Source organism: Python bivittatus, unplaced genomic scaffold, assembly GCF_059951505.1.
Source record: "Python bivittatus isolate LINGU-HERP-01145 unplaced genomic scaffold, Pbiv_v1 ctg000780_np1212, whole genome shotgun sequence".
Classification (NCBI taxonomy): Eukaryota; Metazoa; Chordata; class Lepidosauria; order Squamata; family Pythonidae; genus Python; species Python bivittatus.
The window spans coordinates 4,473,226-4,545,314 of NW_028277108.1; the positions used below are offsets into that span (position 1 = coordinate 4,473,226).

At 38.2% G+C, this 72,089-nt stretch overlaps 2 protein-coding genes and 1 pseudogene across 2 annotated transcripts; all 3 read right to left on the minus strand.

Moving 5' to 3' along the window:
• Positions 1 to 12,236: 12,236 nt before the first annotated feature.
• Positions 12,237 to 32,134, minus strand: LOC103056992 (lysosomal acid lipase/cholesteryl ester hydrolase-like). Its single transcript, XM_025174634.1, has 9 exons — positions 32,033 to 32,134; positions 30,655 to 30,772; positions 29,768 to 29,966; positions 26,586 to 26,695; positions 23,196 to 23,332; positions 21,304 to 21,450; positions 17,856 to 17,927; positions 16,415 to 16,480; positions 12,237 to 12,473 (listed from the first exon to the last, which is right to left on the minus strand). The coding sequence occupies exons 1-9, from the start codon at positions 32,132 to 32,134 to the stop codon at positions 12,237 to 12,239; spliced, it is 1,188 nt and encodes a 395-aa protein (XP_025030402.1).
• Positions 32,135 to 40,133: 7,999 nt separating this feature from the next.
• Positions 40,134 to 58,375, minus strand: LOC103056515 (putative lysosomal acid lipase/cholesteryl ester hydrolase). The gene is made up of 9 exons (XM_025174632.2): positions 58,274 to 58,375; positions 57,225 to 57,342; positions 54,857 to 55,055; positions 53,273 to 53,382; positions 50,180 to 50,316; positions 48,495 to 48,641; positions 45,457 to 45,528; positions 44,701 to 44,766; positions 40,134 to 40,446 (listed from the first exon to the last, which is right to left on the minus strand). Exons 1-9 carry the CDS (start codon positions 58,373 to 58,375, stop codon positions 40,213 to 40,215), a joined length of 1,185 nt encoding a protein of 394 aa, XP_025030400.1. The 3' UTR covers positions 40,134 to 40,212.
• A 9,495-nt stretch (positions 58,376 to 67,870) lies between these two features.
• LOC103056757 (lipase member M-like) overlaps positions 67,871 to 72,089 on the minus strand; it is an 11,381-nt pseudogene continuing 7,162 nt past the window's right edge.

Consider the following 72,089-nt stretch of genomic DNA (forward strand, 5'->3'; position numbering starts at 1 on the left):
GATGAAATGGATTATCTGGACCCCTTCCAGTTGGGTTTCAGGCCAAGATATGGGACAGAAATATCATTGATTGTGCTTTTATATGATCTCTGGTGGGAGCAGGATGTGAGTAGTACATCCATCCTGGCTCTTCTTGACCTCTTGGTGGCTTTTGATACCATTGACCATGATATCATTTTGTGTCAGCTGTGGGAGTTGGGGGTGGGGGGCACAGTTTTGTGCTGGTTCACCTCCTTCCTCCAAGGCCAGTCCCAATTGGTGTTGATATGGAGTGAGAGTTCCAGCCTGCAGCTCCTGCTTTGTGGGGTACTGCAGGGCTTGGTGCTCTTTCCACTCCTTTTTAACATCTATGTGAAGCTGCTGGGTGAGATTATCAGTCACCACGGGATGAGGTATCATCAGTATGTGGATGATAATTATACATCTCTGTCCCATGTGAATTAAGTGACGCTGTGGATGTTCTTCCGTGGTGCCTGGAGGCTGTGGGGGTCTGGATGGGGAACTGAACCCTGGTAAGACAGAGTGGCTGTGGGTTTGGGGCTCTTCCATATCTGGGGTTTTACCATCTTTGGTCCTGGATGGGGTTGCACTGCCCCGGGTGGTCCTGGTGCATAATCTGGGGGTCCTTCTGGAGTCATGACTCCTGCTCACGGAGCAGATGGCAGTCGGGGCTAGGAGGGCCTTTGCTCAACTCCATGTTGTCTGCCAATTGTGCCCTTTCCTGGATCGGGGAGTCCTTCTCTCGGTCACTCATGTCCTGGTCATCTCCCATATGGACTATTGCAATGCACTGTACATGGGGCTACCCTTGAAAAGTATCCAGAAGCTGCAGCTGGTGCGGAATGCAGTGGTGTGGGCAGTTATGGATGCCTCTAGGGCTGCGCATGTAACCCCTCTGCTGCGTGAGCTGCATTGGGTGCCGGTTTGCTTCTGGGTCCAATTCAAGGTGTTTGTTTTGACCTTTAAAACCATTCATGGCATGGGCCCAGGTTACCTGAGGAATTGTCTTGTCCTGGTTACACTGGCCCGTCCCACCCAGTCTGGCAGGAAGGGCATGTTACGGACTCTGTCGGGCAAAGAATTTCAACTGGTAGGGTTTAGGAGGAGAGCTTTTTCTGCCATCATCAATGCCCTGTGGAACATCTTGCCCCCTGAAATGAGATTAACCTCTGTTCTTCTGGCCTTCCAGAAGAGTGTTAAGACCTGGTTCTGCAAACTAGCTTAGGGATCCAATAGGGGGTCGCAGCACTGGGCGTGGTTGGTGGCTTGAGGACGCTTTCTCTGTCTTTTAACTTTGTATATTTTTGTAAGAGTTTTATCGTTTTTTTATCGTTTTTTATTTGTGAGCTGCCTAGAGTCATTTATACAGTGAAATGGCCAGCATATAAATTTGATTACTAAAATAAATAAATAAATAAAAACTGCAATTGAGGTATTGTTCATACCCCAAAAGTTGATGAATATGACATGTTCTTTTTCTGACACAAAATTAACAATAATTACTTATACTGTCCAACTGGGTATATTTACAGTTGTGTACACCACATTTAAAATTACTTTATGGATCTGAATTCAGAGTAAATAATAAAATACTATATTTTTCCATCTATAAGATGCCCCCATGTATAAGATAACCCCCACTTTTCCAACCCAAAATTAAGAAATCAATATTTTAAAGATAAAGTAGAACACATTTTTATTTAGTAATTAGGTAACATTCACATGATACACTCAGTGAGAGGAGGTCCAAACTGTCTCTCTGCAGCTCTATTTCCATGCTCTTTTGCATAACTGATTACATTCAATCATGAGTGAAACTGCCGATAGCTTGTCTCTGCAAACAGACTTCCTCCAATTGGTTTGTTCAGGATCGGCTGACATCAGTTACATAAGGCTTATGATTAGAGGAAGTCTGTTTGCAAAGACAAAGTATGGGCAGTTTTGCAACTGCGGGGTTCTCTCCTCGGCTTACTTCCTTGCATAAGACGCCCTTCAATTTTTAGTGTAACGATTTTAGAAAAAAGTATCGTCTTATAGACGGAAAAATACAGTAGTATGTGTGATGGAACTTTAATGAAATAATAAAGTTGCAAACTCTTTTTCGCCTCCCCTTTGCTGCTTCCCCACTCACATTTGTAAGTAAAAAAGGAAGAGATAGGACCAGCCTCAAGCTGCTGCATAATCCCTCACCAACCCAAGAACAATAATTTTCTGCTGTCAGCCTTTCATCCTAAAACAATAGGAAAGCCCTCACCTGCCAATCTAAAGTTCAGTCTCCTTGAAAGTAGGTAAATTTGTTATACTGCCTGTAAAATTAGGCAGATTTTGATTATCCACTGATGAACCCACTACCAATTGTAATATTTTATCTTGTTTTGTTTTTACTTTATTTTTATTTTTAATGCGTTTTTGTTTGCAATTCTGGTCAGTGAGCATAATAAAAATATTCATTCATTAAAGTTCATCTAAGGGGCAGCCTTAATGAGGAAGCTTTGTTAACAAGGTGAGAAACTGTGGACAAGCACGCTCGCACCTGGTTATCTCAACATTCCATACTCAGTAATGGAATCCTCTGTATGGCTTTTGTTTTACTATAGAAAAATTCTTTTTCCATTGTCTGAAACACATTCCACTTCCCCAAACTTTGTTAACAAATCAGATCCCTCAGATTTCCCACCTCTCAATGCTGAAGTTTACAGATGAAACTCAAAAAATTAGAATATCGTGCAAATGTTCATTTATGTCAGTAAGGCAACTCAAAAGGTGAAACCAATATATGAGATAGACGCATTACATGCAAAGCGAGATATGTCAAGCCTTACTTTGGTATAATTGTGATGATTATGGCGTACAGCTTATGAAAACCCCAAATTCACAATCCCAGAAAATTAGAATATTACATGACATCAATAACACAAGGATTGGAAATAGAACAATATCAGACCTCTGCAAAGTATAAGCATACATATGTACTCAATACTTGGTTTGGGCCCCTTTTGCAGCAGTGACTGCCGCAGTGCGGCATAGCATGGATGCTATCAGCCTGTGGCACTGCTGAGGTGTTATGGAAGACCAGGATGCTTCAATAGCGGCCTTCAGCTCCGCTGCATTGTTCGGTCTCATGTCCCTCATCTTTCTCTTGACAATGCCCCATAGATTCTCTATGGGGTTCAGGTCAGGCGAGTTTGCTGGCCAATCAAGCACAGTAATCCCATGGTCACTGAACCACGTTTTGGTACTTTTGGCAGTGTGGGCAGGTGCCAAGTCCTGCTGGAAAATGAAGTCAGCATCCCAATAAAGCTCGTCTGCGGAAGGAAGCATGAAGTGCTCCAAAATCTCCTGGTAGACGGCTGTGTTGACCCTGGACTTAATGAAGCACAGTGGACCAACACCAGCAGATGACATGGCTCCCCAAATCAACACAGACTGTGGAAACTTCACACTGGACTTCAAGCATCGTGCATTGTGTGCCTCTCCATTCTTCCTCCAGACTCTGGGTCCTTGGTTCCCAAATGAGATGCAGAAGTTGCTCTCATCAGAAAAGAGGACTTTGGCCCACTGGGCAACAGACCAGTTCTTTTTTTCTGTAGCCCAGGTAAGACGCTTCTGACGTTGTTTGTTGTTCAGGAGCGGCTTGACAAGAGGAATACGACATTTGAAGCCCGTGTCCAGGATCCGTCTGTGTGTGGTGGCTCTTGATGCACTAACTCCAGCCTCAGTCCACTCCTTGTGAAAGTTCCCAACACTTTTGAATGGCCTTTTCCTGACAATCCTCTCCAGGCTGCGGTCATCCCTGCTGCTTGTGCACCTTTTTCTTCCACACTTTTCCCTTCCACATAACCTTCTATTGATGTGCTTTGCTACAGCACTTTGGGAATATCCAGCTTCTTTTGCAATTACCTTTTGGGGCTTTCCCTCCTTATGGAGGGTGTCAATGATGGTTTTCTGTACAACTGTCAGGTCAGCAGTCTTTCCCATGCTTGTGATTCCTACTGAACCAGCCTGAGAGACCATTTAAAGCAGGGGTCGGGAACCTTTTTGTCTGAGAGAAAGGTTGAACGCCACATATTTTAAAATGTAATTCCATGAGAGCCATACAATATGTTTAAAACTAAATACAAGTAAATGTGTGCATTTTATGTAAGACCAACACTTTTAAAGGAGGTTAGGCCCAAGCCAGGGGCTCGATTTTCGGCCACTGGTGGAAAGTGGCGCCGTGCCTGAAATATGTCTCGTACCTCGTTGGGGCACAAACAGGGGGCCAGCCCAAGATGAGGACTCACCCAACAGAGCAGGGGCAGTGGAAGCAGGATGCAAAGCGGTGCACCCGGATCGCATTTGTGTGGGCCACCGACGGGAGCTAGGCCAAAGCTGGGGCCTCGATTTGTGGCTGCCTGTGGAGGACGATGCGGCTCCAGGCCCGTTTGGCCGCAGATGCTGCGGGGCAAGGTAGGGTGAGTCCCAAGGATGCCGGATGCGGATGCGATGCGGAGGAGGGCGTGACCTGCGCTCGGTGGATAGAAGGCGTGTTCTAAGCCTTACCCCGTTATTTTTTTTATTAAAGATTTGGCAGCAAGCCAGATGCACCCATCAAAAGAGCCACATCTGGCTCACGAGCCATAGGTTCCCAACCCCTGATTTAAAGGCTCAGGAACCCTTTGCAGGTGTTATGGATTCATTAGCTGATTAGAGTGGGACACTTTGAGCCTAGAATATTGAACCTTTTCACACTATTCTAATTTTCTGAGATTGTGAATTTGGGGTTTTCATAAGCTGTACGCCATAATCATCACAATTATACCAAAGTAAGGCTTGACATATCTCGCTTTGCATGTAATGCGTCTATCTCATATATTGGTTTCACCTTTCGAGTTGCATTACTGACATAAATGAACATTTGCATGATATTCTAATTTTTCGAGTTTCACCTGTATATGAATCTCTGCCTTTCTATGGTTCAGGGTCCCTTTCCTTGTAAAGCAGGCACTCAATGATCTGGCAATTTCTCCTTGGTGTTGTGCTTCTTACTACACAACAATTTCCACGACATATGTAAGTGATATTAAAGCCTTAGCACTATATGTTGAGTATATTAAAAACAAACAAACAACATTAACTGATGACAATTTAACCTGCCATATCTTAATTTTGAAACCTGCCTGGAGGGCTTAGAAAATTGTTGTTAAGATAATTAAAAGGTTATGAGATAGTCACTCTAAATGGACTCTATGTCTCTTTGTCTATATTTAGATAATGTGTTAAAGATAAAGAATTTCAAACATGAGTTAGAAAATGTTCAGATAGCAGCAACCAAGCTGTGGAAGCTGTTACAGCTAGGGACGTTGTAAACATTTCATTAATGGTATATGCAACATTTGTAAGAAGAGATGGGAAGACACAGATGGGCTTTTCAGGTGGTTGGATATAAATTGTTTTACTTTAAAAATCCAAACAATATTTGTACCTATCACTTTTTCCCAAGTATTGGATCATACTTTTCATTTTTCATAGCTAATTGTACCAGTTTCAATAGGCTTTAAATACTTGTGGCATTATTTGTGTAATGTGATTAAACATACCTTCATCCTAAAGGATTATACTTCAGGAAATGAATTGTAAGATTAATTCTTTTTTTAAAAAAACTAATAAACTTCTAAGATGGCATTGCAAGATAAAAATATTTTCCATACAAAGGAAGGAGAAAAACCAAAGAGTATTTTTAACTTACCTAGCTGTGTTGTCTAGCAGAACATGGATACTGAATGGATACTCCACAAAGCTTGCAATAGAATAGAATTTGAATATATATGTAAGAAATATATAGATCATAATCACAAGGTATATGAACCAAAAGTTTCTTACACGCCCATTCGTGTTACTGTTTATCACTTGAACATCTGTATTACAGCTTAATTAATTCACCCATTAATGTTTATCGGCACTGATTTCTTGGCTGCTGTTTCACTTTGGTCTTTGTCAACAAAGGTGTATGTATTCCACCAGACAATTGTGAACAGCAGGATCAAGAAGCAGAACTGAAATGTGGGACTGATGGAAGGAAACATGGTCAGGGACTACTTTGGAATGAGTTTGAATCTCTAGGTCAGATAAATTGTATCTTGGTGTACTGATGGTCTGACCAAACCTTTATGTATTTATGGAATATATTTTAAAAATTGGAAGGAAAGAGAAGACAACAATCAACAGCAAGGTGGACGGACTCAGTTACAGTGCGATGAATGTACCATTGGAAGACTTGAAGGACAGATTTTCATGGAGAAAATCTATTTGCATGGTCACTGAGAGTCCACACTGACTTGATGGCACATAATCAATCAGTCAATCAATCAATCAATCAATCAATTTAAAAAATCCTAGAGAATGGGTAAAGTGCCAGGTAACAGAAGCAAAGCATATATGGTCTCTGTCTTCAAAAAGAAGGAACTGGAGAAATCCAGATGAGTCACTCTGACACTAACAGCTAAGAAAATAGCTCAGGAGGATATTCTGAAATCACCAATAATGTGGCAGTTATCAAAGCTGCAGTTATAGATACCAGTAATAGTACATTATTAATATTGGTATTGATATTGGTAATGGTATGGGTCAAAAAGATCTTGGAATAGTAATTGATTGCAAGTGAGATATAAGTAGCAGTATGGTGTAGCTTTTAAAAGCCAAAATATTTTTTAGGCTGTATTAACGTAAGTATAGGTTCCAAATGACACAGGCTAATTGTTCCACTTTATTCCACATTGGTGGTAATGTGTCCAGTTTGGGGACCATATTATAAGCAGGGTTTTTAGAAAACTAGAACATTTCGGTAGTAAGCAGGGGGTTGAACTCAGTGGCCTAAATAACCCTTTCCACATCTATGACACTGTGATACTTTTCCTCCACATTTTCCCCATGAGGTTGAAGGCTGAGAGATATATGTCCAATGAACTTCCATTAGCTAAGGGCGGCCTTGAACACCCTGAGAACCACACTAGCTCTCAGTGTGATTTTTGAGTCATATGCCAGGGTCATGTGGCACTGTGGGCTTTTAGGTGTTTTCAGTTTTAAATATTAATTAGAATTAAAAGTTCACAGTTCTTTTTCAAGTAAGGAATACAAACTAGTTTTTTGAGGAGTTGGCCTTTGGGAGATATGGAGCAGAAGTATAAAAAGCAACTTTTAGTATAAGCTGTAATCAGGTATAAAATGATGCCATTCTTATGCATCTTTCCACTTTTCTTCTTATGCTGCATTTCAATAACACTTCACACTGAGGACAATTATAAGCCTATGGTGCCAATGACTGCTTTGTCATAGGCAGTTTTCCACATGCCATTCTAAAGCCACACTGGTCATTGTGTGACCAATTAAAATGTGGGACTAAGAGTGGGGATTTGAGAATTAAATCCACCCTTAAACATGGAAACTCACTGGGTGGTTTTGGGCCAGCCGCTATCTATCAGACCCATCTTCTTCATAGGGATGTTGTTATGGGGGAAATTTGAAGGGAGTACTATAGAATCAGATTTTGAAGAGGTCATTTAGGACACCAAGCCCAACCTCCCTGCTCAGCTGTAGATTCCAAATGAAAGCATCCCAAACAGGTGACAGACATTTGAATGGTTCCATGGTCAAACTGCAATTATGGAATGAAGATGGAGATGGAGAGCCTGCTCCTTCAAGATTTCTGAACTGACTTCCTGTAACTTGATTCTATTATTCTGTTGTCAATAGAGAGCAAGGTCCTGTTGGCTGCTCCTAAGTAGCTCCAACCAAGGTTTGGCTTAATTAGGGGTGTTCTTCCTTCCTAAATATCCAAGCAGGTGTTTGCTTTGTTCTCCAAAATTGCTGACCTATATTGAGACTAGGCATCGTGCCAAGATCTGCCTCTCATCATCTGAATCTGCTTGGTCTTCTTGACCTGACAACTCATTGGCTCAGGCCCTTCAGCCTCTGATTCAGAGGAATCAGAGGAGACCGTAACAATTTCTTTAAGCTATCAATATTTTGAATTTTATTTGCCTTCTATGATGTTAGCAATCTCAGTCAGTGCTACATGATCTACAAATGTGATAAACATTCCTTCTGTCTCTTCATTTATGTTATTAACAAACCAATACTTTAATGGCCAAGTATAAAACATACACAAGGAATTTATCTTCGGTGATAACAGCAAAATCAACGGTGCCTTTGGATAAGAGCAAAAAAAAGATCACATGGTATTCAGCAAAGCAATGGCACGAGGGAAAAAACTATTCTGATGTCTGGATGTTTTAACATAAGGAGCTCTATGGCGCCGTCCTGAAGGAAGAAGTTGGAACAGATTGTACCCAGGATGAGAAGAGTCTGCAGATATCCTCTCTGCCCTCCTTTTGACCCTCACAGTATATAGTTCTTCTACAGAAGGCAGATGGATTGCAATGATCCTTTCTGCAGACTTAACTATTCGTTGGAGTCTGAGTCTGTCCTGTTTGGTTGCAGAACCAAACCAGACAGTTAGAGGAGCAGATAACAGACTCAATGATTCCCCTATAAAACTGCACCAAGAACTCATATTCAAGAGTTAAGGTTAGGGTTAGAGTTAGCACCATCCAATGCTTCAGTTCCTGAGGAGCCACTGGTGACCACCTCTGAGTATAATTTTCAAGCCAGCTATGTGCTACCATTATCATGCAATCCAGCCCATACTTTATTAGTTTGCTAATCAAAGCGTCATGGTGTGTTTTCCCACGATTTGTTTAAATTTAATATTAGTCTGATAAGCTTTGTTATGGAAGGATCCTGTAGTTACCACATAGTTTTTACATTATCAATATCTTTATGATCCATACTCCCAGGTACTAATGTCAAACTGATATGATCTGCTCTAGAATTTTCCCAGTTATTGATATCAGAGTGACTGGAGTGTTTTTGAGCACACCTATGTTTTCTAAAGCTGTTCTGGTTTCAGGATATAAATTGTAAATGTAAATACTAGTATATTCATTTTGTTGGCTTGTTCAGCTTTGGAATATATATTCAAGGATCAGTACAACATGCTAATGTCTCCTGTTGATGTTGAGTTTAGGATGCATATAGAAATGCAAATATTACTATTGGGTTTGGTGGTTTGTTGAGCTTTGGTATATGTACGCAATCACTTCATGCATTCTATTGTATCTTGTTGATGTTCAGCTTTTAGTGTGCATTTACCGTATTTTTCCAACTATAAGACGCCCCCATGTACAAGACGCCCCCCATTTTTCCAACCCAAAATTAAGAAATCAATATTTTAAAGATAAAGCAGATCACATTTTTATTTAGTAATTAGGTAACATTTACCTGATACACTCAGTGGGAGGAGGTCCAAACTGTCTCTCTGCAGCTCTGTTTCCATGCTGTTTTGCAAAACTGATTACATTCAGTTTAAATTTTGCACAGTAAGACATTCTCTTATTTATATTTTTATTTTCTAACATCTTTATGGGCTCTCCACCTCCAATGGGATGCGTTCCAACTGGTTTGTTCAGCATCAGCTGACATCAGTTACATAAAGCTCGTGATTGGAGGAAGCCCATTCGCAGAGACAAAGTATGGGCAGTTTCACTCGTGGTTGGAGGCTTGTGATTGGAGGAAGCCCGTTCGCAGAGACAAGGTATGGACAGTTTTGCCACCGCGCGGTTCTCTTTTCGGCTGACTTCCTTGAATAAGACGCCCTTCAATTTTGAGCATAAGGATTTTAGAAAAAAGTATCGTCTTATAGTTGGAAAAATACGGTAATACAAACTTCATTGGTAGTTTGAGCTCTGTAATGTTTCCATGGGCATTGTAGTGGTTCTTGTTTTAAAATTAAAATTATTTTCAGGCAAATATTAAGCAACATTTTTTTTAGTAGCCATCCCCAAATCAAACAGGCACAAAAGTTCAGCAACAAATTGTTATGCATACCAATTAAGAAGAAAAAAAGGATAAGGAAAAGCAGTATGGTAAAAATGTTGCTAGCTTCCATTGTTTGCCATGAATATTTTTTAAATGTCATTTTATTCCTTTGGGGAATGTTTCCTTAGGTTGTATGGTAGCTAGCTATCAGCGTGGACTATCACCTTATCTACTTTTATGGTCTTGGGGTGAAAACAAGGAAATGAAACTCTTGTTCCTAAATTCCTATCTTGTTCTAAACAGTATTCTAAAATACTATCCAATTCTGCAGGATAGTAATGATAGGAACTCTTGAAACAATGCATCCAGAACAGTTTGTTTGGAAAGTTCCAGTGATATGGTCTGAGCTCTTTTGTCCCAAGCTCAAAGCAAAAGATATTTTCTGTTATAAATGAATCCTTATTGGTCATCTGTGCCAAAAGTCAGAAAGGCTGGTCATTTATCTTTCTTATCCCATCTATTCAGAAAGCTGTATTCACAAACATCAACACAGGTCCCCTCCTGCTTTCTCTGGGCCTTTCCAGGAATGAACTCTCTACATGAAAAGTGGGGAGAACACATGAGAATTCCAGGTCTACACAGTTCTATCCTCATTAGTGTCCCTCTACTCTTCAGGGCAGAAGATAACTATATATGGTGGAGATTCTTCATTATATATAAAGTCTCCCCATTATCAAAACTAAAAGAGTAAAAAGGTACTACAAAGACACTATCCATCCTCAATGCTCTCAACTAAAGGAAAGAAAAATGTTCCTTATCAAGCCGTCTTGATGCACTGATTTGCTTCTGAGTAGCGATGCATAGGGCTAGATGTAGCAGTGATAGTGTTACTCCAGTAAAACTCATTAATCTGGAAGCTGGGGATGATAGCGATATTACATATTAGTAAAAGTTCCAGTTTTGTGACAGAAAGGTGTTGATGGTCTGTATAATTCTAGCAGTCAAATGGGTACATCTGGGCTGAATTTGTATCCAGTGAATAAAATCTATTCAATGACAAGGACCAGAAGACTCAAGACAGAACCTGAAAACTTATCAAGCATTTCATAATGAACAAAGCTCAATCCAGAAACAATACTCCTGAAAACAGTAAAACATCATCCCATACAATATAACATAAGAAGGGGCAGAATATAGTCATGGTGATACATAAGCCATAAGAAGGGCGTTTAAAAAAGAATGAATGAAGATTATTTGAATAAAATTTTTTAAAACATGCTTTTTTGTCATGCTCTATTTTGTTTTTTCTTTAATAACATTTCTTTTAGTTCATATAGTTAAAGCATCCTAAACCATCTTAGATTTTTACTCACCCTAGCATAACCAGCATAAAGAGGAAAAAAAGCAAAACATGTCAACACTGGAAAGATTGAGATAAAAGAGATAGTTAAGTGGAGAAATGTTACCTTTATAGTAGATGTACACCATAAAATTGGCTTCCCAAACAAATCAATCAGAAAAAGGGACATACATTCATGCGTTAGTTCAACAAAGATGTCAACTTCATATAATAATAGCATCTGATCAAAACACATAAAGCTTCAAGCTGCTCACTGATCTGTCCACAGAATAAAAATGAGGACAAGGAGACACTTACTTTGAAGAATGTTCATAATCAGGATTGCCCAATATTGGGAACAGATGGCCTTAGGAGCTGATGGGGAGGCAGGAAATGTCTTTTGGTTTCTAAGAGCTTTCCAGGGATCATTGGAGTGATCTCATCATCAATCAATGGAAGAATGTTTAATTTAATAGCAAAAATAACATGAACAATAATACAAACTTTGGTTACAAGTAACAAAGTAGCCTGGGATGAACTAACAATATTTATGGAAGATTATTGTTCTTTAAAACCTTTGCATAAGAATGGAAAACTAAAAGATAAATCCATGTTTAAAAACTGGAATTAACTCTGAACAATCAAAATTTGAAAATGAATAAATACAAGTTTCTCACAAGATACAACAGGAACAAGGACCTAAAATCACAAATACAGATAAAATACATTCTCATAGAATGTTAATAAATACCAGCTAATTGCTCAACAGAAACTTCTGTTTTCATATAGTTTAAGATATTTTTTCCAAATTAACCTCTGTGGCCAATCTAAGGTGTTCTGGAGCTTCATGTTATTTACACAAGGGAGTGTGCATGTTTGAATGCATGCATCTTTGAGTACACCTCTAACATACTTTGCTTTAAAAAGTTAATTTCTAACATATTTATTTTCCAATACAATTAAAATGTTAGATTTGAAGAGTTGGTAAAAGCAAATGAACACTTTTAAGATCTTGCTTCTTCCATAGGTTCCAGCTCTAAAATTAAACCTTGTACTTCTGCATTAGCTTAAATATATCATTATATAGCTGTTGTGGAATATCTAGGCCCAAGATAGGATCCATATGTTGCCATTCAGGAATATTCTTATAGAAAACCAAATGAGTGATTCGAGAAATCAGTAATTCAACATCTTTTTTGGTTGCAACAATGTCCATTCCTCCACTCCACACAGCTACTGGTATTGTAACGTCTTCAATTTTATAAAACGGAGGTGTTGTCTGTTGATGAAAAGAGGACAAAAAAGAGCAATGGGTTTCATGGATCAATTGCATTTTCAGGTATTCCCTGCTTCAGAAATAGCAGGCCCTAGGAACAAATAGTTTCACCCTATCCTCAGCACCAAAAGACAGTAGGCAAAACTGCCTTCTAAGCAAGAACCCTGTATTACGAAAGGCAGCCTGATGCAGTGCAAGTTCTGTGGGGACTTTACACTATACAGTAGACTATTAAACATGCTTATGTGTTCCAGCATTCCAAAAACAATAAAACTATAATTAATATTATTATGGGATTTGGATAATGACTCCAGAGATGTGCCACCTTTCACTCTGAACAGGGTACACTCCCTCAGAGAGAACCGGCTCACAATTTGGAGGCTCCCAGACTTGCAGCTCCTGCCAAGATCAGGAGATCTTTGCACAATTATATCTTGTGTGTCACTTGCAACCTGTTCTGGACCAGGAGGCATTACATGCTATCACTCATGCCCTTGCCACCTCACAGTTTGACTATTGCAACCTGCTCTATGTGGAGCTACCCTTGTAAACTATCAGGACATTTCATCATGCAGCAGCCCAAGTAGAGTTGGCCTCTTGAGATTTGCCCATGTTACATGTCAACTGTAGGAAGTACACCGACTGCCAGTCAGCTTCTGGGTGCGATTCAAGGTACTGGTCATCACCTTTAAAGTCCTAGGGCCCGGCTGTCTCCAATATTGCCTGCTTTGAAGTGAAACTGCTGGTCCTGTAAGATCTGTGAAAGAGGTCCTCTTGAGGGCCCCATTTCCAAGGAATTTCATCTATGGGCCTCCAGAGCAGGGCCACCTCAGTGACGGTGCCTCTTCTTGCCTTCACATATAAGAATCACCACCTCCCTACTGTGTTTCCAAAAGCAGATGAAAACATGTCTCTGGGAGGTAGCATTTGGTGGTGGTTTTTTTTAATGATCTCCCTCTGCTGTTAGTGCTACTGTACTGTAATATACAGGGTGTACCAAAAGTCAGGCCACATTCCCAGAATAAGGCCCCATGCACAATTCATTATATAAATTACATTAAATGTTTGAATTAAGATTTTCTTCAAAACTTTTCCTTACTCGTTTGATGCATGACCTTTGAACATTCCTAAGTACAGTAACATTTTCTCTGACAAAAATAATAATAAAACATATTGTGATTGGTACACCCTGTATGTTAACTGTCACTGTTCTGATGTTTTTAGCTTTTATTTCTGTTGGATCCTGCTCAGAGCTATTTGAGTGGCACAGAAATATCAATAACAAATGGATAAATAAATAATAACATTTAATTTTTTGAAAACTATCCAGTCAAACTATTTAACTAATATTTGAGACTAATGGTCTTAAGGTCAATCAAATAATAAGCAGTTGATAATTTATGGAAGATGTAGCACCAAGAATATTTAAAGGTAATGTGCAAAATAATCCAGTTGGAAGTTGTAGCAAGCTGAGCATTTAGCGTCCAGTTCAGTGAGAGAAAGGCAAGGAGTTCAGAAAACAGCAAAGCTGTTTCAGGGCAAGAAAAGCAGGAGATTTTAAAAGTAGCACGTTCAGTTCGATGGGAGGTTAAACGGGCCGGAGTCCAAAATGCACAGGTGGGTTGCAATTAGTACGAGTTCAAATAGTGCGATATTCTATTTGGTGCGATTTATAAATTGATACCAGGTCATGTTTAATGCGAGCCAAAATTCAGTTAGTGCGAGGCTAGTGTGCACATAGTTGAGGCTAGTGCATGCACACTTGTGGTTTTAGACACTAACTGCCGTGTGTGCAAAATAGAGAAAAGGAAGGTGCTGTTTGAGGAAAGCTCAAAAAAAGAAGAGGCTCATTTTGAAGAACTACAGCAGAATACAGGAGATAACAGATACTCTTTGGGTATGGGTTTATTCTCTTTTACTGTTATACAGTATTTCATTAATAAATATATAAAAACTATGCTTAAAAATGTTAATTTCCTATTTCCACCGAGCTGGAACCAAATACCCCATTTTCCATAGAAATATCACTTTGAATAGTGCAAATTCAAATAATGCGACCATTTTGTGGGATTCATTAACTGCACTAATTGAGAATTCCGTGTACCTGTAATACACGGAATTCAAAGGAAGTTTGCGGCTTGGGGTTCAGGGAGCAGCAGGGAAAATGGGGAAGTGGTTTCCTGTCATAGCAAAGAGAGGGATTTATACCACCTACCCACACCACACAAAGGGGTGCCACCTTTTCGAGAGCTACCACTTTACTTGATAATCAAGAAAGAAAGACAATGTTTCCAGCACTTGGAAGGGAAGGAAGTTCCTGTCAACAACGGCTTTGCCAGTGCTCTTAGGCTGAGTTTGTTTAGTGTGCTTCTTGGCTTCCTGAAACCATTGTTCTCCTGGAGCTGGGGACTCAGATCAGGTCAAAGGGTGGATGTTGGCATACTTCTCCTTTGTCTCATCCTGGATCCAGCTGATCAGATGAAACCAGCTTCCTTTTCCAAGTTGTGAAATGCAACTCAGCAGAGCTGCTTTAGGTTATTTATTTATTTATTTATTTATTTATTTATTTATTTATTGTTAAACTTGTATGCCGCCCATCTCCCCCACGGGTGACTCTGGGCGGCTCACAATAACAAAAAAGGAAAAAACGCCAATCCCTCCAACAATGGCTAAAATCCATAAATAATTAAAAATAGAAACATACATTAAAAATCCTAAAAAACCTCTGTAATTTTTAGCCTTAAAACCTTCAATATGCTGGGGAGGGAACCAAACCCATCACCCCACCAGCCATCTCCACAGATGCGAGCCCCCATCCGGCCCCCAGGCCTTCTGGCAGAGCCAGGATTTAACCCCTTTTCTGAAGGCCATGAGGGAGGGGGGCACACCGGACCTCGGGAGGCAAGATGTTCCATAGGGCGGGAGCCACAGCAGAAAAGGCCCTCTGTCTAGACCCCACCAACTGAAATTCCTTGACCGGTGGGATCTGCAAACGGCCCCTTCTGCTGGACCGAGTGGGGTGGGCTGAAATAACCGGGGCGAGGCGGCTCCTCAGATAACCTGGTCCTGTGCCATAAAGGGCTTTAAAGGTGATGACCAACACCTTGAATTGGACCCGGAAACAAACTGGCAACCAATGCAGCTCACGTAACAGCAGTGTTATATGTGCCTCCTAGGGGCATTGAGAACTGTCCGCGCCGCCACATTCTGCACCAGGTGTAGCTTCCAGATACTCTTCAAGGGTAGCCCCAGGTAGAGCGCGTTACAGTAGTCCAACCCGGAGGTGACCAGGGTATGAGTGACCGTGCGGAGGGCCTCCTGATCCAGGAAGGGTATCCTTCTAGAGTCTAAGAAGGCAATATGCTGGGGCCAGTTGGTCCAAGTTCAGTAAGGCCCAGCAACTTCCTTGAAGCTATACTGGGTTTATGTCTAGGCTGGGAGACAAGTTTCTCTCTGGGATAATCAAAAGAGGTGGCAAGGGAGGAAGAAAGCTCCAGGCTGGCTGTCCTTTCTGCATTTCTTCTGAAGGACTTCAGCTATGGGTGGAGATAGAGAAAGCAGTGCATATACAAGCGAAGCAAGAGCCTACTTAAGTTAGAGAGGTGGGCTTTTCCTCCTCATTATTTAAGAGATTTCTGCTCCAAAGCAAAAGTATTATCAATCTGGGTAATTCTCTTTTAGAAAACAAACAACATGCAATCAAGACTCTATCATTAATACTGATAATCACAGAAATTATATGTATGACTGGTGTAGATGAGATAGTGGGGGGAAAAAGCAATATTAAGTAGATATTATGTTTATTTTGAGAAAGACAGGCAAAATCCAGGAAAAAAGATTCAGGACATATTTAAAATATCCTAATTTCAATAATTTCTGTATTTTTCTTTTGGGACTATCTATAGCATTCAGAACAAACCTCTATGTCTACTGCATATTCTTACCCTGTTATATATGTCTTTGTTCTTATTCCCATGATCAAAATATTTAAATTCCTTGGAATAAATAATCTAAAAGAAATGAAATAATTACCCAGTTTGAAAGCTGGTTTAGGTTGTTTTTTTTTTTTAATGAATGGTTCATTTCTATTATATATGTGTCAAACCCAACTTTATTTTGGACTTAGACCAGAATAGCCAAAACACCAATTGTAATATATATATATATATATATATATATATATATATATATATATATACATACACACACATGTATACATACATACATATATACATATATACATATACAGTATACATACATACATACCCACATACATAGATACATACAAGCAGTAGAAGTAATATGATATTGTGAGGACAATGTGTTTTTAGGTGAGGAAAATAAGTTTTCAGAGTCTTCAGATGAATGGGAGCACCTAAACAAAATTGATACATAAAGGTATGTGTAGCAGCCTTGGAGCTGATGTGAACTAGTCTGGTTGTAAAAACCTTATCAGAATATTCCCATAGCAAACTATCTGTCTTGAAGGATGATGTGTTCTTCTTGGCATTTGGCACCCTGAATTGTCCCTTCCTTTTGATTTGTTTCTTCTTCTCAGTAAGACTATTGTTTTCTTTGTAGATAGTAGATAGCAGAGGGGCAGGAAGAAACTCAAGACCTATGACTTATTTATGTATGCCTGCATCATCATATGAATAGGTATGTATGCATCACTTTTCCCTCTGATCTATTGACTGATGGGAATCAGGGAAACTTGGTATTGCATGTGAATTTTATTTCTGTTTATATATATATTTGTTCTCTCTGCCCTTTCTCTTTCTAAGCTCAGGATCAATTTCTTTGCAGGAAAATATCAAGGGAATGAATGAAGTCAATTACACCCAGCTGAAGATCTAGATGTACTAGAACATCATTGACTTCTAATAACTTGTTTCTTCCACTTGTTCAAAACCCATAGATACTTGGCTATGATCTTGTGCCTGATCAGGATTCTTGATTGTGCAAAGCGTTAGATTAGCAGATATACTCATTCAATTAGAAGAGATAAGAAAGGGTTGATATACTCAGTACCACCCCACTTATGCAAATTCCTGAATATGGGTTAAGTCAGGAATAAGAATGTACTCATTTAAAATTTCTGACACTTCCTGTTCAGATACTAATGCAATTCAGCATTTTAGAAGCATTTGCAGAATCGTCCTGCATATTCTATGTGAGTAGTAGGTGCTCGTTCATTTAATGGAGCCCACTCATATGTAAATGAATAAAGAATTGGAACCCAGTGATTAGTTCTTAAAAATTCAGGAGGGAGGGAAAATATTTTTAAAAGCAGATAGAAAAATACTGTCTTGTGTACTGAACAAAGCATTTAGCCAAATACAATATTGATTCTGTCTTGCAGTGAAAACATAAATTACACTCTACCTGTCCCCAGTGAGATAATGTTTTAACAGAGGTAAAATCTGGAAAAATTCCAACATAAACATCTGCTCGACTCTGGAAAACAAGAGTTTAATATCTATCAGTACATTGTACATACCTCCTTGTTCGGCAACAGTAGCATCTAGTGGGCAACAGTAGTGTCTAGTAATCTTAGCGTATTTAGAGTAAAACTAGGCTTCAGTTGCCCTAATGACATACTGGCCAAAATGTGCCCAAACTGACTGTTATCTTATTATTACATTTAGGAAGGTATGTGACATGGGTATGAATAAAGCTGTAAGTAAGGATTCTCACACTAATAATGAAGGCACTATTATATAAGCACAACCCAAGGACATATTGGTCCACCTTCACAAAAGAGACTGGTGCCGGACTTCCAAGGAAGATGGATGAATGAAGACAGCTCTGTGAAAAAAGCTTTTTTAAGGAGCCACTTAGCAGATTGGTTTCTTTGATCCCCTCTAGACAAAAGAGAGAGACACAAGATTGCCCAAGCTGTTTCTTCTTATGGTTGTTCCTTTTCCTCACAAAAAGACCACAAGACAGTGATCTCGGGGGCTGGGGGGAGAGGAACCTGGGGATGGGGGAATTTGCCATATTTGCTCTAGCCGCAAACAAAGCCTTTCAAAGGACACTAAATTCATGCACTTCCCTTGCCAACTTCCTTCGGAAATTGCTTACTAACAGCTTTAATGAAGTTAAACGCCCCTTGTTCAAAGGGAAAAGGCTGAAAACACCTGATGAGTGAGTACCTTCAAACCTTAATACAAGAAAATGAAGATTTATTTTTTATAATTTTTAAGAGTTTAAAATAAACAGCAAAAAGCAAGACAAGGTTTTGGCTACAGAAAGTTTTAAAAAGATTAAGGGCTGAGAAAATATTGGTTGAACTTTGAATATTAAGACTTTGAAATTATTTTTAAAGAATAAATGCATGATTGTGGAAATAAATTATAGAGACATTTTCGAGGAACTCCACCGAGGACTGCATTGAGACTTGAATCAATTATGGCAGCTATGTTGTGTTTTTTTGGGGAACACAAATACATATATATACAACAAATTCCATTTGAGAATAGCATGAATGTAATCTTGGATAAGAACCTACCACCAGATGCGAAGAGAAAACTGAATGAGGTTTTAAAAATTAAGAAGGAAATAAAAAAGACAATCCCAGAGAGTAATGGGAATAATTCTTTTTCATTGGATTTACAAGAGACTGCTTAAAGAATGGAAGAAATTCATAATAAGGATCACAGAAAAAGATTGTTCTGCATAAAAAAAGGAATATAAATAAATAAATAAATAAATAAATAAATAAATAGCTTAAAATTGGATATGTTGTTACTCTGAGTGATTCTTTTTAGATTTACTGATATTTTGACTGGAAAAATGTGGTATACTGGATTTGCTTATTTGGTGTTTAAATTTTTTACTTTATAGCTATTTTCTGTAACCTAATTGTTTAGCATCTAAATAATTAGTATCTAATTGTGTGAATTTTTTAAGGAGAAATTAGCTCTTTTTGTTAGGTTAAATCTTAGTCTTTTTTGTATTAGGATACTGGGGTTACTTTATATTTGTGAATAGTTTAGAACTGAGATATGGAAATGTTTATTTGAGTGGGATAGGTTATTTGGGGTGGTTATCTTTGAAATGGTGTAATTTTTTTTCTTATTTCTTTTACTTTGTATTATCTTTTATTGTTCTTTTAAAAATCTTAATAAAATTATTGTAAGGGAGAGAGAAAGAGAGAGAGAATGGTGCCCTCCCTGTTACTGAAACTACAAGAGGAGGGAAGCCACAATCTAACAGTTTTGAATTGTCTATAAATAGATCCCACATGTGAAAGCAGAGTTACTTGCTGCAATTTTGGTATTCTCACTTCAACCTTTTCCCTAATCATCCTATTAATCTGAGCTCAGAGATCATTGTTCCTTTACAGTTCTTCTGCTAAGGAGTTCAGATGCCTACCCTACTCTTTGTCTTATTAAAAAGCTTCATGTGAAAGCTCAATTGATCAATGCCATGACAGGCAAAAGAGGTCAATACTGGCTCATCTGGTGACAACCATCACAGGTAAAAGATTAAGACTTGCAGTGTAAGAGGAGTATGTGATAAAGAACATGAGATAACAAATGAAAGAAAAATAGATATGTAGGTTTGCAAAACTAGGAAAAAGAGGTGGTTTGTATGTAATATATTTGAATGAAGGTGGTCTGAATTTCTACTGTAGAGCTGATGAATACATGCAGGGTTTATGGAAGGGTTATTTTAGGCATTTAGGCACAGAAAAAAGTGAAAAAATGAACCACCCAAGTGATTTGTGACAGAATTTTGGTAGCACATTCCTGCAAGATTTAGGTGATGCCAAAAAAAAGGGGGGGGATTATAAGCCTTACAAACAGGGACATCCACAGGGGGTGGGAGGTTGAAAAAGTCAAGATAGTGGCTCCCGGTGTGCGATGAAAGCTCTGTTTCTTGTTTATGTGCCTTGCATGTGGTATAGAGTTGGAGCTTTGATCACCTGACTTTTTTTATACAACACCCCCCCCAGAGATGCTGTTGCTCATGATATAATGGAAGCATTTACACAGAAGAAACGCCAGTGTGGCTGGATGCTAGCCTGGGTCTGAGGGAACTCCAGATCAAGTTCACCTGCAGCCATGGTAGCTCATGGTTTAGTTCAGTCACTTTCTTACCCAGGCTATTACACAGGGATTATTTTTGTGGGAAAACTGGAGGAAGTAGTGTTATACGCCTACTTTAAAGTCCTGGAGAAAAGACAAGAAGTAAATCTAAATAACCACAATGACACAACAACAATACAACTTTCCAGATACTAGATTCAACCTGCTCAGATTTGGCCAGCCTATTACTACATTTAATTTTTCTGTACCTATTCTTAATTTACTTTTTCTCTAGACAATATTCAGTGAAAACTCTTGGTAAAGAAAGTGGGAATTTCAAACACTGAATCTAAAGCAATATCTACTGTTATTGTTGGAGCAGACCTTCCTGTCCTATCAGAATCCTCTTGATTTTTTCATCCCCAAATATGAATCAACAATATCATTTCATATTGAGTTGTTGACATAAGCACTCTATTTATACAGTTCTGGTGCTACAGACACAAATTCAGAACAGGTTTCTAAGAGTCAGATTTCACTCAATGTTTGTTCAGTTAACATTCTGAGAAAACAACTATTTCAGGATTGATTGATTGATTAATTAGTAATTAAAGGAGGGAGGCTGTTCAAAATGTATTATACACATATAGGGAAAAATGTGTCCTATAGCAACAACAACAACAAAAACAGATGTGAGATATATATTGTTGTTGTTTGGATGGGTTAATCTGTTTTTTTTCTTCCCTCTTCCTCTCCCACCTCCTCTATAAAAAGTATAAATAAAAATACAGCTTACTTACTACATTTAGGTTTTTTTTATTATGTCCTCCCATAAAGAAAATACCTTGAAGGCAAAGCTTATCGAAGATGGCATGGCTGCAGGCATAGGCCATGAAGGCTTTTAATTTGTTACCTAAAAGACAATATTCCTTCTTACCCCATAAAAGCTGTAAAATAAACATACACAAATATTAAGTTTTCCTCCTTTGTCAATATGTGTCTGCCCTGTTGCACATGGTGCATTTGCTGAGTCCAAGTTCCTTCATGGTTTATAAATCCATGCACATTCACATGTATACATTTAACACAAGCGTTAAGTCTCTTCAGTCACCAACCCCCTCAGGTGGTCCAGAAGGATACCACAGTTGATGGTATTGAGAGATCTAAAAGGATCAGAATGGACACACTTCCCAGATCCAGATCCCAACAAAGGTTATCTGTGCCAACTCCAACCCATATCCAGCCCTGAACCCTGACTGAAGGGGGTCCAGATAATCCACTTCCTCTAGGGTGCTCTGTACTGTACTGTACTGTACTGTACTGTACTGGATCATAACCTCAGCATTTACAGGAGTATATATCTACAAAAATCCACATTTTTCAGAAATGTATAATATAGTTACTATTTAATAAATATAGAGTTAAATGGGTATATTAAAGAAAGGGACGTGCAAGACTTTCCAGATACAAAACATTCCATGCATAGAGTAGTTGGTTTAGGGTCAAAATGGGGCTGTCATGTTCTGGATAGAGGTAGTGAGGAAAAAGGAGATCAGCAGCAGAGGAGAGGCAAGGAAGGAAAGCTGGAAAGAAGGGGGCAGATAAACTCACGGGATTTGCCTCACTGGAATACTGTTAGTGGCTGAGGACAAGGAAGGGAGGTGCTAAGAAAACCAGGCGGCAGACAAACCAGTGGGATATGTCATGTTAGGACATTGTCAGCAATGGCAGCTAGGGAGGGCGGTGTGCTGGGAATATTGGGTGGTGGTAGATAGGCTAGTGGGGTATGATGCATTGGGCTATTAGCATGGAGGCAGTAGCAGCAGCAGAAAGGGAAGGCATGAAGAAGACTGAGGTAGGATGGGCCTGTGGAATATGCTAAGGGGAAAGAGTGGATGACACACATAGATTTTACCCTACTTGGCCCATCTGGATTTTGTTTTGTCTGAAACTCTGACCAACCAAATCATTTGGGGTTCTACTGAATCATGGTTGACCCCCACCAGTTCAGAACTGACTCAAAACCCTTGGAACACAACGGGTTGTTGCAGGTTTGAAACAAAATATTTTCCCCATTTCATGCACACTTCCAAAAGGGCTTTACAAAATGTTTTCTGTTAAGGGGGAATTGCAAGCAAAGGGTGTGCTGCTCAAAATGAGTCCAAAGTGTTTATATGAGGGAAAAGATGTAGCAATATCCATGTGAATTTTCAAGCCAACTTTTTTCTGCAAAAGTCTTAACTGAGATACATGCAACTCTGCTGCTTCTGAAAAAAAAAATATTCTTGTTCTAAAGCTGTTTAAGATATGTGGACTTCAACGTTCAGAATTGCCCAGACAAGTTGAAGCCCACACACCTTAAAGTTGCCAGGGTTGAGAAACACTGTGTTCTAAAGTATCCAGGCTGTATCAGCCCAAACAAGAGTCTAACACATTTAACCCCTTTAGTAATACTTGGGTGGTAAGAGACCCTTTATAGATAATTTAAAAATTAGTTAAAATTAATCAGTTTTTCTATTAAAAAAAAAAAACACAGCCTAAGCTAAAATTACTGATAAATAAATCTCACTGAATGCACAAAGCGTCCTCACATTTTTTCCCCAAAACCTGAGCAAAAGAGGGCTGGCTGTTTCTAAACTTCTGTATGAAAAAATGAGTTTAATACACTAATAAAAACATGAGATATACTCACTTTTCTGAGTCCATTGGGAACTTTCCCCAGTACTCTGGGAAGCCCTCTAATACCCATCAATGTGTAAGTGGGAGTAAAACACAGAAAAAGCTTCACTTTTTGAGCAAGCTGGGGCAGGAGCGAAAAGGCAATAAATCCTGCAAAAAGAGAGGAAGAATTCAGCTTTAAAACTGCACAATGACCAATGCCTGCACTGCTGTCTGGACCACTACAACTTTTATTTCTCTTTAGTTTTAGTGCTGGGCTGAATCCTGCACTGTATTTTCAAGATACTCTTTGCTTCCTGTGAAGAAGGAAAGTTCTTTAAAATTCACTTAAAAATTCACAGGCTAAGGGCAGAATTTGTGTGACCCTTATAAAATGCATGACTGGCTGGGGGATCTGTTTCTTTCAAAACAAGAGCGTGTGTTAAGGGTTGATACTCATAGAGAGCCTTCTTTTCCTCTAAAACTACTTGGAATGAGTATGTGACCATGTAACACTACATGACCACTTGACCCTTCCAATACTGTTGACTGTAGGAATAGAACCTTTTGCTATTACAAATACACATGGGGCATTTTATTTCAAAAGCAAAAGACACCCACGCACCCCCAGTTATGTTCACATAATACAGCAATTGTAGCTCTGTTACCCTTCCAGCTTCTACCCAGAGCAAACCACCAAATCTATCATCGATTGCCAGGTTCTAACCCTCCTGACAGAGATGCTCAACTGGTGGAATTAAACCAGGCATTCAGGAGATTGAACTACCTATCCAACAAGATCAATAGATAAGTCAATAGAAACAGATCAATTCCCAGGGAGGGCAGATTAAAAGACAGAGCACAGAAACAGAATGACAGAACACCACTGGTTGTTCCCTAAAGCGTACAGCTCAAACCACTCAAACACATTATTAATAAGCTACAACCCTTACTGCACAATGAAACTAAATTGAACTTTCTCAGGCACTGGGTGGCTGGACCATACTTACATACAGACAGTCATCTAACCAGAAGCAGATTCTCACAAGCAACAAGAAACAACCAGGCAATGATGCTAATGTGGAAACTAGATCCTGTGACAAACCAAGAAGTCTACTTTGCCCCCATATCTATGTCAACCGCAGCATCAAGTAAATATACAAGATTAGAGGCACCTCCACATGCTGTTCCTCTAATGTGATACATGCCTTCATCTGCCAGTAATGCCCCTCTGGATTCTATGTAGGACAAACAAGCCAAACTTTTCAGAAAAAAATTAAGGATACAAATTTGACATCAGGACTCAAAACAAAATAATATCAGAGCATTTTAATCTGCCAGGACACTCTACTGAAGATCTCAGAATGACCATTTTGGAAAAATAAGACTTTAACAGCACTAGTGAGCAAGAGATTACTGAATTTCCATATTGTACATCAAAGGGTTTAGGCGATCTCAGAACATCTCAACAAACAAAATGGGTTTTTAACACATTACAAAAGTTAATGAATAAGGTGCCTGTAATCTGTTTCATATCTGTATAACCAACCTGCCTTCCTTTCCTTTCCCACCCAACTGCACCCCAACTTAAATTCTATATCAGTCTAGCCACTCTTATGCATCTAATGAAGTGAGCTTCAGCTCACAAACTCATGCCTTTTAATCAAAGTTGTTATCTGGAAAAGGTGATACCAAACTCCTTTTGAATACCTAAAGAAATTCTTTCTTCTTTCCATCTCAATGTTGTTATTCCTCCCTCCCTACATGTAAAGGCAAGGACAGGGTGAGTGAATAGTTAGAACAGCATTTGTTTTCAAACAACTGAAACAAATAAAGGTTGGATTTGTCCTTCCCTATGGTAAGTCCCAGTTGTTTCTACCCATCCAATCTGGTCCAGCAGAATGGGCATGCTCTGGGTCCCATCAGCCAAAGAATGTCGGCTGGCAGGGACCAGGAGATGTGCCTTTCCCGCTGTGGCGCCTGCCCTCTGGAACATCCTCCCTCCTGAGATTAGGATAGTCCTGACCCTTTTGGCTTTTTGGAAGGCCTTGAAGACCTGGCTTTATGCCCGGGCCTCAGGCCCCGAGCATGTGAAGGCCCCTGTTTTCATGGTTGTGCTGATACCAACGTTTTGTTAAGATCTCTTGGCTGTATTTATATTTATATTTTTGTACTGTTTTAAGTGTTGACTGTTTTTATTATTGTTAGCCGCCCAGAGTCACTGGTCTGAGATGGCCGGTATATAAATGGATTAAATAAATAAATAAGTCAGGTATCACCAGTGAGTTTCTGACAGTTTTCAATCCAGTTAAAAACAGACTGCATAATCTGAGCTTTTGTAAGAGAAGAATGTGACTCTTCTGCCAATACATTTAAAAAATAAAATCTTTTATTTTCATACTGTTAGTCAAACAAGACCAGATCATGTTGCTCAGAGAAATGCTAACATTCCTTTTGGTGGGTTAGCTGTGACAATGAGGTATTTTCTTCCCTTAGCACGAATTATGAAGCATAGAAATCAGCTGAATTTGAGAGTCAGTGTAATATAGTGATGTAGTGGTTAAGGTGCTGGACTAGGAGTAGGGAGACCTAGTCTTCCCTTAGGCACAGATGTCAGCTCGTGACCCTCTCAACCTTCATCATGTCAGGTTCTACAACAAGCTAGCCAAAAATTAAAAACCCCATGTTACATCATGTACTGATAGCTTCACTGTACTGTAAGATCTAAGCAAGCATAATGAAAAACAAGTAGACAAATGCAGGGTTTAGAAGAAACTTCAACTGAATTAATAGAGACACAATTCTTTAATTTGCTAAAGACTAGCTAATGAAGAAAGGGCCTTAGAGAAAAACTGGTGGTAGGGTGGAGTGAGATGTGACATTCACTGACAGAACTCCACATTATGGCTCTGAGGTCTTCAAAGGAACATCTTTGAAGTCCCTCTGGGAAGGGCTGCAGTGCCCTACTTCCAACTGATTAGGCTGCAAGGTTTCCCTTCACTCATCAGAAGTGGCTTCTGCACATGAACAGTACATGCCCAAAAGGCATTTCTGTCAAACAAAAGCAACTAATCCAAGTAGCTTGGCTGTAGTTTTGCAGAAGTAGAATAATTCACTTGAGCTGAACTGAGACAAACATAGATTACCTAACTGGGGCAGACTGCTTGCAATCTACACCTCTCTGTAGTGTTAAATAAATAACCTAACAGTAAGCTCTTAACAACCTAGCTTCTGAATCCCCCACAGCAAGATCAATAGAAGTCTGGGCATAGGATGATAGGGCCAAAAACAAAAACAACACAAACAAAACAGGATTGTCTTCCTGTCTAATCTGCAAGATTGCTTGAAAGGAGAAAATGCTATACAGTATTTTTATTTTCTCATCACATTGTGGCAAGAATACATATGTCCATTCTTAACTTACCTATTGTTCCGCCCTGGGCATGGCCAAAGTAATATAATCTGTTTTGCTTTGTTTTCTGCAGAATGAAGGCTATAGTTGCTGGGAGATCGTATATGGCCATTTCATGAAAACTGTTAACGAACACACACATGCACACAAACAACAGTTAGTTGTGATTCTGCTTAGCTACCCTATTTTCTCTGGATATCAGGACAGAATTGCAACTTCTCCCTAAAGCCAGAGAGAGACAAAGGGCTTGGAAATTGGCAGATGTCAGCAGAAGTCAGGCACCTGGTCAATCCTACACCCCAGGCAGAAGGGCCATGAAGCATGGAGCCCAGCAACTAGAATGGAGAGGTCTTCCTTGCAGCAGCCTAAAGTGGTCTGTTGGAGCCTAGAAGATCAACCACCTCACTGATGTGGTGTGAAGCATGTTAGACTGTGTCCACTGCAAAAGACGGTGGCAGGAGAAGGAAGCCAATGCATTAAAACTGGAAAAGCTAAAAACAAATTTTAGCTGACTCATGCATGGGCTGGGGATGAGACAAAGGCAGTGTCATGGTGACACATCATATAAAAAGTGCTTACAGGGACATGGTTGTGCCTCATTTGGGGGACATAGGGATAAGTACTTGCAGTTTGATGAGGATTTGACACACACATCTGACCCTTACAAGAACTGCCTTTTAAACGTTACTGTATCTCCATTCTTTTCCTTCTTTTGTGTCCTCTTTTATAAATTCAGAGGGCCAAGAGGCTCATTAACACCTCACTTGCCCTAAATTCAACTTTGTTTTCTTACAGTATATTTTTAGAGTAACTTATTATTGCAAAGAAGTATCTTAGAATACTTTACTGCTCCTTTTATTTGGGGATACCCATTAAAACTTTTTTAAATGGTCATGGACAAGTAATATACTTATTTACAAAATGTCTCCTTGTTCCTCTTTTTTATTGACTTTGGAATGGTCTTATCTTAATTCTAACTCATGGAAAAAGAGGGAAGCAAATGAGTGGGAGGAAACGTCTAAAGCTGTAGTTCATCAACCCTCTAGCCAAGTTCTTAGTGGTATTTATTTATTAAATTTGTGTGCCACCCATCTCCCTCAGCGGATGACTCTGGGTGGCTCACAGTCAGAGTAAAACCCAAAAACAATTAAAAAAATAAATACCCACATTAATTAGTTAAAAAATCAGATTGTACAAAAAAGATTTTTCATAAACGTTCTTAGTGGTATGATCTCTGATCCATTCTTTCTGCTGAACTGATTGCTATATCAGTAACTCTCATTACTATCTCATTGACAACTTGATTGTGAAAGAAGTTGCCCTAAAGGGTATTACAGAAACCTGGATGGAGGATGAGAGAGTTTGATTTTGATCTAGTTCTGCTATGTGGTTTCTTAGTGCAGCATCAGGCCAGCCAATGGGATCCAGGGGGAAGATAGAGTTTCTCTGACCCTTAATGCCATCCCAACATAACCCCAACATTCAGAACTACATTAGCCTTGAGGGCTTTAACTTGGCATATTGTTGCTGAACTAGGGCCAGCCTGGGATTTCATGGCTATCATGTCCCTGTTCCAAACTGTGTAAGTAGAGCAAATGTTCTATTTAGTTTTTATTTCAGATGGGGGAGGAAGGTGGCCTGCCTGGTGATGGAGCCATCCACACACCATCCCAATCATGGCAAAACCACCAACTGCTGAAATTGGGTCTTAGGGGTTCATTTTCTCTTGCTGGAGTGGAGGAGAAAATGTGGCAAACAGTGGGAGGCCTGGCAGTATCATGATACATCTTTGTTGAAGCATTTCAACGGCTGCCAATTAACTATTAAGCCACATTACAATTATGACACAATAGGCCATAAACATAATATCTGGATATTGCCTTCACCTGCTTGATTGTCAAAATGGGTAGGTGTAATCTTGCTGGGTGCGCCCAGAACTGCAGAATGCCATCTCGTACCTAGTTGCAGGCAAACTTTCTCTGTGATAACACCTATGCTTTGGGATGGTCCCTCCTCTGAAGTTCATGAGGTTCTTTTAGGCACCTGCTGAAGACTTCACTTCTCCAACCAGGGTTTATGAATGTTGGATGAGTGCTTTTGAATTTCTGTTCTTCTTTTATTTTCCTTTCCCCTCTCCTTTTTTAAATGTCTATGTTTCTATATTATTTTTAACTTACTGTATTTATTATGCATTGCACATTTTCTAAATTGCTTTGAGAAGCTTTCCTACAGGAAGTGCTATAAAATGATGATGTTGATGATGATGATATAATATACCCTCTTGAACATATGATTTGCACACATCCTTTAACTCTTGACAAGTTGCACTTAAAATCTACATTTTATGCTAAGAAAATCCAGTACTGTATGGAATTTATATATTTTTAAAAACAAAATTACCGTATTTTTCCATGTATAAGATGATACTTTTTTCTAAAATCGTTACACTAAAAATTGAAGGGTGTCTTATGCAAGGAAGTAAGCCGAGGAGAGAACCACGCGGTTGCGAAACTGCCCATACTTTGTCTCTGCAAACAGGCTTCCTCCTATCACTAGCTTCCAATCATGAGTGAAATAGCTTGTCTCTGCAAACAGGCTTCCTCCAATCACGAGTCTTATGTAACTGACATCAGCTAATGCTGAACCAACCAATTGGAACACATCCCGTTGGAGGTGGAGAGCGCGTAGGCAGCGCGCAGATGCGACAGAGACCGGTAATGTCAGAGCATTCTGAGCCCATAAAGATGTTGGAAAATAAAATAAATAAATAAGCGAATGTCTTACTCTGCAAAATTCAAACTGAATGTAATCAGTTATGCAAAAGAGCATGGAAATAGAACTGCAGAGAGACAGTTTGGACCTCCTCCCACTGAGTGTATCATGTAAACGTTACCTAATTACTAAATAAAAATGTGTTCTGCTTTATCTTTAAAATATTGATTTCTTAATTTTGGGTTGGAAAAGTGGGGGTCTTATACATGGGGGCGTCTTATTCATGGAAAAATACGGTAAGTTCTAATACTAAAAACTTTGGTATTAGGAATGCCACAAAACCTCTCATTCAGACCATGCTTTCAGTATATACAGTATTGTTCATAATTCCATAATTCAGTCAAATTTGTCACACAGGTGTGTAGGCATGTATCTTCTTAACTTTTACTATCCATCGTCCCTATATTCTCTCTTGAATTTACCTGAATTCCCAGAATTCTTGCTGGTCAATTGAAAACTTCTGGTGTCTTCTAGACCAAGAGGTCCCTCTGATATTTATTATCCAGACATCATAGCCAGCATCTGCTAGAAAAAATCCCAGGCTATTGCTGGGAAGATTTGCAATCCAACATCTCCCTTCAAATAGCAAACCATGTACCAATAATACAGCTGGCTTAGGCCCTGTAAAAGAGTGTATTGTTCATTGCATATTAGCTATGTTGGATATATCTTCCCTGTCCATCAAATTGTTTCTTTAATGTTGAGAATAGAGGAGAAGTAGAAATAGAGGAGTAGGACCTAATGTCCTATTTTCCATCTCAACTCTGCTGCCACTATGTACATAAAAGGGTTGGTTTGAATAACCAAAGACCACTCTGTTTGGGACTAGCTATGCTAATTACTCAGAGTATTGTTTTCCGTGGCTTTAGAAAGTTTGGTGTCTTTCAATGTAAAGATATGTAGATAATGTTCGTTCTTGCCACTGTTCATTCTTTCTCTATGTTTTTGCTGGGATTTTATCTTGTCCTTTCCAGTTAACTGTTTCAATGTTTGCTGATGTTTAATAAATAAACACCAGGATCTATATATTTTTTGCTAGCAGTACTGAGTAGCCTGTATGCTGACTCGGATCCAGATATAAGGATTAATGGGAGTGTGCTAGATGCAAATTAAAGTGAAAATTACCTACAGTAGTTTTCCAACAAGCTATCAGTACTGTCCCATACTTCTAGAGAAGCCTATCCAATACTTCTCTAGCACTGTAAAAACATTGAGTATTGCTTGCCACATAACTTTTTAGCCACTTCTATCACAATTATCACTTTACATTTATACACACTCCCTTTGAATTGCTACCTTATAGACATACCTGTCACATGAGGAAAATGTCTTCTAGAAGGAATTCTGTTTAACTTAAGATAATAGCCATCATCAGTCAGGACTTCATACTCTTCACTGGGATATCCCCAGTACTGGATGACTTGAGGCTGCAAATAAAATATTATAAAATATTACACTTTTGGCCAAAATCAGGTATATATTCACTATCCATTCAATGGATTGAGAATCCAGAAGATTTCTAGTTCCTATATTAGAGCTATCAGTGCCAACACAAAGCCAATGACTTTGGGGCTCCCCTTCCAGCTTTAATGAGACAGCAGTTCCAAAAACGCTACCAAGAAGAAAGGGCAGAAATGATAAATACTGACAATATCAAAACCAATCTTGCTCTATACATTAGAATCTTCACATCTGGTTGATCACACCTGCTTTCTTCCATGCCACAGCATAAAACTGTCTCTGATAGTTTAAGGCAAACTGCCACATTTGGATAGACCCTACATAGGAATGATTCACCAAGAGGAACATCTTAGGCTGGAATGGGTCCAGGCTTCTGGCCCTTCCACACACACCATTTGTACCTCTATTGAATCAGCTCTGTGCTCATGCTATTGTCTTTGTTGGGCAGCAAAGCCAATTAACTTCTGGAATGGAGGTGAAAATGGTTGATTGTACAGTGGCAGGAATTCTGGCCTTGTCCTGCCTCTCATTTCCTAGGCTCCCCACAACCCCAGAGATTAAGTTGCTGAGACTCCACACTTTCTGCACTCCACACTAGCAATAACCACTACAAAAATGAAGTTACGACATGGATGGGAGGGGTCTGGCATAGATTCTACCTGATTTTCTTCCCATGGTCAGTCGGGAGGAGCACTAAACTTTTCATGTAGGACTTTCAGTGAGTTAAGATTAGTGAAGTTATATATAATTATGGGCTGGTTTTAAATAGCTGCTAGGGGTAAACAGTGGCAATTTGGAAATGTCCTCCTGTAAATCAAAAATAGAAATATCAAAATCATTTAGTCTCATTTATAGTCCTGTTGTGACTTACTCCAGATTCAACTCAATATGAATGTCTGCAGAGGAGGAAAAGTCAAGATGGCTGCAACCATGTGATGAAAACTCCACCCCTTTTTAAAAGTGTCATGTGATGCATGTAAGAAGGGTAGGACTTCATTTTTTTCATACCATGGGTACTCCAAATGGCCCAAATAGTCTCTCGTATTTGGGTGTCAGTTAAAGCTTATTTAAATCTTTAAAAGTAGCTATAAATTTGTTTAAAACCACATGGCAGGCATGAGAAAAGCTTTTCTTGAAAGCCAGTTTTAAAAAGTGAAATTATAAGCATGCTTTTATCACGTGAATCCAATGTTCTGTTTTCAAAGGCATTCAAATAAGCAACTTACAATCGTCATGAATTCTTGAGGATTCAAATGTCTTCCACTTATAGATCCTTCTGAATGTTCAGTCTGCTGAATTAAGCATGACATCACCAGAAACAGCCACATCCTAGCTGTGTATAGAATCACAACCGTTTCAAAGAAATAAAATTTCAGAATTTGAAACTCTTCAAGAATATTTTATAAATTGGTAATAGTTGGTCCCCATTGATTTGAGCCCACCAGTTGAGAAAAAGTGAACATTTGACAGTATTTTCAGCATTCTCCAGCCCTTGTCGGGGGGGGGGGGGAGAGTACAACTTTCCAGATGTGAAAATGCTGTTTTCCAAACTACAGTGATGGTTATTGTTACCGTGTACCTTTCAAGTAAACAATTGATTTCTTTTATATGCAGTGACCTTAGCTGAACAAATTATACATTTAGAGATGTATATTTTTTACACAGCTTCCCTCTCTTTATCCCCTTAGGCGTTTTTTTTATCTCTACTTTAATATGCTCACTCCCTTAAATAGTTGAACAAGATTTTTATTCAGGGTTTGCTTTTAGCCTAGAAAAGAAGAGGGAAAGCAGAAAACACACACACGTTTCCCAAGCTTCTTGAAATCCTGAATCTTGGTCAAGCTTTATTTCCAGTCTGTCCTTCCCAAACATTTCAGTCCTTTCCCACCAGCCCATCATTCAGCAGCTCTCTCTTTGGGATCCTGCTTGCTCCTTGCTGGGTCTGTAAGATCCTTAACTAATTACAGATTTCACTTTCTTCCAAAGCTCCTCTCCAACCATTCCTTGATTCCTACAGCACTGCAAGTCCACACAGCACAAATACAACCCTAACCAACCTGTGTTTTCATATACCTCCTTTGAAAGGCAGACACACCTGCCCACAGGCATCTGAATGAGGCAAGAATCTCCTATGTATTTATCTGGCTCTTTGCAAGGACCTGGCACACAGATAAAAATCCTTAACATTGAACAAATTTCAACTCCAGGATCATCAGGGCATCTCACCCCGCTGCAAACTTACCTGGCATAGAAAAAAAGACAAAATTTCAACTGAGCAGCCATGGCCGCCATCTTGACTTTTTTGACCCCCTCCTGTAAACATCCCTGGCCATCATTTGCCATATGCAACTCCCATCATCCCTAGTCAGCATTAATAACCCGATCTGTCCTCATTACAGAAGCAACCTACTTTATAAATATAATTTAAGTGTAATTTTATGGGAGGAGGGCAGGTCATACTTACCATGAAAAAACATTGGCAACATTTGTTTAAATGGGGAAAATGGGGGAAAAAAGCAAAGGGAATGCATTCTTGTGTCTTCTGCCTCTAATTTTCTTCAGAACTTCCTCAGAATAACTGAAAAAAGCGGGAAAAAATGATGCCCCTCCCCAAAACACATGAAAACATTTTCAACTAGAGAAGGGAGAGATGTTTTGGGCCCAGTCCTACTATCTGACAATACATTCACTCTGGATGTTTTGAACTTTATAATCCCTCACCAGCATTATTAATCGAGTTTATTTTTATAATTATTCAAAATGCTCTCACAAATGGCAAGTATAATTGACTATACAATCCAGAAATCCTTTTAGTAAGTGAGATTATAAATTCCTGAAAGTATTACCTCAGATCTGCATGTGGCACAATTACTGGCCTCAGCTAAATATTCACAAAGCTTTTTTATGACCTCGGTGAAATGTACATTTTGATTTTTAAGAAAACCCTTCTCACAGTTGGCCCAGTTTGTATGTTTGCCCTTTCCTAGTGCCTGATTCTGAATTTGGCTTATCCCGTTGCCGTAGCTAACATCCCTCAGCTCTTTACTACAATATTTTGTGTGTGTGTTGGAGTCGCTGGTCTAGAAATATGGGAAATAACTAAATAACCAACTCTTCCCAATGTTGAACGATTTCATGCTACAAGGAAGAAAAACAAAACAAAACACCATTGGCAAACAGTAGATGTTGCACAACTGTTTAGAAGGAAATAGATCTCTAAGCTATTTCCCCAAAAGCAAGATACTTAACACTATTTTAAATACATTTGTCTAGCATGGACCAAGCTTGATTGATGACAGATCTTGGCAGACCTAACCAGCTTAGATGGCTTTAAGTCAGAAACAGGACTCCAACCACAGGCCTAAATGGGCCCACCAGCTTGGGCCATGCAGCCAGTGGGGCCTTGAGTGAGCTGGAAGGTGACTAAATTTGAAATAGAAATACATTTGAAATATAAATTGCAACTTCTGACCACCTTGCCTGCCACCCCAAGATGAATCTTGGCCTTCTCCTGCAGGAAGAAATAGGTAATATCAGGCCTCGAGGCTTTGCTCCTTGGCAGAGGGGTTGAAAAGGCAGCCACACACGAGTAACTGAAATTTGTTCAAGATTTTTAGGGATATTAACTGGGAAGGACAGACTGGGTCTCTGCCTGGTTTCCAAGCTTTGCCCCCCAGCTAACCCTTGTTGCCTCACAGGGAGGGAAGACCAATGGACTGATGCCCTGTTCTCTTAAGTGGTGTCACCGAAATAATAATTTCCAAATGTTAGTTTGTCACACAGCAGTTGTCCCAATTAACCAGACAACGGTAGGAAAACCACCAGTATTTTATTTTGCCATGGCAAACGATAAACGTGTGATCAAATGGGGTGCCTCACTGGGCCAACAGGTTGAGTGAAGGGCCCCTAATTTAAACTCTTATGCTAAAGACTAGGCAAATATAACTGTGACATGGTTTCCATGGTGAAATCAAGATGTAACATTTTTTACTATTGGCCTTCAGGTTTCAAGGCTCCCCCTAGCTGTCATGAACTTATTTAATTTTTTTTTTAATCTAGAGCAGTGTCTCTCAACCTTGGCAGCTTGACGATGTGTGGACTTCAACTCCCAGAATTCCCCAGCTGGCATGGGAGTTGAAGTCCACACATTGTCAAGTTGCCAAGGTTGAGAGACACTGATCTAGAAATAGCTTAACTAACACCATCTTTAAATTCTCCAGCAGTGGCTGCAAGCATGAATTTCTTAAGGTTGATGAAAGTCCTTCCCTTTAGGGGCGTCCAGTCCTGTACTGGACCAAAGGAAAATTGCACACTTCTGCTCAGAATTCAACCTAGGGAAAATTGTGTCTCGCTGGGTAAGAGCATTATTGCCATTAAAAGTAAACAAAGCCAGAGGACAGAGAAAGCTCTCCCCGCCACTCAACTGAACTGGAGAATGCACAAGAATCCAGTAGCTTGGGATGTGATACAAGGATGGCCTTCTCCCAGGTGTCAGAAAGGCTGGCCTCTGAAAGTAGGATCATCTTCAAAAGAAGTTGAGCAGATCACGGCCCCTGACCATGTCATCTCCAGGTACTCCTGATTATTCATGTGTGAATCCTAGATTTTCTGCATGGGGGAAGAAGTAAAACTCTACTTCCAAACTGGAACAAGTGAAGATGCTCCTGGTTGCTTCAGCAGAGGGTTGGAGGTGCGATGGAGGTGACATCCTGAGGACGTGTCCCTCAAAAATGGTTAATGAAGTGTCATCCTGTAGCAAGCAGGACACAAAGAGGAGCTTAGGAAGAGATACCATTAGCCAGCATTTGGATGATACACTAAAGCATTGTTTCTCAACCTTAGCAACTCTAAGATGTGTGGACTTCAACTCCCAGAATTCCCCCAGTCAGCCATGCTGGCTGGGGAATTCTGGGAGTTGAAGTCCACACATCTTAGAGTTGCTAAGGTTGAGAAACACTAAAGTATCCCTACACTGTCCCACCCACACAAATTCAGTCCCATACACTAAAAAAAAAAAAAGGTTTAGTAGTAATTGAGCTACTATATCTGAACTGAAAAATGTGAACATACAGTAGATGGCTATAAAGACTTAGAGTCTTCTGCCCTCTATTGGTCATCTGAGCTAATGCGTCCCAGATATGGTAGGCCCAATTCAACATCCTATACCCTAATCAAGGAACTACCAGGAAAACAAACAAAACCAATCACCCCCCCCCCCCGCAACACTGGCAGGGCATGCCACAGTACGTAAACAGAGAGCAAACCCCAAACTCAGAGAACCCCAAGGACTCCACAGTTCAACCCTGAGTTACACATATTCTCTTCTTAATAAGATAAGGATCTGTGATGTCCCCCTTGTTGTTTAATGCACATATAGATAAATGTATAAGGAATGTTTATAATGTTACAAGTGTGTTGGTTGGGGATGTGAATATACATGTACTTTTGTATGCAGACAATGGCCTATTGGCTGATTTGCAGTGAATGTTAGATTGGATGATGCAATGAAAAGAATGGTTCTGAAAATTAATGAATGAATGATTCATTAACCATTGTTGTGTTTGGCAAGGAAAATAGTATGAATGAACACAACTCGTACTTAAACAGAATAGAATTAGAGCAAATGGTAGATAAATTTTTGGAACCTGGCAGAATGTTTATTAAAGATGAAAATAAATGGAAAACATTTAAGAGATGGATAAAAAAATATGGAGAGGTCTAATATAAACTAGATTTAAGCAGATTTTCTTTTCTTTTGTCTCCTGTCTTTAACATATTTTGCTTGCTACTACTTCCTACCTTTTACCTGTGATTTGCATAATAGTGCTTATCCCCAAAGGAATAATTATGAAGGGTATGAATGAATGTATCCATGTACAGTGGTACCTCGGGATACGAACGCCTCTACTAACGAACATTTCGGGTTACGACCAGCTTCGGCAGGAAAATTTTACCTCGGGTTATGAACTTGCCTCTACTTACGAACCGGATCCGCGGCCATTTTCCCTGCTGTCACGCAGTTGCGGCTTCCTGTGGGCGAGGTCGCGGTAGCAAGGAGATGTTCGGTGAGGCTCGTGGTGTGTTTTGCGGTGTTTTGTGAAGGTTTTTGGTGTGCGTGTTAGCATGGCTCCAAAGAAAATGCAGAGCAGGCTTGGCGGGAGTCAGGCTCTGAAGAGGAAATTGCCTCGAGTTGCGACCAAATTCGGGTGGAGGGCGGAACGGATTAACCGGATTTACATTGAACCCTATGGGAAACTTTACCTCGACTTGAGACCAACTCGAGTTGCAACCAGAGTCACGGAACGGATTAAGTTCGTATCCCGAGGTACCACTGTATGTTTCTACTTAGTTGTGAGAATGAATTCTCCAGGGCTTCCAAGTATTTCTCAGAAGAAGAAAAATCTCACAACTGGAACTGTCCTTAACAGTTGAACTAGTCCTCCCATCCCCAAATCATAGGACCAGGGTAGGTCCAGTGGGCACCAACTGTGTGAACAAAAAAACTAAGATAAAGGCCAAAGTCCCACTTTCAGATGCAAGAGAAGGACAAATGATTGCTCAATAAGGCATTAATCAGAACTAGATGATCTTTTTGTATAAAGTGATTGACGTTGATTTTCCATATGCAACAGCAAAATCAAAGTTAACCAAAGAGGTAGGATATCATATATCTGATCTGTGTGGTTGCCCACTGAATAATACACATTATGTAATTATTGTGCAAACATATTCTGTTTTCCAGCCTTAGGCTGAGGTGTAGTATCTGATCGTACAGGTTCAGCTAGTGTTTTGCTCAGTGAATGTGAGCGTTTACATTTGCCTATTTCCTTTTAGGATGTGAATTAAAATGTATTGGGCTTTCATAGTTAGCTGAATGGATTACAAATGGTATAAAAGAAGATAATTAAGTCAAGCCTTGTCAGGGAAAGGCAGTTTTTGCCTGGCAGCAGATAAATTCACACAGGCAGGTTCTGAGAACTTTGATTAATCAACAGCTCAGTTACATGAATATTGCACAGACGTATCATGTAAAATGCATTTGAAGATATCTGCATAAGGAGCCCAAAAACTCACTGGCAGACAAAAAAGGAACAACAGCCATATTTCTTATGAGACATGCCTTTAGGTAAATCAGGGCTACAAGGACCTTGGAATATGGGGTACAGTTCTGATCAACACATCCAAAACCGATATTTTAGGGATGGAAAAGGGGCAAAAAACAAAAAAAAGACCAACCACATATACAAGGGTTGGAGCCATTTCTCGTGGAGGAAAGACAAGTACCTGACATCTCTGAGGTGGAACTTATGGAAGTAAGGCAATATAATCCCTGGATTAAGCATAAAGCAAAATAAACACATGCTTAGGGAGCGAGGGAAGGGGGGCACCAGAGAGTTTTTTTTCTCCAGATATCATGCGATGAAATCTTTCACTGTCACACTTTTTAGACAGGTTTTTTTTGGTCATAGTCCTTATCTGCCATGTTCAACTTTAACCTGTTTTGTTAAAAAGAAATGTTTTCTTTGGCATTATGAGTGACTAAGGTTTAAAGGTTTGTTTTGAAAGTGTCATCAGAAATTACATTTGTTTCTGACTCAGGGCATGAGAGCTTTGCTTCTGTTGAGGGGCACTGTTGCTGGGCGGTGCGCAAGGCATCAGTTAGCCTTAACCCAGTCCTGGGGGATATGATAGATTTATCTAAAATAATGTCTGGTGTGGGAAATGCGAAAAGAGAAAGGTTTAATCGTTTGCCACAATGTTAGAAGTTGGCCCCTATTCATTAACACTAAAAATGAAAACTCCACATTCAAAACTGTGGAGAGATTTAGAATAAAAAAAGGAAGACACTATTTACACAAAGCCTGGATGAACTGGAGATTTTGCTGCTATCAGATCTGATGGTCACCCAGTGGCATCAGCAGGGATAGCAAAGTCTGCAAAATGCCAGGCATATGTGACAATCCAAGTTTCACCCCTTTTGTTTATGTGTCAACATTGCAAGTCCATGCAAATCTTGCAGATTTTGACACACATACACTCTGCAGACACCCATGCAGTGTCCCAAAAGCATGGTAAGAGTGATGCTAATGACAACACAAATGTGGCTGCAGCTTTAAAAACCTGCAATGGTTGAGATGGATAGTTTTGGTTTTTTTTTAATTTCACGAACAGCATCTTCAGAAAGTTTCTTCTTCTCAGTGCTACAGCGTATGGTGCATAGACCACTCTGGATAGGAAGCTTGCCACATTTCAGAAGACCAAGTGCAAGGAAGGGGGTCTTGTTCCCCCAAATATCAAAGGCATCCCAATTTTTATTCAGGATTGTGACCAGGTATTTATAAAAGATGATATTCAACCTTTGAACAAGCAGGGATGAACACACTAGCTCTACTCTCCTTGGTTGCCCTCCATTTTCAGAGGCTGGCTGTGCTGTGGTGGTGAGTCTCAGGTATTCATGAGGTCTTTTCACATATTGCAGTACTGGCTTTCCATATGAACTACAATTTGTGCACGTAACACTGATCCTTGGAAACTTCAGAAAATGCCAGATCAATGATTAATGAGATACCTCTGGAAAATAGAAGGGGCAGCGAGGAGGGATAGCAAGTATTCAACAGTGAGAAAAGCCACTATTCAGTGCTGACTTATTAGGGTGGACAGGGTAGTGGTGGACCAGGGTAGTGGTAAAAACCAATCAACTCTTATGCACAGAAATAAAAGGCACTCAAGAATCGAATTATTTCAGCATTAGTCCCCGAGTTAAGAACGCCCGTTTTACAGATGACCCATAGTTAAGAATGGAGCCTATTGTAGTAAAATTCGAGTTAAATACACAATTATTTGAGTTAAATACACAGTGGTTCAAGTTAATTACACAATACTACTTCTGGCTTACCTGCAAATTTGACTTAAGGATAATCCTTGGGAATGGAATTTGTTCTTAAACTGGGGACTACCTGTATTTCATATTGACTTCATATAATGAAAAACAAAATTAGGCTTATTGTTTTGTTAAGCATCTTGAGCATCTTTCGTTGATGGAAATACAAGCTATAACTCTCAAATTTATTGTGTTATTTATTTTAGCCCAGAACTAAAATAAAATTTCTTGCTGAGATAAAATTGAGAAGTTGCTGAAAGGTTATTGAGTGATTTCTTACTCCTTCCACCTTTTCCTTTGTATCATAAACAATATATTAATCTTCAAAGATTAGTTCATATTCTCTAGCAAGAATAACTAATCCATCTCTGCAATAACTCCAATCATGCTAATGCAGAAACTTAAACCAATAAACAGAAAGAAACCCAAATCAATTATAGAATAGAGCATAAAGACAAATTTAGAAAGACAAAATTTAGAAATGTTCAAAAGCAATTTCTACATTAACATAGAACAGTTAATTGCTTATTTATACTTCTGCATCAAATCCAATATTTCAGGGTAGAGTTGCTCTGGAGCATCAAGACCAACAATAAAATCTACATGTTCCCAGTCAGGGATTTCCTTATGGAATACTAAATGTCTAATTTGAGGTAGCAGTATTCTTATGTTGTTCCGAGTTATCAGCTTGTCCTTTCCAGCATTCCACAAAGCTGTTGGCACAACCATATCTTCTATTCTATAAAATGGAGGAGACGTCTGTTGAGGCAAAGAACAGAGTTATACCAAAGGTTGTTACCTTCTTGCTTGATAAGGTAGACAATGTTTTGGGATGGTGGACACACTTGGAATTTCAGGAGCATATTAGGGACACTCTAAAAATGCCTGCCATCTAAGGAGCTTTCTTAATCCAAATTAGTTGCCACCATATATGTGACCACACTAATTTATTATCATTCCTCTGTCTCCTCACCATGAGACTCTCTTATCATTTTTGCACATATTTTTCTTTTTATTTTTCTGAAAAGGTTGACAGCACTGGGCTGCAGCTTTCAATTCTATGTTATGCCTAGGGGCAATCTTATAAACCAATACTTTTATATTCAATCCACATTCATTCATTACCCATTCATTCTTAACCTTGTCTCTTCTTGTTTTGCCATAGACACTTCTTCAGTAAAACATTATGCAATAAAGAGATTTAAGTGACAACTTATGCTGGAATCTCTAATAAGAATCCCATAAAAAGAATAGAACAAGTTGTAATAAGGGTGGGATCCTACAATACCACATAAGGATTGGCTTCTCTGGTTTTCCTGCTCCCTAGCCTCTGAATATTAATGCACAGGACCTCTATACAGAGTATGCTGTGGATGGACATTTTTGCCATATATGAAATCCTATATAGCTAGATAAGGAGAAAGATGCAGCTTGAAGGGTTGTCCTGCTACACTACTTGGGAGCTTCAGTGTGATGTGTTTTTAAAAAAAATTTACCAGGAGAAATAGAAGTGAATATATACAGCTCAGGGTTGAACTGTGGAGTCCTTGGGGTTCTCTGAGTTTGGCTGTTTTCTTGCAAACGTTTTGTTACCTGGCTAGGTAACATCTTCAGTGCTAGAATGGAGTGGGGTTTGCTCTCTGTTTATATACTGTGGCATGCCCTGCCAGTGTTGGGAGGGGGGTGGTTGGTTTTGTTTTGTTTTTTGTTTTTTTCCTGGTAGTTCCTTGATTAGAGTATCGTTTACTGCTTCATTGTATGTCTGGTGATAATCTTGGTATTGATAAAGTTGGTTGTATTGTAGTAGGTTGAGTGGCTAGGGACTTTTTGATAAAGTTGCGTGGATAACCATTTTGTTGAAAGGTGTACAACACAACTCACAAAAGCTATGAAAAGGATAACACTGCCATACATCAGAAATGTCTCAGAAACAACCAACAGACTACTACAACCATGTGACATCTCTGTAGCACGCAAACTAACTAAAGCCCTCCAAAACATCTTAAGTAAACCAAAAGACCCAGTAGCCCAAGAAGAAAAAACAGGAGTCATCTACAACATACAGTGTAAGGACTGTAACAACCACTATGTGGGACAGACAGGCAGAAGGCTTACAGAGCACATCCACGAACACCAACTAGCAGCCAGAAGGCATGATGAAAACTCCTTAATCTCACAACACATGGATGACTTAACCATAGTTTCAACTGGGAAACTGTCAGCATCTTAGACCAAGCTAAATCCAAAAATGCAAGGGAATTCCTGGAAGCTTGGTATTCAGACAAGGCAGCCATCAACAGGCACACAGAGATAAACAACAGATAAACAAGAGATAAACGCTATTCAAAAGAGACAATAAAAAAGGAAACAAAAGACCAGGACATCTCCTCACCAGCAATCATCACCCAGATAAGCAGAGATTAATACCAAGATTATCACCAGGCAAACAATCAAGCAGTAAACAATACTCTAATCAAGGAACTACCAAGGGGGAAAAAAAAAAAAAAAAAACTGCCAAGGCATGCCACTGTATATAAACAGAGAGCAAACCCCACTCCATTCTAGCACTGAAGATGTTACCTAGTTGGGTAATGAAACGTTTGCAAGAAAACAACCAAGCTCAGAGAACCCCAGCTGACTCCACAGGTACCTTTTCACCACCTAAAGTTGTTTTGGATAAACATTTTGTTCCATGTAGAAATGTTAGGGAATTAGCTGAATCATATAAGTATGGAGACTTAGAAGCAGATATGATTAAACAAACACCAAGGGATGGGAAAATGCATGATACATATCTTCAGCAGGAGGAATCCAGTACTAAACCAATGTACATAGTATCCAATGTTAATTGGATAAAGTAATTACCATTGCTCTACAGATCCTTTAATCAGGCTCATCAGCAAAAGATAGTGAAAAGCCAAGAGATACAATCTAAAGATGTCTAGGAACAGTGTTCCAGGATTCAAATAAGTCACAGGCAAAAATTGTAATTTTTTTGTAAAAAGGGACCGAGAAGCCTTGTATGATTTTTATGTTCCGAATGCATCAACTTTCGGGGATGAGTAATGCCAGTCCTATATATTTGGTGGCTTCTTGATACAGACTCAGGCAGATGGATTAAAGAAGCCTGTTGAATATGCCAGCTGTTCACTTTCTTCTCCAGAGCAGAAGTATTCAAAGATTGAAACTTTGAGATGTATGTGGTTTATAGATGTGGTCCACAGAACATTTTTATGTTAATCTGTGGGTGTGTCTATTTGTGCTGTTGACAGATCACAAAATGGCTTATACACATGCTTCTACCATTTTTCCATTTCATATCCAGCATTTCAGTTGGATATTGCAATCTTATGAATTTGTCATTCAATACATTTCTGGAAAAATGAATGTAGCTGATTCCTTTTCACATTTTCCATTACCTGATTCAAGATGAAGCTCATTGGTGGAAGAATATGTTTATCAGGTTGTTGATTTATTTATGCTGGATTTTGAGGCACTATCATTAAAAGGATTCAGGCTTGCTTCTCAGCGAAGAGAAGCTCACAAGGCTGATTCCTGTTCCGCTGCTCCTGCTAAAGCGTGTTGCTGCTAAACTTCTAACTTCTCTTTTGCAGGGTGAATGGACTGGATTTACAGTGCACAAGTTGCTCATGTCAGTTCATGAGATGTACCAAGGCATGGGGCATACCAAACAGATTCTACATACTAAGTTACTATACTGGCCTAATATGGACTTAGATGTGGAACACCTTTTCAAGAACTGTGCTGCTTGTATGCAAACTCAGTGTCTTTACAGGAAGATAAGCTCTACGTCCTCTTCCATTCCTATCTCATCCTTGGACCCAATTGGGCATTGATATTTTTGGATCCATAAAACAAGCATACATGCTTATAGTCGTTGATTATTCTTTTCCCTACCTAGAGGCGACTGTATGTTCCCCATATTTTAATTGATGCTCTTATCAGTGCACTGAAGGATATTTTTACTCATTTTTAACTGGTTACCAATAATATTTAATAGTTTGTGGGTCACCTTGCTTCAACTTTTTTCTGATCTTCTGGCATTCAAAATATCCATGTTTCTTCTTTCTATTCCAAGTATAATGTCAAAATATAACATTTTCATTGCTATTTGAAAAAACGGCAAGGTCTACAGTATGAAGGGGAGAACTGGAAAAAGGAATTACCTAAGGACATTTTTATTAAGCTCTCTAGTCTCTGTCTTGTGGCTAATTCAGTTGTATGGAGACCATAATCAGAAATACAGGAACCAAATGAAGCATTATGCTGATATCAGATATACAGTTAAATGACCCAGTTTCAAAGCTGGGGATTTGGTGCATATTGCCAATGATCTAATTTCAGCCAACATATATGAATGCTCACAACATTATCTTTTAGAGCATTTTTTGATCTTTGAACTGATTGACATCAAGCATGGTAGTGTTTTGATTAGAAACTTCAAGCATCTGAGACAAGTTCCGTATCAACTGGAATGCAGTGACAGCATAAATGCTTCTACTTCTGATAAGGTCACTGCAGCATCTCAGAACGCTTTAGCTGGGCCTAAAGCAATTGAGTAGAAAAAGCTGGAAGTTCTGAAGTGAACTTTACCCAGGAGAGTACAAGAAGTGGCAGACTTCTTAGAAGACCACCTAGAAATTGTGAAAAGCTTATGCAGTTTTGGATGGGATGTTCCCTGTTTGTGAATCGATTTTGTCTTTGGAATTTTGATATTTTCTAATGTTGGAAGAGTTAGTTTATCACTGCTTGCTTCTATCAAAGCAAAGGAGTGATAATGTGTAGTACGTAAGTCCCAGGAGATGGTGCAACAGAAAAGAAGAGGAAGGACTTAGGACATGCAAAGAGAGGCAGTGCAAGAGGGAGAGAGATTGATTGGCCAAAGGCTGTAACCAAAATCAATTCATCCATTTAGTAAAAAATTTTAAGTTACAACTTATTCTGGAATCTCGGTTAAGAACTTCTAAGAAAGAATACAGCAGTTTTAATTACCATATTGTATACAGCTTTATTCTTACTTCCATAATCAAAATATTTAAATTCCTTTGATTTTGCAATCTAAAAATAAGAACAAAAGATAAAAATATAAATAGTGTGAAATCTAGTGAATTTAACATTTTTATTTTTGGTATATGAGTAGGCATATAATAATGAGGATTTCAGTGACTAGATCTTTCCATCTCTACAAAATTTGCAAACAATCTTATTTCAGAATCATAATCTCTCAAAAGAATGGATTATTATCAGTGTAGTATTCTTAGTTCTTTGCAAAACATCTAATCAAATCAGAAACTGCAGTCTGTAATCTTAATCATGCAATTTTTTGTCATGTGCATAATGCATATTAGACAATTTTATGACATCTAAGAATTATTTCTCCACTGAAAAATGCTACTGTATAAGATGAAATAAACATCTTAAATATTCACAAACATCAGTAGACATTAAAGTCACAGCCAATCTAAAATTGAGCAAGAATAGGAAATCTATTCAAGAGTCACCATGCATTTTGTGGTTCCAACAGGACACAAAAAGCTAAAACAGGAAAGATCAATGTGAAATGGAAGACTTGGGATAAAGTGAATTCAGAACCACATTTTCTTGATATCATCCATATGGTCTGAATGTACCACTGCTGTTGCTGATCTCTGAATTGTATTTCTCCTCCCATCCCTTGGTGAAACTGTGCCTATTCTCAATTGATTTCTAGATTATTAAATCATTAAAAAAAAAAGAATTTGATTTTACCTGCAACCAATGGATATTTGTTTTTATAGAAGAACAGTCAGGAAGTGAACCAAGATACACATCTGCTCGACTCTGGAAAATCAAGGAAGATTAAGAATAAGAATAATTTATTGACTTTTATTTTTAACTGCTTTCATAGGAATACGTTTCTAGTCCCCTGATCACCCTTGTGTTTCACCTCTGAAATTGCACCAGTTTGTCTGAATCTTTCTTAAAATATGGTGTCCAGAACTGGATACAATACTCAAGATAGAACATGACCAATGCAAGCTAAAGTAAAACTATTATTTCCTGTAATTAGGAAGCTATCTTTTTTCATGAAATTTAAAACAGGATTTGCCTTATTTACAGTTCTATAGCTCTGTGCTGGATTTCTGCTTTCTTTTTCTTTTTTATAAGAACTTTATTATATTAAGAATACAATTAAAAACAAAAAAGAGAATACAGTAAAGATAGAAAATAGAACTAAAAGAAAAAGGAGAAAAACTAAAATAATGAAGGTAGATAGAATAGAACAGAAAGTGATTTCCGACTATCTCCCATACAGATATAAATACAAATTTAAAAAAAGTTAATCTCTTACCACTAGTTAATCCAAATTCACATTATTTCTATCAACATAAACCACCTAATTATTAAAACCTACAATCAACACTTTCATCCCCCCCCCCCCCACAAGCATGTAATCTAAGAAGGATTGCCATAAGGAGACAAATTTAAAAAACAATATTATCTCTTATTAAAACTATTAATTTTGCCATTTAAGCCAAGTCCATTAGTTTAATAATCCATTCTTCTGCTGTAGGTATTTGTGGGACCTTCCATCTTTCTTGGATTGTTCATCTTCCAGATTCATCTATAACATCTTATACATTTTAACAATAACATATTCATCATTTATACAAAAACATTTAAACAGTTTCATATAAGTAGATCAATAAGATATAAAGCCTAACTCTAACTATTCTTTTATTTTAAAATTTAATTCACCCTATCCCTTCTAATTTTTCCCAACAAAAGAGGATTTTACTCTTTTTCAAAGTATCTGTCAAAACAGCATCATCCTTTCCCTTCCTTGAAATCTTTACTGATATTTCTTTAGGCCTAGTTATATCCATGTTTTCAGTACTAAATTTAAAATCAAAGTGTACTTGAAAGACTAACACATCTCTTGATTTAACATATACAGTTACATACTTAAAATTTATACAAAGAATTTTCTCTATTTCATCCATCATATTTATTAAATTTTCTTCTTTAATCTCAAAAATTTCCCTGGACCTTAAACAAAGTTCTTTATCTCTCAATTTCAGTGGTACAACTTTATCCAACTCTTTGTCCCTCTCACTTTCTGACAAGTTGACTGTGTCATTAACTTTTTTATTTCCTTCTTCCAATTCCTTTTCGATTTTGTCCAATTTTTGGTCAAACTTTTTGTCAAGATCAGCAAATCTTAAATCAAATATTTTGTTAACACTTTGAGTAATGGTTTGTGTGATTTTGAGAGTATATTCTTGAAACATGGCTTTCATCCAGTCAAGGTCACCAAATCCATGCCTTATATGCTTTCTGGTGGCCATTATTTCTGTTTTTTCTTCTTTCCACCCTTAGTTAAAAATTAAAGAAAGGAGAAAAGGAAAGCTGTTTCTTCCTTTTGATAGTTTCCATTTTAATATTTTTGCTCCCTTTTGTGGCCAAAAGTGATATTTCCCAAATGTAAATGTAACTGGATAGCCACAACAAACAGCAAGATGAGGGGGGGGGCAAATCAGCAGCCAATCCCAGCTTAGAAAAATCGGCAGATTTTGCTTTCTCACAAACTAGCAACAAAATAAAAGAGGGTCGAATCTGCAGCCAATCATAACTTGTGAAAATCGCCAAACCAAAACTTTCCCACAGCATTTAAGAATAAATCTCTCTCAATTCCACCAAAAAAAAAAAAACCTTACATAAAATTCTTCCTTTTTAAAAGCAAAAATAAAATATAGATAAAAATAGTCTCCTAAAAGCATAGAAAACTTTTTTAAAAACATTAAAATTTCCAGATAGCATGATCTTATTTCAATCCTTCAAATCCAGTACAATGCACTTTAAAAGTCCCAGAAAATAATGAAAGTCCAACCAAGAGAAGAAATATTTCTATAGTGGAGATAGCCTCTTTAAATTCTTTAAATAACTTACAACAAAGGTGATTTTAGAGGTGGGGTGGTCGGAAGTAATGTCTCTTTAAGAGGCTTTAAACGTGGCACTGACAAGCTGATCCACCCGCTTCCCAGCCGATTCCTCACCATTCGTTCGTGACCCGCATTCGATTGATAAGCTATAGCTGTCTGGAACACACGTGACATGATTCGATAGCTTCCCCTTGCCTGGAGAATGCTTCGTGTCTCGGAAAAAATTCCTGAGACACCGAATTAACCACGTTTAATGCTCCAGCTTCAGAGGAGATTCAGCCAGAGAGACCTTCCACCATATTGTCCTCCACAGGAAGTCGGATTTCTGCTTTCTAAGTTAATAAAGGTGCATTCATTTCTTTAAACTTCTCTGATAAATGTGGTTTTGATTTAGTAAAAACAATAATTGACAGTAATGTGATAAAAACATCTTTAATTGGATTTTTAAAAAGCTCCTTTATTAGCAATCAATGTCTGTCTATTAGTTCTTACACTGTATTAAAGTTTTACATTTGTAATACAGCTACAGAATTTGAAGTCTAAAATAAATTATAGATTGGACATCTTGGAAAACAACATACGGTATATGAAGAAATAGAGAGTTCTGAAAACGCTGCAGATTGACAGATGGATGTTGAAGCAGAAATTTCAAGAAAACAGAAATCCAATTATTTTCCTCTAATGCAGGTGAAAATATTGGATTGTGGAGGGGACAGACAGTGGATCATGAACTGATCTCCTTATAAACTTAGTACATAAGAATTAATAATATTGTTTTATTATTCCTTTTTATTGTTCTTTGAGGGTGTGAAGGAAGGGGTATATATCTTATATAATAGCATAAATGATGTGGAGCCCACCTACCACATTTAAGTTCTTCTGATTAAATCCTGTCAAACGAGAAATCAGCTGGAGGCAGAGCTTGTCCACTACTGCAGTACTACATAGCTTGGCACTCAGTCTCTTCTGCTTGGAACTAAGCAAGCAAAATTCTTTATTTTCCCAAATAAGCTGCAAAAGAACAATGCATCTCTTTACAACAATGACCCATATTGGAATGAAACTTTATATAATAGGATGCCTAAATCTACAGTTTGTTTTACGTATTCTCTGCTTTTCCATTATGGCATAAAAAAGGATTTTGTCCTGCAGGGGGCAGTGGAGAGAAAGGAACTGCGGGGCCCTTTAGAGCTGCAGGCCCAGGAGAACATGAGAAAGACGTGCTGCAGAAGTCAGTGGAAATAAGGAAGTAGTTCTGACTTTCAAACAGTGCTAGGAGATTGTTGGACTTCAAGAAACTACACATTGATAAAGCTGGGCCATTCACTTGTACTTGCACTGTACATCCTTTGATCTTTCTCCATTATTCTAATAATGCTAATGATAATCCTTTACTGGCAGGTCCAAGGCCTTTCTCTGGCTTGTGATAGTACACTCCTGGGTCATCACCAGCCTGTCTACAACAGTGTTCCTCAACCTCAGCGACTTTAAGATGTGTGGACTTCAACTCCCAGAATTCCCCAGCCAGCATGGCTGGCTAGGGAATTCTGGGAGTTGAAGTCCACACATCTTAAAGTCGCTGAGGTTGAAGAACACTGGTCTATAAGCCAATTAATCAAGCAAAAATGTGGGACAGTCCCCACTGTTGTGCCAATGTTCAACTGGCCCCAAGTTGCTCTGCATTATGAAATGTTCTCTCTGAACAAAAAGTGGGTATATCTGTCAATTAAATTAAACTCTTAGACAAGAATATATTTTCCCTAATATAAGGAGGAGCCTATGAGCCACATGCACCAAGGATCTATTAAATAGCCTGCAGAGTAGAAAAAACTGCACTAGTGAAATGTATGCCTAAAGCCTCTGTGACTTTTAAGGCATGTAATTCTGTATTTTAAGCCCATCTGACCCCTCCAAACCCCCAGACAAGGAAAATAATGAAGCAATGTCATTAGTTACAATTTGGAGATATTTTTTTAAACACAGAACTTTTGCCATTCCTGCCCTAAAGGACTCTACTGATGGTCTGCCATAAAGGCTTTACTCCCAGGAAGAGCAATTCATTCAGCAAGAGCAATTCATTCAGCAAAAGATATCAGAGTAAAACCAATGGTTTAACAATGGTTTAACTTCCAGCACAGGATAGGAAATTGTTCTAAATTTGTCTGCAGGGTGCCAAAAGCTTGTAGCTGAGGAAGGATAATTATGACTCAGGAGTTATCTCTACCCAGTCAATACTGAGCATTCCTCACTGTGTAGGACCAATTGAAAGCCCTGAATCACTTTCATCTGACCACATCTTTCCTCTGCAACTGATTGAGCTCATAATCTGAAAGTGCTCTGCAACTGCATAATTTCAGTCTCCTGAAGATTGCTTGCCAGACACAGGACTTCTAAGAACCTCTGACCTCAGCCCCATCAAGACTGGATGAGTGCAAGCTACATTCTCTTTTGTCTCCATTGTGGTATGTAACTGAAATTAGCAGGGATGAACACTGGAGATGAGTTATCAATCAATGAACAAACAAAAGAGAACAATGTATTAAACTTACGTGAAATAATCTCTCAGATAATAATTGAGAGAATACCGTAAGCTTCCAGTTGCCTTTAAATGTGTAGCCAGGAGCTAAACACATAAAGAGTTTGATTTGGGGGGTCAACTGTGGCATGAGTGAAAAAGCAAGAAGACCTGCAAAAGAGAAAGAACTTTAAAAGTTAATTGTACACATATATAATAGGGCAGTAAGGCATTCCATTTTCAGGCATCCCATGATTAATAGCAATGAAAGCACAGCCCACCATCTTGTTCTATCGGAGCTGGTGTTTTGTGTGCCAGACGTTGACTTCTCTTAAGTGAAAGAGTGATGAGAATGTTGAAGAAGATAAGTTATAACCTAAGTCTCCAGTCCATTATCAGGCCCTTCCTTCTCCATATGTCTGGAGCAAAGCAGGACAAATTATGGGAAGCCCTGCCAGCCAATGATATCACTGCATAATAGCCCCACTAAGTAGACCAGATCACCCCCACAGGAAGGCTAAAACTATTTGTATTGAGATTGACTATAATAACAGAATCTTGCACATTTTGATTGTGCTGGACCTCCTTCTCCTCCTTATAGTTCAGTGAATCAGGGAGGTGTCTAATCTGAGCTGCTTCCAAATGTTATCTCATTGTTCTGGACTCTAAAAATGCTTTAGCCCCTTTTGTCTAGGTGACGGTTCCTGCACATCACCGACAAAGTCATCCTCCTTACACTCTACAATAAGCCCCTGATTTGGGTGCCTGTATTGTGATGCCACTGTGGGGTGGGGATTGTGTAGTGATGTTACTGCTCATACTCAGATGCTGCAAAAGTACATCTCATTCCTTGTTTGCTGGCAAAAAAAAACAGGCCAGTTTTCTGCTTGTTTTCTGCTGGTAATTGCCAACTGTTGCTCTTCTCTTGGATTAAAATAAAAGATGTAGGAATCAAATAAAATCAATTGACTTCCCTGGCTATAATGAAGATACCCCTGTCCCTATGCCATAGACTGCATAACTGACCAAACTTATGGAACAGTTTCATTACCAGAAGATCCCAAATTCTATTTCTGATAACTCACATATAAATAACAATAGCCAAAAACAACAGCAACAACAAACCAAAAAACCTTCATCTGTCTTACTGGACATGCAAAAGGGTACTGCCCTCCTTGAACAAAAGGGAGGTAGGTTTGCTGTATTTTGCACTAACAGTCCACAGGAGAAAACAAACAAACAAACAAACAAATAAATCACAATGTGTAAGCAGTGATGTAAACCCCTAAAACAGATTTTTTTAAAAATTAAAAACAGGCTATATAATGGTAATGATAAAAATAGCAACAACAACATTATATATTCCTAGCAACAGAGGTGATTAATTCTTGAGAAGGTATCACTGGATGCCCCCACTAGTAAGGCCCTGTCTCAGGTAATACTTATTACAGTTCAGTTGACAGAGGTACCCAGAATAGATGACATACAGGCAGTCCCCAGTTTAAGAATGAGTTCCATTCCCAAGGTCTGTCCTTAAATCAAATGTGTATGTAAGCCAGAACAGTATTATTGTATAATACTGTATAAGTAATATTGTGTAATTAACTTGAACCATTTTTCATTTAACTCGAATTTTGCTACAGTAGGCTCCATTCTTAACTATGGGTTGTCCTTAAACTGGGCATTCTTAACCCAGGGATTACTTGTATATGGATGACTATTTTTTGTTTCTGGTTGGATTTCTCTGTAGTTTACTTTCTGTATAAGGTACTGTTTTACAAGCTGTCCTAATTCTCAACTGAGTACATTATTTAGGCTTTCTAAGACCATTTACTGTATTTGTGGCTATCAGATTTCTCTTGCATTATTTTCCTGAGCTTTAATTTTCTGATAAATACATACACCTAATTACGGATAAAAATTGAGGGTTACAATGGTTCAGTAAGCCAAGGATTTTAAGGGTTAAATTCTTCCCACCCTTTGAAATGTAAGTAGAACTCCATGTTCTTGGGGCTAATCTGCATTGCTTGGTTGTCCTTTCACCAAAATTGGCCAGCCATTTCTGGAGAGCAGAAATGGACAGTATTGCGCTCTATGAATCCTCCACTTATTGGCAAACCAACTTTGGGGCTTGTTTTTACATGACAAGTTCAAAACTCATTTGTCTATATTACATAGCCTCAAGGTTCTTGTCTATTTGGGATATCATGCTTCAGTCTGTTGCAAGCTAACTGTTGGAGTTTATTGATTACTTTGCAGAAGAAGGAATGCCTCTTCAGCTTTGCCAATGGTGATCATGTTCTCAACTACACTTTTGAGTGGCCTTTTACCATGAATGCTGCATAGCTGTATTACAGAATGGGTAGAAAACAGAATTCTGACCTTCGGCTAAACATTTTCAAGTCTCACATACATGTATCTCAATCTCCATGGAGAAGGTGCTTCAGGGTCTTAAGAACCATCTCAATCTTTGATATAAAAATGACAATGTTTGTCCTTTTTATAATTCTTTTCTGAGCCTATGAGAATCAAATTTCAAATTATATTAAACATGCTTTTCAAAGGGCATGCTTACAATGCCTTTTTACTTTACAACATAACAATTATGGGCACTTAGCTCTTGATTGGGTACAGATAAAGGAGGCTCAACATTAATCTACTCACACTATTTTCCAGCTGAACATTGCTCCCAAAGGCACTATTTGTCCCAAGGTACTATTAGCTGCAAATAGTGTCTTTGGAAGACAAACAGTGCACAGATGCAAGGATAAAATACTCATTTTCAAAACTGTAGTCTCCATCAGGGGAATGGCCACTGGACAGCTGAAAGTGCTCTTTTTAGCATGCAATATCCAGATCCTAAAATTAACCCTCTTTATGGATACTGATGTTTCCCTGTGTTTTAATTCTGGCTTTTGGGTTCTCTCATGTTGTAACATTCAGACTAGATGACCACTTTCTCCCCAGGAGGCCAAGTCAAAAAGGATATAAAGATAAATCTTTTCTTTTCTTTTCTTTTCTTTTCTTTTCTTTTCTTTTCTTTTCTTTTCTTTTCTTTTCTTTTCTTTTCTTTTCTTTTCTTTTTTCTTTCTTTTCTTTTCTTTTCTTTTCTTTTTTCTAAGCTTACCGATTGTCCCTCCTTGAGAATGGCCAATATAATATAAACCTTTATGTTGAGTTTTCTGCAGGATATAGTTGATTGTTGCTGGAATATCATGTATAGCCATTTCATGAAAACTGGAACACATAAATTCAAAAATCGCATTGGAAATTCTGAACAGGTGTAGATGAACTATTTTTCTCCCTCCCCCCCCCCCCACTTTCATTTTCACTGGGTGGAATTTTCAAATTGGATCACAATGTAAGAGGCAAATAAAACAGTAGTATCAGGGCTGTCTGCAGGGAGAAGGTCAACAAAGTTAAGATGGCAGCTTCAACCATACAACCCCCATGTGGGCAATGATGGCGATGATGATGGCGATGATGATGATGAAGAAGAAAAAATAGACAAAGAAACAGACTGTGGTGAGGGCAAGGTTAAGCCAATAAGGGGAAAGGTTGGAGGTAAGAGAAAAAAAAACCCCTAGAAAATAGGAGGAAAAAAATTAAGAACCCTATAAGCATCTAAACAAAACTCAAAACTCAAAAAACAAAACTTCTAAATTTTATCTAATTCCCTTTTGCACTCTCTCTCCCTCTCTCTAAAAGCAATATATCGAAATTATATAACTTTCTTCCATTTTTTCAATGTCTTGATTAAACTTTTAAACAACGAATTAAACCTACAGCATATAGAATGATATTGCCCAGTCTCACCTCTCTTTCAGCACAAAGCTAATTCAAAGACTGAGAGTTTACTAATTTCATTAAATCAACAATTATATTTAATATAAGTTCTTCTTCCAGAAGAACTTATCCTTAATTTAGAAGATTTAGAACTCTGCTGTAAGAGATTCCCAGCTGTGTAAGAATGTATCATTTACTGATCTCTGTTCTCATGAACAGAGAATATAAGTACCAGAGATATTAATAAGCAGAAACAATTCAGTACATAGACTTAAATAGACATCATTAACATGAAAAGTAATCTAATGCAATAATTTCTAGCTAAGCTTGTTACTTCTTCCTTAGGATGACCTTATGCCTGAGGCTAAAGTCCCATTGCTTACTTTTATGTACTTTTCCCCCAGCTTGTTGTAGGTCCCCCCCCTTTTTTTATCCAAGGTTGAAGAAATTCCCACAGCCTCCCCCTGCCCACCACTTCCCAACTTAATCACACACCTTCTTTCTCCTTTCTCAGAGAGTTTGTAGAGAATCTCTTTCTGCTATGTGATAATATAAGTACTCTTCCTCAAGATGATGCTGATTCAAATGTTTGAACTAGCAGCTTGCTTGGCTTTCTGGCATAAGACAGGCTAGGAAACTGAATTGGGAGGGGTGAGGTCTTGCCTATCCATTTCACTACAAAGACTTTCAACTAATCTAGTGAAATTTTCTGTTGTTATTTGGTGTATTAGGTACATTTCTGTTTAAAAAACAAACAAACCAGAAATGTATCTTTTTTCTTTCCTTCAATTTTTATATCATATTGTTCTATATAAAAATAGAACAATATTATTTAGGAAAAATACAATGTAGTGGGTCTCACTTCTTCACATGAATCTCACTAGATGAAATAATAGTTATATCTTGGCTTTTCCCAGAAGCTTACCTAAAATCCCAAAATTCTTCTTGACCTATGGTCAAGTTCCTGTGTCTTCTAGACCAAGTGGTCCCTCGGTTATTGATAATCCAGACATCATAGCCAGCATCTGCTAGCACAAATCCCAGACTATTGATGGGAAGATTTGCAATCCAGCTTCTTCCTTCAGCAAATAAACCATGTACAAGTAACACAGCTGGATTTGGTCCTGAGAAGGAAATGATAAAGACATTCAAAAATGTAAGGGGTGACATACTACCTAATCCTTTCCTTTCCTTTTTTTTTTTTTTTTACTCGTCTGCACTGAAATCCTTTATTTAAACTAAAGCACCCTGAAAAAAAATATACCATATTTTTCCGACTATAAGACGATACTTTTTTCTAAAATCCTTACGCTAAAAATTGAAGGGCGTCTTATTCAAGGAAGTCAGCCGAGGAGAGAACTGCGCAGTTACAAAACTGCCATACTTTGTCTCTGCAAACAGGCTTCCTCCTATTTCTAGCCTCCAATCATGAGTGAAATAGCTTGACTCTGCAAACAGGCTTCCTCCAATCACGAGCCTGATGTAACTGACGTCAGCTGATGCTGAACAAACCAATTAGAGGAAGCCTGTTTGCAGAGACAAGCTATCTGCAGTTTCACTCGTGCTTGAATGGAATCAGTTATGCAAAAGAGCCTGGAAATAAAGCTGCAGAGAGACGGTTTGGACCTCCTCCCACCGAGTGTATCAGGTAAATGTTACCTAATTACTAAATAAAAATGTGTTCTGCACTATCTTTAAAATATTGTTTCTTAATTTTGGGTTGGAAAAGTGGGGGTCGTCTTGTACATGGGGGTGTCTTATTGACGGAAAAATACGGTAATCTCTTGGCAGCAAAATACGAACAACAAACATTGCTATGGGAAAATTAAAGTTCATATAGGTGGGTGGCAAGTAGGGTTCACATTACTGAATGGCATCTATGATCACTTTGGGTTTTCTTTTGCAGGGGCAAAATCTGAAAGAAAAAAACACAGATGTGCATGTGTGTGGGTGTGGGTGTGTGCACACGTGCACACTACTGCACTTCACACAAACATGTGAGGGTGTTTCTGAGGTTGTAAGGAGTAGGGCTGTGTATTATATCATATCAGAAATAATTTGAATGGTGTGGCTGTCCTTCAACGTTGCTGTGTGATTCTGAAATGGGGTGTGCCTCCTATAAAGAATTACAATCAGATGTTCTGTTCAAGTTCCCACATGCTCTAAAGCACTTTTTCCAATTTATTTCAGAAGCACTGCATAGCTCTAGTAAATCAGAAATCAGAGACCACTATGAATTTGTTGGGATAGATTGTCAAGCTTTGTTATATATGGGTTTTGTGCATGACTTTATGCCCTGTAGATACTGAACTTTGAAACGTCTTCTCTATTTTTGTTTGTTTGCTGCACATCAAAACATCAGACACAGGGAAGAGCACACAGATGCGTTTTTTTTTTTTTTTTTTGCCCAGCATTTGTCTGAAGGCAAGTGGAAAAAAGAAAAAGAGAAAAAAAAATATACCAAATACTTTGCTTGAGCTTACTGGTTGAGATGGAGTGATAGGCTATACTGGCTGCAACCTGCAGTGCAACTCAGAAAAAAATTCAAGCAAGAAGATGGTATGAATGTATGTATGTATTTAAAAGGAAGCAATTCTGGTATATTTCTGCAAGTATCTCTTTTTTTCAAGTTAACTCATGATGCTTGCAGAAAATAGATTTACCCAGGCAATTCACTCTTACTCAGGATCCAGAAATTAGTAGATATGTGGATTTAAAAATGTTTCCCTTTGATTTGGGGGTGGGATTTAAAATTATTTTAAGATAGTTTTCTTAATTTAGAATTAATTTAGTCACTTTGCATATTTCAGTTCACATCTCAGGAGTCTGAGATCCATCCTGTATCCTGCTATATATAACTCTAGTATTTTAACTTGGAATAGTATGAAACTGTCAGACATCCTAGTATTCATTTATATGATTGTCAAATATCATAAGCAAGCAATTTGCATTTGATAAGTATTCAGGCATCACAGCTGATGCACATTTCCCTTTATTTACTGCCTCCTATATCTGAAATTTTCAGACTTTACTACTCCATAGGAATACAGCCCTGCCATATTTCAAAAGATCAGTGAGTTCTTTAGTTCTTCTGACTTTCATTTTTGGATCTATCTTTGAACTGTGGTGGATGCATAGCTTTGATGTTTTATGATGATGTGGGATGACATTTACTAAGATTCAGGTACTTGTTCAGAAAACTGTACTTTTTTCTGGCTGACAAAGTACACCAGAATGATCCTATGAATCCTCATTTTGTTTTTCAAACTCTCAATGTTACATCCTATACATACCAGTCTTCCTAGAACTATGCATTCCGTAAGGAATTCTATGTACAATCAAGTAATAACCGTCATCTGTCATAATTTCATGCTCTTCACTGGGATATCCCCAGTACTGGATTATTTCACTCTGCAAGAAAAAAGTGCTGAGAACAATTAGATTTAGAACCATTGAATCAGAGGAGAAGACTAACCATGACTAAGGCATTTGCTAGAATAGAAGCCACAAATCTTGTTATTGTTATGGAACAATAACAATGAAGTTCAATAACTTCACTAGCTTTTAGCCTTCAAAATGTGGCACGCGAGCAATAAATTTTGGAACGGTTAAAACCTACATCATTTTAAAATGGATGATTTGTAAAAGTTGAGGGTGTCTAATGGCTGAATTATAGGAACAAGGAAACTCCTTTCAAACCTCCTGTTGAAGATAAATCACTAGATGGGTTTAGGTTCCATTTGTAAAATCTCTTTATCTCATAAATTTCTGACAGCACTGGAACCCTGCCAAAATACACTACAAGAGCTCACTTGACTGAAAGAAAAAGACCTGGTGCTCTAGATTCGCACTAATTTCTTTCTGTGCCTCCCCTCCATGTGGACTAAGGCAAATGATAGAGGATTTCTACATTTTAGGATGAGCTGAGACCACTTGATGTGTATCAAGAGCCATGATCTGCTCTGTATCATTCTAGACCCCAGAGGAAATCTAGCTTTAGCATTGTCTAATATTGGTGGGGGGAAGGGGGGACATGAGCGCAGAAATATATTTCATCAGAATAAGATGAAATTTGTTGGAATCTTAAATTGTTATGAATGAGTGGTCAAGTACTAAATTTTACAGATTTTGTAGCAGGTTTTTGAAGATGTTTTAACATCTTCCCCCTCACCCCAAATGTTGTTGAATATTTGTTAAGACCTCCATCCTGAATATGAAGATGTTGGCAAAGGAATGAATTGGGATTCAAACCTTTAATCCTCACTTGATCACTGGAGCACATGAATCAGGGTTTTCTCTTTCATAACATACAAATCTAAATGGTTTTGAATAAACAACTTACAGCTGTCATAAATATTTGAGGATTCATATGTCTCTTCTGTAGGATTTCTTCTGAATATGTCATCTGTTGGATTAAGCACAATACTGCCATAAAAAGCCACATGTCAGATCTGTGTGAAAAAAAAAAAAAAAAAGACATGTTTCAAAGAAAGACAGTTTCTGGTCTCTAACATATCAGTCATTAATCTGATTTGGGGAACATCTCTGAAGAAAATCTAAGTGGGGCATAGGAAAGGGGATACAGAGAGTACTATGTTAAGGACAAAACATAAAAGGGGCCATAACATTGCATTCAAAAGTGCTTAACGTGAGAGCCCAAGGCTGCTCTCAATTCTTGAAAACTTTGGGTGAATCTTCAGAGTCCTCCAAAAGATATTACTAAATTTGTTGCATGCCCAGAGTCACCTGTGGTGAGATGGCTATATAAATTGATTTAATAAATGAATAAATAAATTGTGATTATAAATGGGTCATTCACAGACATTCATAGTATCTGCTCCTGAGTACAGTGATTCCAAGATGATGAAATGTCTGTCATGATGCAAACTCCATTGTTTGTACTGATGTCACAAAGTTGTCTGCAAGGACATAAAGGGAGGAATTTGCATTGTGATAGCATGGCCTGTGTTTTGCCACTTGCCTTTCTCACCCTCCATCCCCAGCAGTTGCCTGTGGGAACATTGCAAAATATTGCAATACTTAACTTTTATTAAATGGAAATGAAAACTAACTGTTAGTCTGGCTCCACTCAATATTGATTCCAGAGAGGCCCCCACCATGCTAATCATGTCAGATAGATAACTTCTACCTCCACGTTTGTACAAAGTTATTCAAAGATATTCAGATCGTATTGGGAGGAATGTTTAATCCTTTCTCTCCGTTTCATGATACTGATAAAATTGACCCCCCCCACACACACATTCACTCTTGGGAAAGGCTCCTGTTGGTGATAATGGCTGTTTTCCTTTAAACAGCCATTTGTAGAGGGTGGGCAGGACATTACAACAGCATAATATCCACATTCTTCTCCCTTTTTAAAAAATCAAATAGTCCTCTTTGTGCTGGAATGATAAGAACCCAGGTAGGTCCAGGGAACAATTTACTACTAATAAGAATAAAAAAATCGAAGGGGAAAGGATGATAGTCCTAAATTTGCAGCAAGCATGGAACAGCTTTTTATTTGGCTTTATTTTAAAGATCTTTTTTTTAAAAAAGCCTCAGTGACGTTTCTTTTCTCTAGCCTTAGCTAGAGAATAGTTAGCAGAATTCTGCTCCCTTCCTTTTTATATGGCTTCTTCTTTCATAAATCAGATTAAATTTTGCTTCTTTTCTTTCATAAATCAGATTAAATTATTTTACTTCCTACCTTTCTTAAATCACATTAAAACCTTAACGTCTTCTAAATTGAATGGGATTTAAACCCATGCTCTTTAATATTGTTCATTTCATCAGACAAAGTTTTCATAACTTTCATTTGAGAGTTCATTCTATTAAGCTTGAGAAGTCCTGTGTTAAAATAAAGGGCCTTAAAAAGTTATTGCTGTCTTCAAATTAAGGCGATCTACTGTATGAAAGACAAAAGTTTGCTTACCTGCTTCTCTCTAGCACAGCTTGAATCTGAAAGAGAAGTTGGAAAACATATACTATGACGTGGAATATAATTGCAAGGAAATTTATTGGCATGATGGTGATGATGATATACTGACTTATGAAACTGGCCTAATAATTCACTAGAAAGCACTACACGCCCAATATTTAGGTCATAATGCTTTTTCAAATGTATGTAAAAGCATTGGTTTCTGGCACCTATTCTGTAAAAATAAGCTAATTTTGTAGTTTTCATGAAACTGTGATAGTGTTTTAATTAATCCACTTGTTACATTTTATGAATTTTCCATTTCATCTTTCAGATTGAAGATGAAGACTGAAGAACATAATGTCCAGGAGCTTCAAAGCTATGAAAAAAGCTTTTAGCCTTTTCTCAAAAAGTTATTGAGAGATAGGTAAATGCACAAATGAATTCTACTCATGTTACATTCAGCTAATATCAAAACTGATGTTCTGGATCAATTTGAACTGGACTTCAGGTTTGTGTTTGGGATACAACCTGCCTTGAACATTCAGTAAGCCAACCATTGAGAAAGGAGAGTAACTATTGATATTCTTGTATATGATTCAATATTATTTGAAATTACTGACTCTGTTCATTTCCCTACTAATTGTTCTACCAAAAAAACCACAGTAATGAGGACAGATTTTATATCCCTTCATTGATAGCTGGGTGATACTAATAAGATATTATAAGTCACTACTGGGGAAGTGATCTCTAGCATTATAAGTAGTCTTCATTTAGCGACTGCCTTGGACAGTGCCCATTTGCAGTTTCGATGGTGATGAAAAAGTAACTGCGACAAATCCTTGCATTTACAACTTTTGCAGGTCTATAAAGCAAAGGAAAGCTGAAATAAGATCATAAGCACAGTCACAGTTTCACTTAACAAACACTTCGCTTAATGACCAAGTTGCTGGTCCCAACTGTGTTCACTAAATGAGGACTACCTGTATTCAGAGAAGCTTCTAGGCTGCTTGAATATACTGTATTGTATATATTTGTTTCTTACTTTGGGTTGATTCTAAAAGATGGTGCCATTCTACCTTTTGGGTTTTAGACTTTACAGACCCCATTGCTGAACTGCTGGGAAAGGTCACAGCTCTGCGAAATGTAGCCAAAAGAATCTTAAGCAAGATGATTACTTCTGAGATTCTGAAGAAAAATATTTTCTCTTATCCTAAGATTCATGAAGTTTTTCTAGATTCTGTGGAGAGTTGCTATTTTGTGTTGGGAGTTGTTGCTGCAGTTTTCTCCTCTCTGCAATTCTCGACCAGAGAATTGTGCACAGAATTGCCACGCACATAGTTAAGGCACAGTGGCATCCATGGGCAATAAAAAAAAAAAAAGTCAGAATGGCAGCCATGGCTGTGTAAACCCTGTCTCTTTTTTAGTGCATCACATTGCATATAAAAATAGGGTGAGGGGCCAATCACAGGGGTTGCAGCTGCCATCTTGACTTTTTTGACCCTCCCCACTGGATGCCTCTGTTAACCCTCAATTCGCTTTTTGAAATGAGATTATTATTTATTAGTGCCTTATAATGAAGAATGGGATTTCACTGTATAATATAGCTCTGCTAAGGGAGGCTTTATTAGTGCTACAAAATAATCCATAACAGGAAGACCTTTGATTTATTGTGATAAAACAGGCCTCCCGCAGTATATTTGAAGAATTAGTTCACCGATTCAGTTACAGATGCATTTTATTGGAAAACTACTAGAGTAGGTGTGGAGTGTAGGTTTGTTCCTAAACTATGGTGTATTTTCATGGACTGCTCCAAACAGACTCTCATATTACAAGGAGATATTATATGCATCATGCTATAAAAGAGGAACCTGGGTGATATATTGCATTCACTGTGATTTTGCTGTAGCATCATTACTACACTCCTAATGCCCATTCCTTTTCAAATCTCGATATCTACATTCCGTACAGATCAAATATGACCTGCCTTATTTTCAGCTGCAGTCGCAGCCCCACGTAGCAGACGTTTGAATGCAGGCTTAATAGACTATTTGGTTTTCCTCTGATTTCTGCACCCTTATTCTGCTCCTGCTGCTGCTCATAATTTAGCTCTGTTTTAGTAGGTTAGTTCACTTTCTAATTTCTTCGCTCTGCATTCATCCAGTGTAGCCTCTCAAACCTGATTGCCTTTAGTTTAGCAAGTTTTGATTTGGTTCTCTTCTCCATCACCAACAGCCTGCAGATTTGCCTGTCTCTTTGGACAACCGTTTTGCATTGGGATGCCACCATCTATGGCTCATCATCCATCCAGAAAGGACACAGCCAACAACTCTTTAGGTTCTCTGTCCTGGAACCTACTGTTATTCTGCCTCTAGGCATTGTGGGTGGCCAATGTAGGTTGCTCTGATGTGTATGGGGGAACTAGCCTGAAGTGACATGTCCAATATTAGCAAACACGTGACTCCAATTGATTCTGCCATTTACCTAGGTGCCCCTTTGCATCAGATCCCTTAACAGGTCCCCTGCCCCTAAATCTTCTTTTGGCTGTGAGGGAGACTGAAATCTGGCTTCTTCAGCCACTTTCTTTTTTAAATGGATTGATCAACAAATTTACTGGTCAAGAGTGTGTGAAACCCTGAAACTGACTAGTCTGTCTCTGGCTTAATGCTTGTTATTGGGAGTGTTATTGAAAGGGCTTGTCCCTGTACTTCCATCCCCTTCCTGGTAGTAGCTGCCCTTAGGGAAGCTGTATCTCCTCATTCCTCTCCCCAAGTATCATTTTTAAAACTAGTGGATATCTCCCAAATTGATCCCAGTAGCTTAATCCCTTTTTTCATATTCCAGCTCCTCAGCAACCCTCATCCATCCAGATGTCCACCAGCTGGTAGCCAAGGGATGCAAAACTCTAACACTTTGTTGTTACCTAGTAGTCAAATGTTCAACCAACAGTTTCAAGGAATTAAAAAGTTTCAATCAGTCAACAGTAGGATGGGAAAGAAAAAATGTGGGGGAGATTACTGGCTGCATGTAGTTACTGATCATTGTGCAGGACAATTGGAAGAGGCTTTTCACATGGTGGAGGATGTTGGGCAGGGCTGGAATTTCAGCCAAAGGAATCATCAATCAGTCCTTTACAATGTTATGCATTGTAGCTGTATGGACAACAGCATAGCAAAGATCCTTTCAGATTATGCCATAGGCGTAGGGGCAAGTTGTGTGGGCAGCAAGATTTAAAGCTGCATGATTTCTTGCTGGCTCCAGGAGAGGAGGGGATGTAAAGCAGCTGTGTGGATGTGGTTCCTCTCTTTCTCTCCCTCCAGAGACAGGATGATATAATGATGGCTTGATGATCACTTCTATTTTTTAATATGATTAGGAAGGACCCAGCTAAAACAGATATTTACATTAGCCTTGTTTCACAGATGGGAAAACAGTAATATATTTCACAGAGAGATCCCCTGAGACAATTTATGGAGTTCACAAGAATAATTAATTAGGTAATAAGTTTGCCATTAAAGGTGAGACAAACAAAGGAGAATAGGTTAATTTCTTAAAATAGTGAGGAAACCAACACTTTCCTAACAAAGGAGAGAGAGGGGGTGATAGAATATTCACATCAGTCCTGAACTTGTAATCTAAAACATTTTTTTCACTACTAGAGGTAGTAGAATATAACTTTCTGCTTTGGTTTTGAAGTTTGTTACAATAAAAAGGATACATATGTATGAAAATAATGGTCAGTCTTTCAATTCCCAGTGTTCCATCTAGAAGCTGGATGGATGAAGAAACCACAAAAGCAAGTTACATTCTTGATTTATTTCATTCACACCCTGACGTTCATTTTAAGTGTAGTGCTTGCAAAGAATGTAGGTGTTTAAGTATTAGTATTGGATGATAAATATAGTGGTAGTTCAAGAAAACTGTCATAAATGAAGCATAAATATTTAAATTACATGCAGTTGCCCTCAGTTTGGAAGTATACCAAACAGCTTCAGCAATTATATTCAAAGGAAGAAGGTAAGTAGTATGAAAAGTTGCTACCAAAGTAGCTGGACTGATACAATCTTTAGTAAGATAATATTTACTAACTTGATCTTTATGAAGGCAAAACTGTGTGTGACACTTATAAGGCATGAAATGTAGTAATCAGGTAGCAGTTTAAGAATGCTGTAGAAAATCCAAAGTTAGAGGTGGATCTTAAGTCAGTTCTACATGGTACATCTGTGTCTTTCCAGTCATGATGTCAGCATGTTTTAGGAATGGAGTTGGGTTTTTTATTTTTATTTTTTCAATCTGTAGTTGTGTATTTGAAATCAAAGCAAAGCTAGATGGTATTATTGTTGCTGCTGCTGCTGTTGTCAGCAACAGGGTAGTCAAACTCTTTATTTCTTTATTGGCATAACTCTTGCCTAATCATGCCCTCTAGCTCCTAGGACTAACAAGAGGTGATTACTCAGCCTCCACTACAACCTACTCATGCTAGGGAAACGAAAGAAGAATGAGAGGTATCGATGAAAAGGGGTGAGCAGGTGAAGAAGGAAACCAAATTGCTGGCTCCTGCCCATTCCAGTGTATGTTGATGACATCCAAACCTGATGTGTGTCCTCCTTCTCCTCTTCCTCCTCCTGTGGTGGCAACAGTTTCACCTCTCTGTATTCTACACTACATTGAGTTAAATATGTCTAAAAGTATAGGTGTAATTTCAGTGGATTTAATTGATGGTCAAAACTCCCATTAAGTATCTGAGGCAAGATTAATGTTATTAAAATGAATATTACATCAAGATTTATGTACCTGGTTTGATTAGAATTATATGTATAATTGCCAAGAGGGATATCAGAAGCCATTTGTTTATATATGCTTTCTGCTTTTTTAAAATTTTCTTTTTTCTATCTTCTTTTCTCCCTGTTTTTTCCTTTCCTTTTTTTTATTTTTCACACTTACTTTCCCATATATTTTTCTTTGAATGTATTTCGTATTATCTTTGTAAAATCTTTTAATAAAAATTATTTAAAAATATTTATGCATATTTTAAGAAGGAATCCAATGTTAATTCCCATTAGATACTTCATACAGATAGATGACTTAATGAATTTTTATGGCAGGCTAAAGTCTCTAAGTTCTTAGAATATTTTCCTTCCTTCCTTTCTTCCTTCCTTCCTTCCCTCCCTCCCTCTTTCTTCCCTCTCTTCCTTCCTTTCTTTCAGCTTCTGAATTTTTTTAGTAGACATTTTAGAGAAAGAATATAAACAAACATAAATAAAAGACAAGTAAAAAGAATAAGAGAGTAAAATACAAATAAGCAAATAAGGGATCCAAACTATCATGGAGGTTACACTTTTCCAATATATCATTATAAATGGATAGAATATATTATATCACTTTAAAAGACTAAGAATCACTATTAAGCTTTGGACTAAGAATAAATTTCAGAAACATGGTCCACTCAGTATAAATCATCAACTGAAAATATAAGGTATAATAAATTGAATCAATACTGAGATTCTATTCTAATCTGAATAACTCGTGAAGTTAAAAAATAGATTCTAAACACAGAAGAAAACCAAATTTTGCATGAGGTACAAATATATTAGTTATAATCCAGGAATGGTTTCTAGTTAGAAATGAATTCTATATCAGATTTCCTTTGAAGATAATGAAATATTCTGGATATTGAAGCAAAGTTCTACTTGATTAACCATTCTTCCAATGGAAGGATAGAATCAAGCAAACTTTCCAGTAAGAAGCATATACTATAATATCTTCACAGTAGTTAACATATACAAAGCTAATTCAGTATATTTTGAAAGGATGTATGGTTTAATAAAGTCTAATAAAATGTTGCAGGTTGAAATTGGAATTCCACTTCTAAAATTTGTTTCATTGTAGGATGAATCACTTTCCAAAAATGTTTATAACATTTGTATCAAATATGAAAAAAATGACTCAACTTGCTTCTTACATTTCCTGCAATTCTTAAAGAATGATGAATTCTCCATTTTAGCAATCAAGATTACAGTCCTTGGGGTTCTCTGAGCTTGGTTGTTTTCTTGCAAACGTTTCATTACCCGGCTTCAGTGCACTGAAGAGGTTACCTAGCCGGGTAATGAAACGTTTGCAAGAAAACAACCAAGCTCAGAGAACCCCAAGGACTCCACAGTTCAACCCTGAGCTACACATATTCTCTTCTATTGGAATCAAGATTAGAGTAATATATTAATGATAAAACATGTTGTACCAATTTTCTCTGAGTCTAATATTCAGAGTAAATTTAACATTCTTCTTGGGTCCCTAGAATATATTTGGCTACATTAGGTACCTTTTGAAGATGGTGGCTTTAACTTGCCAGATTTTCAACTGTATCATTGGGCTTTTGTCTTAACATCTATATTTTTATGGAATGAGACTTATTATGAATATTTTCCTCCAGGGCCTATTTGGAAAGCAGGCATGTAACACATTTGAAATCTTGGCATGCATTAGGGTCTCGGTATATTAAATCAGGATCTTCATTTCCTGCTTTGAAAGGTGCTAGACATATTTGGTAATATTTGGTACAGTGTGATCCCAAATCACATGAGAAGTTGACATTGTGGTATAATTCAAATCTGAAAATAATGGAGAAGATGTTCTCTTGGTATCCTTGGGCTAAGCAAGGGATTAATACTTTAAACCAGCCAATTTTTAAAAGTTGCTTTAAAGATTCTGAGAGATTGTCTTGTGAGATTAACTTGCCTTCAATATATGCTTGGCAACATATACAACTGAAACATGTATTAACTAAACAGGATTTAGCAACCTCCGAGATACCTGCAATTTTAGTTTCTTTGAAGAGATACTGTGCTTGAAGCAAAACCAACAATTCAGTTTTATAAGGTATTAAAAAGTGAAATGGAAGTTAGTATGAAATATATATTTGAACTATAGAAGGAAGAATTGAAATATCCAATTTTGGAAAATCAATGAGTTCAGATATTTAAAAAAAACAAACAAACATACTTCTTGTGACTTAAAAGAGCAGTCGTGTTAAGATTTTCCAAATTTACATTACATTTGCCATTTTGCTCTCTTTGTTGTATTTTTCAATCTGTTTATGAGGCTTGCTGAATTCTATAATATTAAGCTGCTGTTAATAGGACAAGTAGTTATGAGTCTCTTTGATGACTAATTGCATTAGGGAATTAGCAGCCCTAGCAAAGGCTTTCAGTGAACAATAAGCTATAATAAGCTGGTCTGGTGAAAGCTAAAGGATTGCCTCAGTGTATTGTGGTGGTGTGATTGTGCTAAGACAGCTGTGTTAGTCTGACTATCTGACCTTTGTAGCATATTACTCCTGTGAGGAAGTTCAACCCGTTGGGTTGTCTTTTCCAGTGGCAAATTACATTACAAGCATCACATAATAAAGCTGAAGGTTGATTCATTAAGGTGATGTCTGAGTGCCTGGAAGTGCCTACGTTGGGAAAATTGCACAAATCCCTAACAGCATTAGCTTTGTAGCTTCAACCCAACTGAATCCCTTCCTACCTTCCTAGCCATGCTTTCAAGCTACCGTTGCAAGCATCTTGTTTCACCTTCATAACTCACAATAGGACTTCACAGGCAGAGAAGCGAGAGCCAAAGACCCAGGCAGCATCCCTCGACCAATCTCAATATTGGAAAATAACCAATGTAAATTATTGGTTATGTACTCATTGTGCTGGTGATTATGATGTTGGATTTTAACCACTGTTAGCCACCCAGAGTCATCATGATGAGATGGGCAGTCATATAAATTGACATGAATCAATCAATCAATCAATCAATCAGTCAATCAATCTTGTTTTAAAAGATCAGTAGGATTCTGGAGAAGGAGGATGGATAACTTGATGAAAAAAACATTATTGATAAAACAATCATATACAAAATAGGAACAGTTTTATTTATTTTTTTTAAAAAGCATCAGTATGATAGACATATTGCTGGGTTCCCCATTAATGCAGAATATATACACTTGTATTAGGATAAATAATGATATGCACATCCTTATTTATACTTCTCCATCAGATGAAGGATATCAGGATAGAGGCGCTCTGGAGCATCAAGGCCAAAGATAAAATCCAGATGTTGCCAGTCAGGAATATGGTTATAGAAAGCTAAATGAGGGATTCGAGGGAGCAAGAGCTGAATATCGCTTACATCTTCCATAATATCATTTCTACCACTCCACATTGCTGTTGGCACAAACATCTCTTCTATAATGTAAAATGGTGGTGTGGTCTGTGAGGCAAAGATCAGAAATAGGCTCATTGGATCAAGTTTCTTTCAGATATAAAGAAATTAGCATTGTTTTCACTGAAGTTTAAGCAAGATCCTGACATTACTTTTTAATATTTGTGAATTCTTCCATTTTTTTCCTTACCATATTGTAAATGACTTCATTCTTACACCCATAGTCAAAATACCTAAATTTGTGTGAATTGGTAACCTAAAAAGAGAGAAAGGATTCATGTGCTATTTGAATTTAAAAAAAAGAAAGAAAGAAATACAGTCAGAAATAGACTAGGACTAGTAGAAAGTTTCTCCTTATCAAATGTTGGACTTCACTGTAAACAATGGCTTGAGTTCTTCCGCTTGTGGTGGTTTATTCCTCACACTAAACAATAATTGACCTTGATGATCAAAGATGCTAATGGTTTCCTGCCATAAATTAATCATGCTTTCAGAATTACCTTTTACCTAGAAATGTGGTCACACAAATATGAAGAATTATACTTACTTATAGAATACTCGATTAAAAGATTAAAAATTAAACTCCTGAATTTGACAATGTATAAAGAACCCTACCTGACCCCAGTGAGTTACTGCTTTTACAGATGAAAAGTCAGGAAAGATTCCCAGATAAACATCTGCTCGACTCTGGAAAACAGGGAATGAAATCTCAGTTAATGAACCCACTAGCACAGTTATTTCATCAGACATGTTTGTTTATTTTGTACCTTTGAGTCAGTCTGTCAGAACCTGCATCAACCAACAATTGTTAATTTACAAAGCATAGCAGTTAATGGGAGTTTGATTGATTTGCTTCTGCCAATTGTGACTAGGGAGGGGGGCTAGTAGTTAATGGTTGTAATTGGAGTAGTACTGGGAGATGGTGAGGGGGTTAACCTTATACTGTATGGGTAATGAGGCTGGACCTGATTGCAGGCAAGGCCAGTGGGTACCTGATGGCCAGGAAGGAACTATGTATCTGTGGGAGGAAGGAAAGATGTCACCACCAGATGAAAAGGAATTGAGGTGCCAGGGCAACAAGGGGAGGGGGGATAAATAGAGGGAAGTTCACCCAGGGTTTAGTTTTAGCAATGCTTTGTTTCAAGCTGCATGTACCAGCTAATAAAGGAGCATTTATCTGAACCGGGCCTGGTTTCATGAGAATTCTTCTGAATTGGGATTTGGACTTTGACATAGTCTGGACTCCAGGCAACTGCCTGGACTAGTCCCTGCCATTTTCTTGGCAAAATTTCAGAAGTGGTTTACTATTGCCTCCTTCCTAGGGCTGAGAGAGAGCAATGGGCCCAAAATCACCCAGATGGCTTCGTGCAGGACAACAGCTCCCAGTCTCTTGGTTTCTAGCCTGAGGCCTTAACCACCACACCAAACTGGCAAATCATCAGACATGATCATTAGAATAAAACATTGATGAGAATCTCTATATATGAAAGTTGGATTTTGAGTTTCATGCAGAAGCAGATAGAAATTTAATTCGCTGTCTATCCTCCATGATGTTTACTTAAGCATCACTGAACAAGTTGCTTGTTGTGGTTGAAGATCTACATTCTTCAAGAGACAACAGATATAATATGTGATGCAGTGCGACTAGAGGCATAATCTCTTTTAAAACCCTAATACAAACAATCAAACCCTAATACAACAATCAAATAAATAAAGAACAACGTATATAATAAAGCTGAAATAGTCCCTAGATTTATGAATTTCAGGCTCAAGTTACTATATGATACGTCAGATTTTGTATAGGTGTGTGGGTGTCAGTTTCCAGTGGGGCTGTAGTGCACACTGTGGGAAGATTTAACTCTTTGTTTCCCAACTACAAGCTTTAAGAAAATCCTCCTGCATTGCTATTATCTATTTTAAAAAAAACCCAAAGTTTCCATCAGCATCAGGTGTTACATCCATAGAAAGTTAAGAAGTTTGCAAATCATAACACGTACATGTTAAAGCTGATTGAATTTTTTGTTGAATAAGTGAATATCCTGACACATCAAAAGTAAAAGACTTTTTCATCCTAAAAGTTAAATATCTCACAGAAATAGATTAAAAAAATCAATTGAGACATCTTTAAATAAATAGCTCCATCTTAGGAGTAATGAATAATGACAAGTTAATTAAGCTGAAAAAGTTTTAGAAATTGTATGTATAAATAATACTTTTTAAAAGATATGTGATACAGCATTCCCCCTGTAGAATTCAGAGCACACTGCTGCTTAGTTTTCAAACCCTAATGTAAGGAGGATTACCAGATATCTGAACAGGCAAGGAGGACAAAACCATTGGAAAGGAGGACAAATGGGGTAAAAAAGAAGGCACACGAACTAACTTTCTTGGCATCCATGACAAAAATTTCAGTGAAAAACTGCAAAAAAAAAAAAAAAAAAGGACTGAGGCCTACATGTACCGTATTTTTCTGACAATAAGATGCCCCCATGTACAAGACGACCCCCACTTTTCCAACCCAAAATTAAAAAATCAATATTTTAAAGATAGTGCAGAACACATTTTTATTTAGTAATTAGTTAACATTGACCTGATACACTCGGTGGGAGGAGGTCCAAATCGTCTCTCTGCAGCTCTATTTCCAGGCTCTTTTGCATAACTGATTCCATTCAATCACGAGTGAAACTGCCAATAGCTTGTCTCTGCAATCAGCCTACCTCTAATCGGTTTGTTCAGCATCAGCTGACGTCAGTTACATCAGGCTCGTGATTGGAGGAAGTCTGTTTGGGAGACAAGCTATTTCACTCGTGACTGGAGGCTAGCAATAGGAGGAAGCCTCTCTGCAGAAACAAAGTATGGGCAGTTTTGCAACTGCGCGATTCTCGGCTGACTTCCTTAAATAAGACACCCTTCAGTTTTTAGGGTAAGGATTTTAGAAAAAAGTATCGTCTTATAGTCGGAAAAATACGGTACATGAAATTACTTTTTCCAGCATCAGAAAGACTGGTTCTTCAAATGCAGGAATGTGCTAAAGCTGGTTAGGAGGCAACAGCCTTCAACCTGTAACTAATTAAGGTCTTGTCCATTTCAGGCAGCGCAAGCCCACCAGAGGGTACTAAGTAACTAATTAAGGTCACAGAGCAGAACTTGTTAACTTGTGGTTAGTACTTGTTAGGGAAGCTGCAGGTGGAGAAAAGCTGCTCAGGTCGCTTGTTAGATACTCAAAAAGGCCAACAACATTTGATTTTAAAGCTATGCCTGCCGAGGGCATGAAAACGAAAAGGAGGGCATGTCCTCCTTTTGCCATATGTCTGGTAACCCTAAACATAATAAAAATTTGGGCATAAAGGATATATTGATTTGTTATGGTTGTGAGAGTATTGTTGTTAGTTGTGATATGCATTGTCTGGATTTCTTTTCCTCTCTCTTTTGTTTGTTGTGAAGGTGTTTTAAATACTTACTATATTTGTGTTTTTTTCATTAAATCCTACACCAAGAGAAAGAGTTTGGAGACACAACTTGTCAAACCCTGGATTACTGCACAAGTTGGCGATGGCAGCTTTCAATTTCAGGCTGAAAAGGCAGTATTCTTTAGTACCCCATATAAGCTAGCAATAAAAAAAAAAGCAGAAATTAATGTGAATCTGTTTAGAAACTTACTGACAGTGCTTACCTCCTTCCATTGCCAACTATCAGCTTTTCAAGATAGTTAAATGGCAGCACAATGAAATGGCCTTTTTTAGGGTTGGGGGAGAAATCTGTTTGATGTCCTAATTAAATTGAATATCTCCAATTTTACTCTTTTAAACCAAATCACAAAATGAAACAGGCAATGAGCAAAGCAACTCAGTGAAAAGATGCTCATTACACCCCTTTCAACATTAGTAAATAAGCACATATTTAAATTACTTTTTGTGCAATAATGTTTTACATTTGTTTGTTTGTTTATTTATTAAACAAGTTTATATGGCCACCCATCTAACCTATGGAACTCTGGCTATATAAATTTGCTTAATAAATAAAAAAGTAAATG

What these genes read in the sequence shown, in the direction of transcription:
- LOC103056515 (XM_025174632.2), bottom strand. Translation starts at nt 58,375, where the DNA reads ATGTGGCTTTTTATGGCAGTATTGTGCTTAATCCAACAGATGACATAT. An exon ending in CTCAAATATTTATGACAGCT is followed by an intron (nt 57,343 to 58,273) that starts GTAAGTTGTTTA and finishes TTTTTCTTGCAG; the next exon opens with AGTGAAATAATCCAGTACTG. An exon ending in GAAGAATTTTGGGATTTTAG is followed by an intron (nt 53,383 to 54,856) that starts GTAAGCTTCTGG and finishes TATGTGTTCCAG; the next exon opens with TTTTCATGAAATGGCTATAC.
- LOC103056992 (XM_025174634.1), bottom strand. Translation starts at nt 32,134, where the DNA reads ATGTGGCTGTTTCTGGTGATGTCATGCTTAATTCAGCAGACTGAACAT. An exon ending in CAAGAATTCTGGGAATTCAG is followed by an intron (nt 26,696 to 29,767) that starts GTAAATTCAAGA and finishes GTTCGTTAACAG; the next exon opens with TTTTCATGAAATGGCCATAT. An exon ending in TTCCCAATGGACTCAGAAAA is followed by an intron (nt 21,451 to 23,195) that starts GTGAGTATATCT and finishes TTTATTTTACAG; the next exon opens with CTTTTATGGGGTAAGAAGGA.